The sequence below is a fragment of the Zingiber officinale genome, chromosome 2B, assembly GCF_018446385.1.
Source record: "Zingiber officinale cultivar Zhangliang chromosome 2B, Zo_v1.1, whole genome shotgun sequence".
Lineage (NCBI taxonomy): Eukaryota > Viridiplantae > Streptophyta > Magnoliopsida > Zingiberales > Zingiberaceae > Zingiber > Zingiber officinale.
In genome coordinates this window covers 86,549,510-86,621,598 of record NC_055989.1, presented here as the reverse complement: position 1 = coordinate 86,621,598, position 72,089 = coordinate 86,549,510, and the positions used below count along the sequence as shown (strand labels likewise).

Genomic DNA, 72,089 nt, shown 5'->3' with positions numbered 1-72,089 from the left:
TTTCTTCGCTAGTGTCCCATCCTGCCACAATGATGGCATGCACCCTTTTGTGCTAGTTCTATTGTCTTGGCATTTTTTCTCTTCCCCTTATCTTGATGTTTTGGTTTCCTCTTAAAACCTTTCTTGGAGGAGTCTACTAACATCATAATTTTCTGTTCACCTTTAACAGAAGGCTCTACAGTCTTGAGCACATTAATCATCTCAGAAATGGTCGATTCCAAATTGTTCATCTGATAGTTCATCACAAATTATGAATGACTTTTCAGTCAACTATGTAGAATTAAGTCAATACTTAATTCATGATCCATTGTAAAATCGAGTGATGATAAACGCTCTATGTAGCCATTCATCTTTAATACATATTGTACTGCAGACGAACTCTCTTGTATCTTTGAGTAAAAGAGAAGCTTAGAGACCTAGAACCTTTCGGATCTAGCTTGCTCATCAAATAGCTCACGAAGATGATAGACAATATCATAAGCATCCAAATACTCATGTTTTTTCTATAGTTCAGGAGTCATAGCAGCAGCATGATACAACTTATAAGTACAGAATCATCCTTATGTTTCTGAAGGACCAACAATTGGTCCGCAGTTGCATCTGCATTAAAACTTGTGAGAAGAGGCTGATCAAGGACATAAGCTAGTTTATCAGCTTTGAGAACAATTCTTAAATTTCAAAACCAATCCAAGAAGTTCAGCCCAGTCAGTTTATTCCAGTATAAAATCAAATGCAGATTAACAGAAGTCATAATTAAATGATTAATTTAGAAATACAAAAATGAGAATGTATGAGAGACATGATATTATTTATGTAAACAATTTATATAAAACCTCGCTTATTTATCAAATTCAAATTCCCTTATTTTTGAATTCGAGAAATGATAGGTTTTCTCCAAATGGGGTTGATATCCTCTACAGATAAGAATAACTTTGACTTTGGCCAACAAGTCATTCTTAGCTATAGAGGTAGGTAACAAGTTTACTGATTACATATCACTTATATGCAACTATCACATTATGCTAACAACTGATTGATCTTCGTATAAACATCGGGTTGTTAACATATTAACAAGTATACATCAAATGCATATCACCCAACTTCACCTCTATCCACATTGATCATGGCTTTGGTACAACAAATCAACACTTTAACTTTAAAATTGATCCGTTAATCATGAGATTGTATCTCTATGGTATTATGGGCATTCAGTAAATAAGTTTAAGACAATCAAACATATAATATGTACTCAAATATAGTGAATCTATATTTAGTAAAAATCATAATGCAATTGCCTCAGGACATCATTCAAAATCTAACACCGCCCTGATACTATGTGACTTCCTCTAAGGTCAGACTGCCAGGAGGGTGAGCAGACAGTGTCCGCTCTAAAGACGAGGCTGAGATTTATTCTCAGATGGGGGTTTCTTCCCAGATGGGTGTAAGACGGGGGGAGGGTGTCGTGGTTAGAGACACCCTTCCCTCGGATGGTTGTGTGGAGACGAGGTGGCGCCTCTTACGTCTTCTTTTCAGGGGCACTTCTAGATCAGAAGAAGGATCTTTGGGCATTAAGAGAGGGTCGACAGACAACTCCTCTTCCTTAGTGAGCATCATACTGGTATCATCCACTCGGCTACTAGAAGCCTCTCCAGAAGAGATGACTGGCTAATTTACTCGTTCAGCTAAAAGTGTTTGTTGTTGTTGATCCATTCATGCTCCTCCAATTGAAGAGACTTGGAAGCTAGAGCCGTGTAAAAGATATCTACTACATAAAATAAAGAGGACCTTGAAGGCTGAGTTATCAATTCTCACCAAAAGAACAAGGAAACGCCAGTCGGACTAGGCTCAATTCGAACAAATACAGCAAGCCTGTATGTAACAATTTCAGAGCTTTGAATTTTAAACCATCCAACATCCTTGTGAAAAAAATGAGGCATGGTCATGTTTGTAGTTGCCAAGGTCAGGAATGGGTGGAAGGTCGGACCGTGATTAAGTCGACCAGGAGACAAACTCGAGTATTTGAATAAAAAAGAAATGGAATTTTCATGCCTTATTCGAGGAAGGTAGGTCCTTAAAGAATATTGCCTTGGAGCAATACTAGAACAGGAAAACCCCTGGTTCCAACTTCTTAGGGTAAGAAAAATAGTGGAAGATACAGGGAGTTAGAGGAATGTCATATAGGTGAAACAAAATGTATATTCCACATATGCTACGGAAGGCATTGGGAGCGAGTTGTTAGAGTGGAAGGTTAAAATAACGCCTTATCTCAGATAAGAAATGGGGAATCAGAAAATGTAAACCCGCAAGAAGCTAGTCTTTAAAGAATGTAACATATCCAGGAGGGGGACGATGAGGACTGTCTTGGGAGGTTAGAATGCAAATACAAAAGTATTTAGGGATCTCTAAAGCAAGGCAAAACATTTCTAGATCACAGTTGTCAAAGTTAGAATAGGTAAAGGTGTACCTGGGAGCAAATGTTTCTTGAGCCATGGATGGATGAAGGGAAAATAAACGAAGGCCAGAGGAGGAACTTAATACTATAAGTCGCAAGAGGGGGAAGGTAGTTGAAGACAATCGTTGGAAGAGAAGGTCGAAGAAGACGAAGCGTAAGTAATGCATATCTGTGACACTTAGGGTTTTTAAATGTAAGCCATAAGAGATTTTTCAATCTCAATAGGTCGATCAAAATGGCTTAGTCATTGGTAACCCTTGGATCAGAGGAGAGGGAGGCAGCTGGTCCGTACGAAAAGGCATGCATCAATTGTTGCTTTAGAGAATGAGGTAGTGGGACACATGGCACTTGCCAATAAATGAGCATTTATGATGGACAACCAAATTATTATGATGAAAAACACTCTCCCGCGTATCATAATCACATTATCAGACATATCAAGTGTTTGACGTGCTTTTTCCAAGAAAGATAAAGTTGACTGTTTCATTAATGAGTGGGCAGAAACATGGTCGTCCGCTCAGACTAGCGAATCAACCGATCAAGTGGAAATAAGACTCGGGTCTAATCAGTCAGCCACAAATCTTCTTTGACTATACTTGAAAGGGAGGCTAGTGATATGATGTGTCACGAGTAGACCCAGAGGTAATGTGACAATCAAAGTCAAGGTGATGTGACAGTCAAAATCATGGTGAGATGATAGTTATAGTCAAAATATATGTACCAGGGCTCGACTCCTCACTCGGCACTACAACCCTCAACATGAAGTTGACCAACCTTAGGAGTCGGTCGGACTTAAGGGGTTGCTCTGTTGGGATATGCCCGATGCGGGTGCGTGCTAAAACACGTTTCATAAACATTCGCAATGGAAAATAAAACAATAATAATTCCTAATTATTACATCACACACACCACACACATACAATGATACAATATGTCAAACATGATCGCATAATTAAAATTTTACGGGAAGTAAATTTATGCTAGATATACCTTACGGATGATCTATAATGAGAAGGACATCAATCGTAATGACATTATCGAACCTCGCCTCTATTCGTATCCACGCTGAACTCCTTAAGACAACTCCTTAAGTACAAGTCTATCCTTCAGAAGTTACTAGCCACGAGCGAAGAAGAGGGATCAAGAGGAAGAAGAAGAGAAGCACACAAGGGAGAGTTTCTCTCCCTTGTGGTGGTCACAACAATAAGAGTGAGAACCCTCTTGTTGGTGGCGAGAGAGAGAGGAGAGGGAGAAGAGGATTGTGTTTCCAAAAGCTATTCAACTAAATAATGAAACTTTTATCTAATTATCTCTCAATTACATCTATATATAATCATCTTTAATGAGTTAGATTAGAAAGCTCAAATCCAACCTATTATCCTCTAATCAAAAATTAACCCATTAACCACTTGGTTTGGTTTACAACTAAACCAAGTTGGTCCATGACTAATTCATGATGAAAAAAATATGGTTCAACTCTACCATAAGAGATGTAGCCCATCCGTGCTTCCATTATGACAAATATTTTCATATTTATCTTATGTATAGTCCAACTAAATATTTATCTTTTGATCTAAGGATCCTATTTTTTAACTTGTTTTAAGTCTTTTAGAGACTTGTTAGTGTGTGTAACCCAATAGGTTCTCGGTTTATCTTGGTCGCCCATAATTAACTGCTTAATTATAGAACGATCATGGGTGGCACCTAGTAGTACATCATGATCCCCAATTAGTCAGAAAATCATAATTAATCTTAGAACTAATTCTAAACTCTTCAGCAGCTATAGTGAGTCGTGTCTTATTCCTTTCACTCGTCTTATACCCACTTGGTTCAGGACATGATCTATATGTCTGTCCCTACTAGACTGAGTACGTCACACTTATCCCAAGTAATACTTTCACATTCTATGGATTCAAATTACTCATACATGTGTCTAAGAGTCTCGCACTCTTAACATGTGATGCTTTAGCCAAAGACTTTAAGTAATAATCCTAACGAGTAGATATAGGGTATACGTCTCCTCGCAAGAAGTGGTGAATCCTCTGTGGGCTATCCAAATATCTTCGGGCATTTTGACTTATACTCAATCATCCCGGGTCCATATCTCAATAAGGTGCTTGGTTTAGATGTTAAAGTATAAGTCTCCATAACCAAAATGACTTATATACCTCAAGTCTAAGGAAACTTGCACTCAAGCTATAGTAAGAGCTTCACAGACATATCCATATATGTAGATAACTATGTAAAGTCTTATAGCGAGTCACTCCAATGAACTAGTTACCATAACTAGCATCCATGTTTAACTTTCGACATCTTAATGTCTCCAGCCAGTGAGAAAACAGCTACTTGGCGAACCAAGGAGTATAACTCGTGCTAGTCTTATAGAATTGATGATATCTGAATGCATCAATTTGACGACTAGGGAAATTTTAATACGTTCATAATTGCACAGTAGAGATAATCAGTAGTTATGATCCAATTACAATTTCTCTCATACTATGAATTGTATTGTGGGTATTCAGTAAATGAGTTTAAGATAATCAAATATATAATATACACTCAAATAGTGAATCTATATTTAGTAAAAATCGTAAGGCGATTGTCTTAGGACATCCCTCAAAATCTAACATGCTCTACTTTAGTACCAAGGTACCTAGGATATAATCGGTGGAACATACAGCCGGTCAAAATTAACAGACTTAGTTCCCCTTTCCTTGAGCACAAGTCTCTTAGCATACGAGCAGTTGATCCGAAGGGCTGGTCGGAATTACGACTCATCACTCTACTCAGTGCCAAGATATATAGAATAACCCCGAATGGCCCTAACGCAACTAGACATACGGGGTTTAGCTCCCTATCTTTCAGTAGTTTCCCAATCGGATCTTTCGGGACTTGGACCCTCGCTCTCCAAAAATAGACATCACAGTATATAGTAGATTGGCTATCGATCCGGCCAGGATACCTCGGTCGGGAAAAGATCCGGTCGTGCTAGATCTAGGGGATAATATTGTCATGGAATCGCAACAACTTGTCAGAGAATAATGACTATTCACTAGAAAATATTCTGATATTCGACATATACTTGTAACAAAACCTTCTTCTGAGAGTGGTTAAACGGTTTTCATCATTATTGCGATAGTTACAAAAGACTGTTCATTTACATGTAACGGAAGATTCCTCGGAGGAAGAATGTACACCTTCCATTATCCAATATCTTCTAATATCGAATATTCCTTGTTGCCTCATTATTGCGGAGGTTATGATAGGTGATATAAAAAGGGGTTCTCTTCGTTGAGTTACATAATATTCTTTTGGGCATACACATCTACTGTTCATCTTCTTCACTTTTCGCTCGACTACCTTACTGACTTGAACGTCGGAGTACCTACGTCAGGGACCTCTTCTTTGATTCTTGTTCTAACATTTTGTTTGAGTTCTCTGGTGTGCACTGAAAGGAAGGCTCGGTGTCGTCTCTTCTCCAGCTCGAAGTCTTTTCCTAATAAAAAAACAAAACTACATGTCTAGCACGACATCTCTTCAACTTTCAAATAGGATCAATATTACATAGGTCTCAATATATTTTATTAATTTAAAATAACACTCTTATGCTAACTATTAATAGGGTAAAAGTTAAAAGTCATTAAAAAAAATTTCAATGTTAAAATATATTAATGGTAAGGATAATTATTATACAATTATAACCCTTATGATCCGGTAACTACTATATAATTATAGTAATTATAATTTCGGACTTGTTACCATTTCTAACGTTGATAGATCAGTATTAACTAGGAGTATTTATATTATAATAGTTATGAATTATAACTACTATAAAATTAAAATTATGCTGCAATACGAATTAAATTATTCATATTTGCAGCCATTAGGAATCCTGCATATTTACTATAACAGTTGAAAAAATAAAAATAAAAATAAAAATAAAAAAAAAAAAATCCAAAATTAACGGCAATTTATAAAAAAATGCATTCAGCTTTTTTTTTTTCTTAATTTAAGAAAAGACGTATTACTTTGTCAATTACTAAAGGACATACTAATTATTTGATTTTCTTATTTCACCCCTCCTATCAATTATATGCAACTTCAATCTCTCTTCTCTCTCTAATTTCTCTACTCATGAAAAGTTAATCTCTCTCTCACCTATTGATTTATTCTGCTCAAATTTATTTTTCTTCAAAACACCTCAACCAAGGAAGACCAAAAATAATAATAGATAACATATTTAAATTTCTTACCATCTTAGAAATTTACAGGACCTGAAATGAGTATAATCGGAGAGCTCTAGGTCAATCAATGAATTTTGACCGAAACCCATTGATTAACCTAGAGAGTTCCAATTATACCGATTTCAGGTTTTGTAGATTTCTGAGGTTATAAGGAGTTCAAATATGCTATCCATTGCTTATTTCGGCTTCTCTGGAGGTATTAAAATGTTATTGAAAGAATGAGTTGATATCACACAAACGTTGAGCCTCATATAAAATCCCACCTTCAGAGAAGACGAAATAAACAATAGATAGCATATTTGGATATCGACTGAAATCGACCGAAATCCCATGTTGGGCCTTCATATCAGGCCCAACGTGGTCATAATATGAGTTCATATTAGGCCCAATATAGGCCTAATATAAGTTCATATCAGGCCCAATGTGGGCTTAATATAAGTTCATATCTGGCCCAACGTGGACGTAATATGAGTTCATATCGGGTCCAATATAGGCCTGATATAAGTTCTCAATGTGGGCCTGATATGGACCCATATCAGGCTCAATGTGGGACTGATATGAACTCATATCAGGCCCAATGTGGGATTTTAGTCGATTTGGGTCAAAAGTCATTAATCGACCAAGATAGCTCCGATTACACTCATTTCAAGTCTTGTAGATTCCTGAAGTTGCAAGGATTCTAAATATGTTCTCCATTGTTTATTTTTGGCTTCTCTAGAGGTGAGATTTTATATGATTTCATATCAAGCCCAACGTGGGATTTTGGGTGATTTTGGTTGAAATCCAATAATCGACCTAAAGAACTCCGATTGCACCCATTTTAGGTCCTGTGGATTCTTGAGGTTGCAAGGAGTCTAAATATGTATTCCATTGTTTATTTTGGCTTCTCCGAAAGTAGAATTTTATATCAGGCTCAATGCCAAATTTTAGCTAATTTTTTAAATAATATTTTAACACATTTGGAGAAGCTAAAATAAACAATGGATAATATATTTAAACTTAGTGTAATCTCATAAATCCATAGGACTAGAAATGGGTGTAATCGAAGTTCTCTAGGTCAAATAGTGGGTTTCCGTCAAAACCCACTAATTGACCTAGAGAGCTTTGATTGCACTCATTTCAGGTCATATGGATTTCTAAGGTTGCAAGTATTGGTGCAGTTTGCATTAACGGTCTAATTCAGGTTTTGATGAATATCAAGTAAGCTAAGTTAGGTTTTATTGTGATCTAACCACTTGATTAAGTGTGCAGGAGAAGTCCAGATAGGTCGACGGGCTAATCGAATATCCGACAAGAAATCCAACTACGCCAACGGGCCAATCGGATAGCTGGTACGAAGTCCAAATAGGTCAACGAGCTGACCAAATATCTGGCAAGAAGTCCAGCTAAGTCAACAGGCCGATCGGATAGCTGGCATGAAGTCCAGATAGGTTGATGGGCTGACCGAATATTTGACAAATTGGTAAGTTAAGATAAGTCACTAGAGGAGAGTGACCTTGTGAGGACGCACCCCCGTTGAGGGATAGTAGGCGTCAGTCTATTTTAGGTCCATTTGGGATCCCTAAACTGAAACCTTGACTAGTTCCTGGTCCTAGGAGGACAGGAACTAATTACTACTCTTTATTATTATCCTAATACTTGTGTTGTAGGTTATTTGGACTAACATTATTTTGCAGGACAAAGGAGAAAATTTACCTTCGGATGAACAATGTCTGAAAGCACTTTCAAGCAGTGAAAGCGCCTTCATACTGTTCATAGAAGGCGCCTTTCATGGCTATAGAATGCGTCTTCCACAGGATAAATTTTGGACACAGTCACGGATAAGTGTCGGGTTGCTCGAGATCAAATTTACTAGGTTGAAGGCGCCTTCAACAGCTATGGAAGACGCCTTCTAAGCCCTATTTAAGGCAGTCTCGAGAAGGCTTTGACAGAACACTGATATACAAGTTACTGCACATCCGTTTGAGCTTCTGACTGCTCCAGGCTTCTACTATGACTCTGCTGTAAAGCTACTGTTCTCGACGATTGTTCCGAGGACTTTCGATCATGGTCGGTAGATTGACAACGACACACAAGCGCTCTCATTTCGATCCTTAAGTGTTGGTAACGAATTTTGTTTATGTACTTAATTTCTGCAAAAGGGCAAGTACAGTGTGTTGCACTTGTTCTAATCCTTTTTGTACTCGATTCTCTTTTCGGAGGTACCGGAAGAGGTTTTTAGTGGATCACCCATCGGTAGGTCCGCGGGACCTGAGTCTTGGAGTAGGAGTCGCCGAAGACTCCGAACTAAGTAAACTAATTGTGTTTTCTTGTGGTTTTTGTTTTTGATTTCTTATTTACTTTCCACTGCATTCACACTCGCAAATTTAAAAATGAGAAAACAAGTTTTTGAAAACCACGTGATTCACCCTCCCCCCCCCCCCTCATGTGCATATCAATCCAATAAGTGGTATCAGAGCAGGTTCTGCTCTGAATTGATACAACCACCAATCAAGCCGGGGGAAAACATTTTCAATTTTTTTTCTATCTGAATTAGTAAAACTTTACCTATTCAGATAAATTTTTTTCGCTCGTTTAGTTTTAACTCGAAGTTGGTCAAACACCTCTCGAGTTCTTCTATTTTTTTTATCTCAAACACTACTAATCCAAGACCAAGTCTTGGGACCTCCTTCTCTTTTTCTCTTTGTTTGCAAGATTCATGGCCCAAAATGAGGGATACAGCACCATCCGTCCTCCCCTCTTCAACGGTGACGACTTCCCATACTGGAAGAAGCGGATGGAGGTATACCTGAAGATCGATTTTGACCAGTGGTTCAGTATCACCAGAGGCTACAAGGCTCCCATCAATAATGTCAGAATTCCAATGGACTTAGAACATTGGAATCCAGAAATGAAGAAGAAGGCTCAGATCAACTTCAAGGTTCTCAACACAATTCAGTGCAGGCTAATGAAGGAAGAGCTGAACCATGTTGGCACACACGAAAATGTGAAGGAGCCGTGGGATAAACTCATCAAATTGCACGAGGGAACCAACAATGCAAAGGTAATAAAAAGGGATTTTTATTTGAATAAATTATTTAACATAAAAATGCAAGAAGGAGAATCTACGAGTCAACTACATGCAAGAATAAAAGATAACCTAAACAGGCTTCATACAATCGACCATCAAATGGAGAATCGAGACTTAATAAGGTATGCGCCAAACGTGTTTCCTCGAAATGTACTGTGGGCACCCATCGTAAATGTCTATAAGATTTCGAGGAACTTGTCTAAATTAAAATTAGATGAATTGTTTTTCAAATTAGAGCTACATGAATAGACTAACACCAAAGCCGAGAAAGGTATTGCTCTTATTGCAGGAATATCAAAAGAGAAGACCAGAACCAAACAAGAATTAGAAGTTGATACTGAGCAAGACTCAGATGATGAAGAACACCTGTTGAACTTGGCAAGAAAAATGTTCACCAGGAGAAAGAAGAATTTCTCAAAAAGGAACCTATAGAAGATCAACTCAACATCAAATAGCAACAAAACAAACGTCACATGTTTTAGGTGCAACAAAAAGGGGAATCACAAGAACGGTTGCCCAAATCTGAATAAAAAGAAGGCCCTCAAAGTAATGTGGGACGAATCATCCGGAGATGAATCAGACGGCGAAGAACCGAAGCACACCAACTACCTTGCATTGATGGCTTATGAATCAGAATCAGAGAACGAATCGAAAGACGGATCCGAACTCGAATCGAGTCACGAGTCCACACTCATTTCCGAAGGTTCCGATGAGGTATACTTTACTTTAAGCAAAAGATTTTTTTAAAATTATTGCATGTTTAAATAAGAAATTAACTAACTCTGAAAATTACATAAACAAACTAATAAAAGAAAATAACAAACTTAGTAAACAATTAAAATCAAGTTCAACAACTGAACCAATTCAAGCTGAAATCCCAACTCAAATTGCATAACTTGAGAAGGATAATTTTAGACTGAAAAATGAAATAATTGAACTAAAAGAATTACTACAAAAATTCACAACTAGATCCAAGTACCTCGACATGAAACTTGGGTCACAAAGAGCTATGTACAATAAGTCCGAACTTGGATACAAGTCCAGCTCAACCAACAAATCCTTTATATCCTTAGTTAATCAAAATAAGATCCAAACTAAAGCTTGGGTTCCAAAAGTATGCCTAATCACGCGAGTAGGAATTAACCAATATTATGTACCTAAGAATGAAATCCATTATATAAAATCAAATCCAACTAAAACCTTAAATTAAAACCAAAATAAATCTTCAAAACTAAATTCTAAACTTAAAAACAAAACAAAATCAAACCTAAATCCAAAAGATAAAATAAAATCAAACAAATAAAATTACCATTAAGTACACTATAATTATAAAAGTAATTGACACAAATCCAAAATTTAAAAATCAAACTTAACAATTCATAGGCAGGCTCCAAATTAGTTAGCACTTCCAAAATAATAACTTACCCGACTGGATAATTAGGACTAGCTAAAATAGGGACAACAGTATAACTTGACAAATGTACTAGTGAAGTTTTGGATGATAGTAGGTTAGGGAAACTCTGTCTATGCATGTCTAGGAAAATATGGCTTCGACTTGGTGCATTTGACTTAATGGAACTAACTGAAGCTACCCCTTACAAATCCTAACTAGTTAAACCAAGATTTTATACTAAGTTCAGTGGATGAGACTATTTGAAAAACCTCGAAGACATGGTTACTCTAATGATGTCCAAGTGACTCACCATAGCCCAAAAGTTTATCTAAAGAAATGCTTGTTTGTTGAACCCAAAGCTAAACTTGAATCTAACATAAAGTTAAATTAAACCCTGAAATTAAATTTAACAAATCTCACAAAATTATAGGATTCCCTGATTGATAATGTAGATCGAGTGAGATGACTAAGGACCTAAACTCAAAAATTAAACATAAACTTAAATTAAACCTAAAATTAAAACAAAAAAAATTAAAAATTAAACTTAAACCTAAAATTAAAACAAATAAAATTAAATCTAAAATTAAAAATTAAACTTAAACCTAAAATTAAAAATTAAACTTTAAATTAAAATTAAAATTAAAATTAAATTAAATTAAAATTAAAATTAAATTAAATTAAATTAAATTAAAATTAAAATTAAATTAAATTAAAATTAAATTAAATTAAAATAAATTAAATTTAATAGGATTAAATTAATTTAAATTAAATACCAATATTAATTTAATTAAACACTAAAATTTAAATTGAATTAAACATATTTTAATTAATGTATCATATATAAATTATTTAAAAAAATCTTTTAAAAATTTATTTTAAAATCTTTTAAAAATTATTTTAAAAATCCTTTAAAAAATTTTAAAAATATTTTTTAAAAAATTCTTTTAAAAATCCTTTAAAATTTATTTTAAAAAAATATTTTAAAAAATATTTTAAATATCCTTTAAAAATTATTATTTCAAAATCCTTTAAAAAATTATTTTAAAAATCCTTTAAAAAATTATTTTAAAAATCCTTTAAAAAATTATTTTAAAAATCTTTTAAAATTTATTTTAAAAATCTTTTAAAATTTATTTTAAAAACATTTTAAAATTTATTTTAAAAACATTTTTAAATTTATTTTAAAAATACTTTACAAAATTATTTTAAAATATTTTAAAAAATCTTTTAAAAACCCTTTAAAAAAAAACTTAACTTACAACTTAAATCTTTATTAACAAACGATCAAAATTCAATTAACTTAAACTTTAAACTCAATTATGTAATTAATAATTAAATAATTAAAATTTAATTGTTTATTCTAATAGTATTTAAGATTTAACTTAACTTGATTAGTACCCTAATTTAATCAAATTAAAACATTAACTTTACTCAATTCACTTTAAATTAAATTTGAGTTTACATTAAAAAGTTAATTAAAACTTAACCTTAATTAAACTTTAATTTTAACGTCAATCAAAATCTTTACATTACTTTGAGTAAATCATAATTTATCTTAATTAAAGATTTCTCGAATTGCACATTAACTTTACTTAACTTTGTTTACTAACTTTAATAAATTTAACTCTGAATTAATTCAAACTTACAATTTAGTTAATCCTAATTTTACGTTAATCAATAATTTGTTTAAGTTAAACATATTCAAATTTTAAAATTAACTCATTCAGTTAATATGAAATGTAAGATGTTTTAATAGTGATCCTGTCTAGAAGCTAAGAAGACGAGTCTACCGGTGTGATGTGTCTGGAAGGTTGACCGCATTCCCATGACCTAGTGGCGAGATATCTTCTGCGTTGACCAGGTCGCCTGAAGTTCTCTGGTCAACAATCCCTGCAGCCAGCGACCGGGTTGCCCCGATCTCTGGTACCCCAGTACTCGAGGCGAATCCCATAAATATAGGAGCAGTCGAATAATAGTAGAACAGTGCAATAAATACAAAATGAATACGAAGACATACCCTGGCCCCCGCTCTCAAATGGATGGGTGAGTTGATTGCGATGTTGGTCGAGTCGTTGCGGCTCTGACGAGTAGATGGATGTGAGTTAGCCGGGGAGCCGGATCTGAGGGCAGTGACACGGAATCCGGTGCGACATGAATACAAAAGGCGGCACGTAGGCCGTAATACCACAACGGCTCGCAGGCAGGAACACGGCACGTAGGCTGGAACATAACACGCAGGCCGGATAATACCAATAACCCACAGGCATAATAACGGTGCAAATAGCGAAACACGTCGGCTCGATGGCCGGAACCGCATCGGCTCGTAGGCCGAACATCATCTCGACTCAAAGGTCGGAGTACACGAACCTGAGCACCCAAATGACGGTTGCCTGGAGGGTAATGGCGACCGCTAGAGGTGGCAGCGGTTGTCGCTGGAAGCGACGCCTGCTGTAGGCGTTGGTGTCGGCGACAGCGGCGGGAAGCACCGGCGACCGCTGCGAGAAGTGTTGACGCCCGCTAGGGGCGCTAGCGGTGGCATCCATAGCCACCGGAGGCAGCGTGAGGCAGCTGTGACGGCCGCTGGGGGCAGCAGCGCCCGCCGGAGGCAGCGGCAGTGGCTGCGGGAGAAGGTGGCAGCGGCGGGAAGCACCGGCGGCCGCTAGAAGAAGTGTCGACGCCCGCTGGGGGCGTCGGCAGTGGCATCCGGAGCCGCCGGAGGCAGCGGTGGCAGCAGCGCCCGCCGGAAGTAGCGGCTACGGCTGTGGGAGAAGGTGGCAGTGGCCCCGCCCGCTGGAGATGGCGGCTCCTCCATGGCATCAGCGTCGGCGAGAGGCCAACATGGCCAGCGACGAAGGCGGCACAAGTAGCGCCCTCCTCTACTGGACATGCTCCTCTGCTCGTTGTCGCTGCTGTGTGTCCAGAGAAGAAGGAAGAAGAGGGATGGCAAGAGGGGTCGGCCGGCATCGGCGCCGGCTAGGCGGGAGGAAGAAAAGGCCCCTTGGCGGCGGCGGAAAAACCACACACGAAGCCCTCGGGCTCGGCGGCGGCGGAGAGGAGGCAGCTATGAGTGCCTGTCGCAAGTCGCAGCGCAAGTCTAGCAACGGGAAGCACCGGCGAGGATGAGGAAGAAAGGTTCTTCCTGTGTGCGGCGGCGGAACCACGAACCCCTCCCCCTCAAAGTGAACAATGCTCTCCCTTAAAACCAAAACCTAATTGGCCTCAAATGTCCAAAATGCCCTCCCCTTTCCTCCAAATCTCGCCTCTGCCCCTTAATCACATCTGCATCACAAGCCTCCCTTCAAGTCTAGTCGAAGGAGGTGTAAGTCCGACTGACTGGACAGTCTATCGCAAAGGGTTGAACCACTCTCAATATCAAAGTCAAATCACTGAACTCATCGTATAATGAGACACGAGCGATTGTTGTCCTAATGGTGTCATACGAGAGAGGGTGACGATGTTGAGTGAACTATGAAAAAATAATACCGAGTCAGATAATCGGCCAAGTGTCGAGCGAGCTGCGCAGTATCAAGCGAGCGGCGAGTAACATGATAGTCGCCCGAGCGACAAGCGAGGTAACACGCAGACCAACCGAACAAGCGATGCCGAGCGTGCGATCGGGAAGATGTCGATTAGGCGAACCGAGTAATCAAGAGAGCGTCGCGGGAGAGACGGTAGCAATGTCAAGCGAACTACGAGAGGGTCCACATCGACAACCGGACCGATGCCGATCGAATGGCAAAACGTTTAAGTGTGCAACATGTAAAATGATAGCTGACCGAGTGACACGTGGGGTGCCGAGCAGACAGAGCGAGCGAGCGATGCCGAGCGCACGATCACGAAGATACCAATCGGGCGATCGAATGGATGTCGATCGGATTGCCGTGAAATACGACCGGATGACTCGAAAATGTCAGCCAGGTGACCGTAGAATGCCGATCTGACAACCATCAGGATGTAGAGCAAAACAAGCACGTGGCTAAGTGGTCGATCGGGCGTAGGATCAGGCGGTCCAGAGAATGCTGACCAAGCGATGAAAAAATAGGACCGAGCGACTGCCTGACAAGCTATCGGGTGAACGCCAAGCGAGCACCTAAACAAATACCGAGCAAGAGACGAAGCAGCGCTGGGCAAGAGTGGAGCCCGAAAACTGAGCGGGAACATAGCCCGTGAAATCGAGTGCGCAGAGACGAAGGTCGTGAGCCGAACGAGCGCATCGCACGTGAACTGGAATGGAGTGTAGCCCGTTAGTCGCAGGGACGTGAAAGTCGTGAGCCGAACAGGCGCATCGCACGTGAACTGAACTGGAGTGTAGCCCGTGAATTGAAGGCGCACGGAAGCGGAAGTCGTGACCCGAACGGGCGCATAGCCTATGAGATATTCTGGTCCGAAACCAGTGGAGATACTCTTGTCCGCGACCATCGAAGATAGCTCGACCCCGAACGGGGGAGATAGATGATCGTGACGACTGCTCGACCTCGACCAGGGGAGACGAAAGATATGATATGTTGGTCGGTGAAGACACGGGTTTAAGGTCACCGCTCGATCGCCGATGATGCGAGGGTTTAAGGTCACCGCTCGACCGCCGATGACGCGAGGGTTTAAGGTCGCCGCTCAACCGCCGATGACGCGAGGGTTTAAGGTCGTCGCTTGACCGCCAATGATGCGAGGGTTTGACGTCCCCGCTCGATGGTCTTCTAGGATAACTCAAACCCGGCCGATCGGCACGGGGTCTTCGACAATGAGCTCACGGCTCAGATAATATACGCCCGGCCGATCAACACGGGGTCTTCAACATCGAGCTCATGGCTCGACTAATATACACCCGGCCGATCGGCACGGGGTCTTCGACATCGAGCTCGTGGCTCGGATAATATACGCCCGGCCGATCGGTGCGGGGTCTTCGTCAACGAGCTCGGGGCTTGAATAATATACACCTGTCCGATCGACGCGGGGTCTTCATCCACGAGCTTAGGACTCGGATAATATATACCCGGCCGATCGGCGCGGGGTCTTCGTCAACGAGTTCAGGACTCGGATAATATACACCCGGTCAATCGGCGTGGGACCTTCGACATCGAGCTAGTGGCTCGGATAATATACGTCCGACCGATCGGCACAGGGTCTTCGACATCGAGCCCGTGGCTCAGATAATATACGCCTGGCCGATCGACGCGGGGTCTTCATCAACGAGCTCGGGGCTCGGATAATATACACCCGGTCGATCGGTGCAGGGTCTTCGTCAACGAGCTCAGGACTCAGATAATATACACCCGGTCGATCGGCGCGGGGCCTTCGACATCGAGCTCGTGGCTCGGATAATATACGCCCGACCGATCGGCACGGGGTCTTCGACATCGAGCCCATGGCTCTGATAATATACGCTCGGCCGATCGGCATGGGGTCTTCATCAACGAGCTCAGGGCTCGAATAATATACACCCAGCCTATCGGCGCGGGGTCTTCATCAACGAGCTCGGGGCTCGGATAATATACACCCGGCCTATCGGCGCGGGGTCTTCATCAACGAGCTCGAGGCTCGGATAATATACACCCGGCCTATTGCGCGGGGTTTTCATCAACGAGCTCGGGGCTCGGATAATATACACCTGGCCGATCGGCGCGGGGGCCCTCAATCGAGGAACTAGGGCAGATCATATAACTGAAAGAGGAAAGATAACGCAAAAACTGACCGAGGTCATGAGGATGGTAGAATTTTTCGGCATCTTCCATCTTCACATTCCCGACCAGGTGCGTTCTCATAGACGGGGCCAATTTGATCCTGTCTAGAAGCTGAGAAGACGGACCTGCCGGTGTGATGTGTCTGGAAGGTTGACCGCATCCCCATGACCCGGTGGAGAGCTATCTTCTGCGTTGACCAAGTCGCCTGAAGTCCTCTGGTCAATAATCCCTGCAACCAGCGACCGGGTTGCCCTGGTCTCTAGTACCCCCGTACTCGAGGCGAATCCCATAAATATAGGAGCAGTCGAATAATAGTAGAACAGTGCAATAAATACGAAATGAATACGAAGACGTACCCTAGCCCGGGGGGGCGCCCTCGGATGGATGAGTGAGTTGATCACGATGTTGGTCGAGTCGTCGCGGCTCTGACAAGTAGATGGATGTGAGTTAGCCGGGGAGCCGGATCTGAGGGCGGCGACACAGAATCCGGTGTGGCATGAATACAAAAGGCAGTACGTAGGCCGCAATACCACAACGGCTCGCAGGCCGGAACACGACACGCAGGCCGGATAATACCAATAACCCACAGGCATAATAACGGTGCAAATAGTGAAACACGTCGGCTCGATGGCCGGAACCGCATCGGCTCGCAGGCCGAACATCATCTCGACTCAAAGGTCGGAGTACACTAACCTGAGCACCCAAATGACGGCTGTCCAGAGGGTAACAGCACCCGCTAGAGGTGGTCACGACTATCGCTGAAGGCAACACCTGCTGTAGGCGTCGGCGTTGGTGTCAGCGGCAGGAAGCACCGGTGATCGCTTGGAGAAGTGTCGACGCCCGCTGGGGGCGTCGGCGGTGGCATCCATAGCCACCGGAGGCGGCGTGAGGTAGCGGTGACGGCCGCTGGGGGCGGCAGCGCCCGCCGGAGGCAGCGGCAGCGGCTGCGGAAAAAGGTGGCAGTGGCCCCGCCCGCTGGAGATGGCGGCTCCTCCATGGCATCAGCGTCGGCGAGAGGCCAACATGGCCAGCGACGAAGGCGGCACAAGTGGCATCCTCCTCTCTTGGCGTCGCTGCTGTGTGTCCAGAGAAGAAGGAAGAAGAGGGATGGCAAGAGGGGTCGGCCGACATCGGCGCCGGCTAGGCGGGAGGAGGAAAAGGCCCCTTGGCGGCAGCGGAAAAACCACACACGAAGCCCTCAGGCTCGGTGGCGGCAGAGAGGAGGCAGCTGTGAGTGCTTGTCGCTAGTGGCAGCGCAAGTCCAGCGGCGGGAAGCACCGACGAGGATGAGGAAGAAAGGTTCTTCCTGTGTGCGGTGGCGGAACCACGAACCCCTCCCCCTCAAAGTGAACAGTGCTCTCCCTTAAAACCAAAATCTAATTGGCCTCAAATGTCCAAAATGCCCTCCCCTTTCCTCCAAATCTCGCCTCTGCCCCTTAATCACATCTGCATCAAATAGTATTAAATTATTGAATTGAGTTAAGTAAAAGTTAATCAATAAATCATTGAAAATAATTAACTATTATTGAATTAATAACAAATTATTTCATTTAACCTAAAACTTAATTTTAACTTAATACACCTAAATCTAAGGTTATTATTTGAACAATTGAACTTATCAAACTTATATAAGAAATTATAATAGATATATAGAATATACTTATGTAAATAATATATTTGTTGAACATAAGTATTACTAACACTATTTTCTGTAAAACTCTCAAGTAGAACTTCTTATAGTTAACAAAGATAATCAGATAATGTTAGATTAAGGGGGAACAAGGGCCTTGAAAATATATTACACAATTTAACATGCCCAAACCCTAGTACAAATTAAAGGGAAGTGTTAACTTAAGGGGGAGAAAGAGTTCAACTATTTTGAAAATATTTTGAAAATAATTAATTTCAAAATATATTTACTTAAACTCTTTGAAAATGTTTTTAAAATTTATTACAAAGTTTCAAAATTATATGTTTGAAAATGTGAAGAGATTAAACTTTAAAAATTATAAAATTACTTTAAAAATGGATGACTTAGATAGTATTTTTGAAAACTATTTTAACTTATTTGTTGAAATTATTTTTATGCATTCAAATATGTTTTTAATACTTTTTGAAAACATTATTATTTATTTTTTTAAAAAATCATAAAATTATTTTAACAATCTTTCTTAGAAAAAATTTTCTTCAAAGTTATTTTAAAAATTTTGAAATAGTTATTTAAAAAGTTTTGAAAAAGATTACTCAGATATTTTGGAAACAGATTACTCAGAACTTGTTTTTGAGAAATCACCTTGAAAAATGTGTTGAAAATACATCATTTGAAAAAAAAAACTATTTTCAAAATCATATTTCAAAATTTATTTTTTATTTTCCTTAGAAGCTTTTTGAAAGGTTCCTTGCAAATAATTTGAAAATCTCTTTGAAAAATATTTTTAGAATATTTTGTGAAGTTATTGTGTAAAAATTACTCTTAAGATGTTAGGAAAATTATTTGAAGAATTTTTTGACTATCTTTTACCTTAAAAATATGTATTAAAAAGTTTTTTTATAATTACTTTGCAAATAATTTCCTACAAAAGTATTAAAACATTAGAAATCACTTTTCTAATTTCCCATAGAAAAGTTTTTTTTTAAATAACTTTGAAATTCTTACTTAGTAAATTTGGTTTAAAATTATTTTAGGGGGAGGATTGATTTTAAAAATATTTCTAAAATTCTAATTTATTCTCTATATTTTATCATTTTAAATTGATAAGAGTTTTCAAAACTATTTTGAACATATTTTAACATATGTTAATTATTAATTTTTTTTAACTTCACCAAGTAATCCTGAAAATTATCCTATTATTAAATTTTTTTTCTGATTACTTTACTTAGCACATTTTTTTTGTTGTCTATTCATGTTTTTAATGAATGTCAAAGGGTTAGGGATTAAGTTAGCAAACACTAAATCGAAAAGTTAGCAAACACCGAAAAGTTAGCAAACATCGAAATCCAAATAACTTAAACCATATCATTTGTCTATTTATGTTTGCATTATTTCCTAACTTAACCCAGGTTGTCATTGCATCAAAAAGGGGAAGATTGTTGGTGTAATTTACATAACGGTCTAACTCAGATTTTGATGAATGACAAGTAAGTTAAGTTAGATTTTGTTGTGATCTAGCCACTTGATTAAATGTGCAAGAGAAGTCCACATAGGTTGATGGACTAATCGGATATCTAGCAGGAAATATAGCTAGGTCAACGGGCCGACCAGATATCTAGTACGAAGTCCAGATAGGTCGACAGGCTGACCAGATATTTGGCGAGAAGTCCAGCTAGGTCAACGGGTCGATCGGATTGCTGGCATGAAGTCTAGATAGGTCGATAGGCTAACTGGATATCTGACAAATTGGTAAGTTAAGGTAAATCACTGGAGGAGAGTGACCTTGTGAGGTCGTGTCCCTGTTGAGGGACAGTAGACGTCAGTCCAGTTTAGGTCCATTTGGGATCCCTAAATTGAGACCTTGACTAGTTTCTGGTTCTGGGAGAATAGGAACTAATTACTACTCTTTATTATTAATTATTATTTTCCTAATACTTGTGTTGTAGGTTATTTGAACTAACATTATTTTGCAGGACAAAGGAGAAAATTTGCCTTCAGATGAACAGTGTTCGAAGGTACCTTTAAGCAGTGAAGGCGCCTTCGTACTGTTCATAGAAGGCGCTTTCCATGACCATGGAAGGTGCATTTCGCAGGATAAATTTTGGACGCATTCGCGGATAAGTGGCGGGCTGCTTGGGATTAAATTTACCAGGTTGAAGGCACTTTCAACAACTATGGAAGGCGCCTTCCAAGCCCTATATAAGATAGTCTTGAGAAGGCTTTGACAGAACACTGATATACGAGCTATTGCGCATCCGTTTGAGCTTCCGACTGCTCCAGGCTTCTGTTAGGACTCTACTGCAAAGCTACTGTGCCCGACGACTGTTCCGAGGACTTCCGATCACTGTCCGTAGACCAACAATGACACACAAGCGCTCCCATTTTGATCCTTAAGTGTCGGTAACAAATTTTGTTTGTGTATTTAATTTCTATAAAAGGACAAGTGCAATGTGTTGCACTTGTTCTAATCCTTTTTGTACTCGATTCTCTCTTTCGGAGGTATCAGAAGAGGTTTTTAGTGGATTATCCATCGGTAGGCCTGTGGGACCTGGGTCTTGGAGTAGGAGTCACCGAAGGCTCCGAACCAAGTAAACCAACTATGTTTTCTTGTGATTTTTATTTTTGATTTCTTATTTACTTTCTGCTGTGTTTGCACTCGTGATTTTAAAAATGAGAAAACAAGTTTTTGAAAATCACGTGATTCAGCCCCCTCTCACGTGTTTATAGATCCAATAGCAAGGAGTTCAAATATGCTATCCATTATTTATTTTGATTTTTCCAGAGGTATTAAAATATTATTAAAAGAATTGGCTGATATCTCACAAATATTGGGCCTGATATAAAATCTCACCTTCAGAGAAGTCGAAATAAATAATGAAAGACATATTTAGACTCTTTGCAATCTCAGAAATCCACAGAAACTGAAATGAAAGTAATCGGAGCTCTCTAGGTCGATTAATGGATTTCAGTTAAAATCTATTATTTATTTCGGCTTCAACGGAGGTGAGATTTTATATCAAGCCCAACGTATATAAGATATCAATCGATTCTTTCAACAGTATTTTAATACCTCCAGAGAAGCCAAAATAAATAATGGATAGCATATTTAAACTCATTGCAACCTTAGAAATTCATAGGACCTGAAATTGGTGTAATCAAAGTTCTTTAGGTTAATTAGTGAGTTTCGATCAAAATTCACTGATTGGCCTTGAGAGCTCTGATTGCACTCATTTCAAGTTATGTGGATTTCTGGAGTTGCAAGGAGTTCAAATATGCTATCTATTATTTATTTAGGCTTCTCTAGATATGTTAAAATGTTATTAGAAAATTTGGCTAAAATCTGACATTGGTCCTGATATAAAATCCTACTTCCAAAAAAGCTGAAATAAATAATGGAGTACATATTTGGACTCCTTGCAGCCTCAGGAATCTACAAGACCTGAAATGGATGCAATCGGAACTCTCTAGGTTAATTAATGGGTTTCGATTGAAATCAGCCGAAATCTCACATTGGGTCTGATATGAAATTATATAAAATCTCACTTCCAAAGAAGTCAAAATAAATGATGGAGGACATATTTAGACTCCTTGCAACCTCAAGATTCCACAAGACCTGAAATGAGTGTAATTAGAACTCTCTAAGTCGATTAGTGGATTTCGATCGATTTTGGTCAAAACCCATTAATGGACCTAGAGAGCTTTGATTGCACCCATTTCAGTTTCTATGGATTCCTGAGGTTGCAAGGAGTCTAAATATGCCCTCCATTATTTATTTCGGCTTCTCCAAAGGTGGGATTTTATATCAAGTCCAACGTTTATGTGATATCAACTGATTCTTTCAATAATATTTTAATACCTCCGGAGAAGACAAAATAAACAGTGGATAACATATTTGAACTCCTTACAACATAATAAATCTACAGAATTTGAAATGAGTGTAATTGGAGCTCTCTAGCTCAATGAGTGAGTTTTGACTGAAATCCACTAATTGACCTAGAGAACTCCGATTACACTCATTTCAGGTCATGTGGATTTCTGAGGTTGCAATGAGTTCAAATATAGTATCTATTATTTATTTCGGTTTCTTCGGATGTGTTAAAATATTATTTGAAAAATTGGCTAAAATTTGACATTGGACTTGATATAAAATCTCACTTCCGAAAAAGCCAAAATAAATAATGGAGTAGAAATTTGGACTCCTTACAGCCTTAGGAATTTGATCTGGTGGTAAGAACAGGGGACCTCGTCCGGTGAGGTCAACGCCACATGGAAGTCAAAGTGGAAGGAGGCCCGTCCGGAGATGGGAGGTCCGAACGACCGACCGGCCGTTCGGTGGAGTCAACGTCCGGAGAGGGCTGGGTCCGACCGCCCGGTGTCTGGCTGAGGGTTAAAGGTGCCCTGTAGGAAGTCAGGGTTCCGGCGCTCAGTGGAAAAGATCGCAAAGCCGAGCAGACAGCACGCTCGACTAAAGTCATAAGGTAGCATACTGTTAATAGTCTCCACAACGCACGTGATTGAGAATCTCCCCAAGTAAATCACCGAATACGTCCGGCCGGACTCCGAGGAAGCCGGCCGGCCGGACGCCGGATCGGGAGTAAGGGAAAAGGACAAGGGACATCTTTGTCTGATAGCGAGTATGCTCCGCATGTAAGCCATACTCCAAATCTTATGACAGGAGATTCCGCTGTCCCATCGAGGACATGCTTGGACTGTAGCAGTATGGGCCAGGTAAGCTCACTGACAAGCCCTTGCTGGGGTATGGGCCATGGACATGTGTACACTCGCTTCTCTGCTGCTCTATATAAAGGCCCTCACCCTTCGCCGGAGGTACGCATTCTACGATTATGGGAGCCACTTTCTCGCTGAGTCACCGACAGCATCGGAGGGTCGCCGAACCCTTCCTACCGCCCGACTCGTGTTCGCCGGAGGTCCGTCGACCAGAGATCTACAGCCGCTGGAGAGCGCCACGTGCCTAGCGTCCCATTGGATCATTCTTCTGACAGATCACCTGGCGTCTGGAACGCCTCCTCCGATCAAGCAATGGACGAGGTTGACGACAACTTCGTGATGCTTCCAGAGGAGCTCGACTTTGATCGAGACAAGAGCCAAGCTTGTAGAATGAGGCAAAAGTCGCAAGCCGAAAGCGTGAATAAGAACAAAGTCAGGATCGTGGCCGAGAGGCACCACCGCCACTGTGCATTTCATCGGCCCTATTCTCGAACGCCTCCAGTCGCAGCACAGGCTCCCCGAGCGACGCCCCCAGAGACAAAGATCCAACCGTATTCAAGGGAGCACCACGAGCAATGAAGATGAAGATGATTGGGACTTGATCAACCACAAAGCGCAAATTATCTCCACTTTCCGAAGAGGAAGCGCCAATGAAATGATACAGATACTCGCTGCTTATCGATATTTGAAATGCAGCAAAATGTTAAAAGCTTAATTGGCATTATCCACGAGCGGCCTATCTCCATGATGTATAAGATCCGAGCCACTAACTCGATGAGGAGACCCCCGATCGGCCGGGATAGTTACACGAGTCAAAACTCGACTGGAGACCTCCGTACAAAATTATCCGAGCCAAGTCATGAAGAGACCCGCCGTAGGAGTAATATCATCCGTGTTAAAATTAGTTTTAGAGGCCGCCGAGCCCGTTAAAATATCGAGAGACGAGAAACCCTCCGAGCGGAAGACCGCCGAGCCGACGTTAAAAATCGAGGACGAGCCTAAGATCTATAAACCTCCGAAGTGAAGACCGCCGAGCCTCGACGTTAAAAATTGAGAGAGCCCTCCCTCCGAATCCGAGGAAGACCGCCGAGCCCGACGCATTAAATATTGAGAGAGAGCCGGCGCATATAAACGCCCGAAGCGAAGACCGCCTGCGACGCAAAAATATCGAGACGAGCCGGTTGCCTATAAACGCCCGAGCGGAAGACCGCCGAGCTCCGCATGCAATAACGTCCGGCCGCCTATAAAGCCCGAAGCTGAAGACCGCCGAGCCCGACGTTAAATATCGAGAGATGAGCCGCGCCTATAAACGCCCGAGAGGAAGACCGTTAAATATCGAGACGGCAGCCGGCGTTATAAACGCCCGAGCGGAAGACCGCCGAGCTCGACGCAATATCGCCGACGCCCGAAGAAACATGACGAGAGCTCCGAAGACCGCGAAACGTCGAGACGAGCCGGTTTAAACAATATCCGAAGAGCCGAGCCCGACGCAATAAGACGAGCCGGTTTATAACGCCCGAAGCAGGAAGACCGCCGAGCCTCGCAAAATCGAGAGACGGCTGGCGCCGAAGGAAGACCGCCGACCGACGTTCGAGAGACGAGTTTATAAACGCCCGAAGCGGAAGACCGCCGAATATCGAATAAAATAGACGAGCCGAAGCCGGCAAACGCTGATCGAGAGAAGCCCGACAACATCGAGAAGATCGAGCCGGCCTATAAACATCCGGAAGACCGCCGAGCTCCGAAAATATCGAGACGCCTGCGCATAAACGCCCGAGCCAAGATGCCAAAAAGGATGCAATGGCCCCAGAAACTCGCCCTCAATATCGTTAAATCATCTCTACGCTCCGCTCGGCCTAGAACCCAAAGGCATGGGGTATCTAGCGAGTGATCTCTGCTATCAAAGCGGAAAATTAAGTAGGCGAAGTATTACATGTTAAGCCGGGCGTAAAGGCAACACCAAACACTTAGTAAAAATCCCTTTCGAATACCAGAGGGGTGATAATGGGAGAGCGGATAAACACATATTTTGGTTATATAAAAGACAGTGAATACAAGGAAAACATTGCATTAAAGTTCAGACTTCAGGCCGGGCAGCCTAATTACAAAAAGGATGATATTTAGCCGAGTGGCCAAAGTACAGAAACTACTCAATATAATCATACAGGGTCTTGGGGATGTTATCCAGAAGCGCCATCTGATCGCCGGCCGAAATATTGGTGGACTCAGGAAGAAGACCCTTTGACTTCAGATAAGTCATGGTGGCGGTCATAGCCGAGTCGAAGGCGGTGTACATCCCCTCACAGATTTTTTCCGAGAAATCGGGCGAGCGGATGTAGCCTTTTCTTAGAGCTGCAACCCGATTCGGCTCTTACTGAAGGCCGTTGAAGCCGCAGCAAGAGATTCTTGCAGTGGTCACCATCCTTATGCGGCGGCGCCTACCGCGGCTCACTTTCTTGGTCGAGCCGCCCATCAACTCCTTGATCTTCAGCTCCAAGCCTCTAGCCTCCATTCTTCTTCTAAGTCGAAATGGCCGTGTTCTTCCGAGTGGTAGCTATTTTTGGTCAAGGACTTGACTTGCCGCCGAGCCTCGCCGCATGGTGAGCCCGGTCTCTGCTCCTGTTCCGCCAAAGATATCTTGAGCCTTCTAAGCCCTTCCAAACTGGAGTTAAACCACTGCAGGACGGACCGCCTGTGCCTTAGGTTTTACTCCTCATCCACTATAGCAGCGCTGGAGACCGCAATCTCCACCCATCTCCGATGCAAAATAGAAATGGATAAGGGCCGATCGGAAAAAATGCATGAAAATTTCTTCTCAAAAGATAGACTCCTGATGTGGCACAAAATGTGAGGGGAATCATCATCGACATGCCAGCCCGGCGTCCCGCCCCTCTTCTTTTAGAGGCCCGTGAGGGTGTTCGCCGTCCGCTCGCGCGCAGCCTTCTTGAAGATGAAGAGGACCAATCAAGCGCTATTGATCGTATTCGGGGATGAAGAACTGAGGAATGGTCGAGCCGCTGACCGATTGATGAGCAGTGCGGTGCTAACCGAAATAGCCTCGGCACACTCAATTCGTATTCGTGTATGCCGCCTCGGACGGCTGGCTACGGCGGTGCACTCGAGGCAGTGAGCCATCGCTGGGACCTCGGGATGAACGCCGAGAGGGACCGCGCTTTTGTTGAGGTCCGCTCCCGAGCGAACCTTCCTGGGGCGTTGTTTGTTCTCCAGGGGTGGCTCCCACATTTTTGAGAAGCCCGAGCGACTCATTGAGAGTCCCGCCTCCTTCCTTCGTGGATCCGGCCACCGGATACTCGCCTTATCTAATCTCCGCCGCTTCCTTTCACGCCGCTATGACCATGACCGAGTCCATGACGATGTCCGCTATAAAGGAAAGAAAAGAAATCAGTTAGCAATCAAAGCAAATGCCCAAGTAGAGTTCTTACAAGCGGCTCGGAAGAGGGTCCGGATAGACTCGTGTCGAAGATGTACATCACTCCTTCGTGAAGAAGCTTATTGATGTCAAGTCGCAGGCTAATATATATTTATGATGGAGATAGTCGGTGGTCTTGAACTTCTTCACTGGGTAAAGCTAACCGCCACTTTGTCGAAGGTGGCCTGATCGGGCACAGATGTAGAAAATAATCCTTCCAATGTTTATTGGAAGAAGGAAGTTTGTTGAAGAAGACTAACCCGGTCGAGCTTGGAACATGAAGGTGCCTACCGGCTTCTTGGGGTAGTAGAAATAAAAGAAGACCTCCTCGAGGGGATGTTGTGAATCTTGAACAAAACAACAACACCGCAGAGGAGACTAAGGTATTGGTACTAAACCGCAGTAGCACCCAAAAATTACAAACATCAATGATGAAAGGATGTAGGAAACGCAATCGCATAAATTGGTCGTGAAGAGACACAGAAACACATCATGTGGTCCGAGACAGGGACCGCCAAAAGAAGTTCGAATCTTCGATTTCAAATTGTCGGTCGAATATCAAAATCACTGTGGTCGAACCGGACGCATGGTGGTGTACCATGGGCCAAGGGACCGGTCCTTTGGATGGGAAGAACTAGCCATGGGCCGGAAAGAATCAAAAGGCGAAAAGGCTAGAGAAAACAACCGCAAGCGAAAGGAGGTTTCAAGGATCGAAACTAGGAAAGAGATGTGGAGTGAACACCGGAAACAAGAAAGAAGAGGTGCAGAGCCTTACCGTGAGGAGAAAAGATCAGGGAGGAGGCGCCGGGGAGCGCCGGAAAGCAAGAAGGAAATCGCCGGAGCACCAAAACGCTGGAGACGAAGGTCGAATCGCGGAGGAAAATGATGGAGAGAAGGAAACGAAGGATTTATAGGGTGGAGGCGTTGCCACCGCTGATCCGTGTCACGGAACCAAAGCGCGCCGCCGTCCATTAATCTCGATCACATCAAAACACCATGCCACCGGCCAGATGGCGATGGCGCGGCGGGCATTCGACCATTCACCATTCGAGCATTTAATGAAAGCATGCTCTGTCAAGATTGGCGAACACGAGGAGATCTATGAATGCCATTGTTGATTTGTTTAATCTCTGCCATCACGACCGGAGGATACTAGACCGTGAAGAGCCGTCAAGATGATGTAGTCCAATCACCGGACACCGCCTCCGACTAGACTTAAGGGGAGGCAAGTGATCCGTGGTAAGAATGGGACCCCGTCGTGAGGTCAACGCCACGTGGAAGTCCAAAATTCTCAAAACTATTTTAGAGTTATTCTAAGATTTTTCTGGAATTTTTAGATATTTTTCGGAATTTTCCGAGTATCGGAAGTAGCAAAAATAAGTAGAACCAAATAGCTTAAGTGAATCAACCCGAGACCTATGGTTTATGGATAAGATTAGTAACCGTGAACCCAGCAGGGCCGTGCCGAAAGAAAGGAGAACCAAATATATTTATATTAGAGTTGGGTTCAAGAAACCACTTAATATAAATAATAAACTTAAGTTGAGGTTTGGGTTATTATTACTTACCTCTTCTCCTCAAACCCTCACGCCGCCTCTTCTTCTCCACTTCCTCACGCACGCACACCAAGCCCAAGGTCCATCGGTTCACCTTCCCAAGAACGACTCCAACACGAAGAGGTTCTTCTCCGCGAGAGGAACGCGAAGACGTGATCGGATCGTCGAGAGGATCATCTCCACCGAAACTCAGCTAATAGAATCGTAAGAAATTACGATCAAGAGGTAAGAAACCCTCACCTGCAGTATAATAGCTCCGCTTGGTTTCATACGCATTAGTTTTAGCTATATGCAGGTTTTCCGCACATAGGGTATGTTTAAACCCTCCTCGAGGATTTAGGGATCTAGTTGAACACCTCTAGACGGGACACGCGTTCTCCTTTAGTTGGAGATTCTAGACGTTGTCGGTGCCTAGAGGTGATCTCCTATTAGAGGAGAGAGTTGAGCACACCAAGTGTTCTGTAAAATATTAGTGTAGCTAAATACCACCTCGCTTATGTTTAATAGCTTAGTTAAATGCATTAGAGGCATTTAAACCAAGACATTAGTTTAGTTCAGCTTTATGGGACTACGGTCCAAGGGTGGCTCTCAACGCCTCTAGGTTCAGATAACCTAGAAGCATGTTATATCGCTTAGCTATAGATATCAAGATTTTATTTTCGTGGCACCGCATCGATTAGATATCCATTGGGTTGACTCCCACATCGTCCCTAGGTTCAGATAGCCTAGACAACCCTGCTAAATTCGGGACTTGCAACCCCGGTCTAGTAGGGATGCGCCTACAAGAGTACAGTTGCTGGACCCAAACAAGATGTTTAGTATTTTCACTTATTATGTATTAGATTTCAAACTCAAAATCGGTGATGCTAGTTGAGTTGTTTTCAGATTAGATTTAGTTTCAGTTTAGCTTATATTCAGTTCAGTATTTGGTTGCTTTGCCATGATTCAGTGCTTATGCCATGCTTATATGTTATGTCTTACGATTTCAGTATACCATGTCTTAGCTAGTTCAGTGCATATTTTCAAATAGCATGATTTAAAAGCATATTGCATCGAATGCATGATTTTGTGAGGTAGATGGTTTCTTACTAAGCTTTAAGCTTACAGATTCTACTTTTCCTTATACTGCAGATAAAGGTAAAGGAAAATGGACTAACAGAGGAAGTGGAGGGCAATGCAAGGATGGTGTGTGTGGCGGGAACCGGAATCAAAGGTCCTTAGGGGACTTAGCAAGTTTAACCAATTAGAACTCTAGCAATTTTTACTTTCATACACTTCCAATTGTTAAATGTGTTTAGTGACTTAAAATGCCATGAACCAGCGAACCTTACTCTAGCTTAAGTCTAAAATTGTTATTGCATGTTGTTAGAATAGTTATTATGCATGTGATAGTTGATAGGTGGAGTTTTGGCACAACCTGAAATCGTAGTTCGATTCGAATAACTCGGCACCGATCAGACGTCATCGATTGGTCACCGATCGATCCGCATACATAAAGATGCTATCAGATCCTCATGGATCGGCCACCGACCGCCCGCATTAACAGAGACATGGAGGTGAACTGATCGGTCTACCGACCGATCGTGGTGCTCCGGATCGGCCCAGACCGTCCGCCACGCCAACGCAGCAGACGACGGAGCCACCGATCGGCCAACCGACCGATCCCGGATCGGCCAGCACCGATCCAGCGCATGTAGCAAGAAGAGAAGCTTTTGGATCGGTCCGCCGACCGATCCAGAGACTCCGAGGCTAATTCTCGATCGATCCCGTGATCGATCCGACAGCCCAATCGATCTGGATCGATTTAAATGCCCGATTACAGCTAGGGAGGCACAGGTTATCTCCCCTAGCAAGTGTACAACTCCTAGGTACACCGGGCATTAAGTTTGATCGGTTTAGTAGAAAAATTAGATCAGTTTTCCGCGACAGTTTAGCAATAATCGTAGCGATTCGCCTTAGTAGTAGAAGGCGGGTCGTTACAGAGTGGTATCGAGCAGTATTCCATACTTCCTACAAACACATCAACATTGTACCTCCCAAGTAAGAACACCTCTACTTTATTTATGCTTTTGTTTATTATAATGTTCATGTTTATATACCTACCGCTTGTTAGCATGTGATAGTTTAAACATGATATCGAGTTAGATAACCGTGATAGTGTTAGTTATACCTATGTTCTCTATGTCTTTAGAAATGGCACGAGGACGCCCACCTAGAAGGGCACCCTTGAAGCCCCAAGAAGAGGCGTGCAGTGTCTCCTCCAGACCTACAAAGTGGTCATCACTAGCAGAACAAGAACAGGAGATAGCCACCTTAAAGGCTAATCAGAACACCCCACAGTCACCCCGAACCGAATTTGACGACCGGTAGTCTTAGAGGTTCCACCTCCACCAAAAGCACCAAGACCAGCACCAGAGTCTCAAAGATGAGCCAAGAAAGGAAGCCTATCTCATCCAGTGGTCAAGCCAGAGAACTTCTCAGCACTAGTGAACCATGGGATGCCCAAGCATGGTTCAAAACACCGGAGAGCACGATGGAGCTTCGGAGGCCGTAACACGAGAAGGTGAAGTGTGCCTCCTTCACCGACAGGAGACGACGCATGTGGTGGGAAAGAATCGAACGAAGCGCCCCAGATGACATGGGCTGACTTTGAGAAGGAATTCTTTGAGGAGTTCTTTCATATGCGTTACAAACCGCCACTATGACGAAGTTCACCGAGTTTCGTCAGGGCAACCTCTCAGTTGAGGAAGCCGTGAAGAAATTCAACAGTTGGCTCGTCTATGCCCAGAGCTAGTCAAGACGGAAAGAACAAGATGTCGAGGCCGAGATAGCGGTGAATGTGGCGGTGGCATACATAGGCCATAAACCACGAGGAGTTAGTGAGCGGCTCTTGACCACGAGCATTACTGTAACAACATGAGGTAAGCAAGTCTCCTCGAGTCCAAGGGCCAAGGAAACTATCACACTCAAAAACAGCAAGGCTACAACTGGAAAGGGAACCCAACAGCAAGCGCAAATCGTGGAGTGACTCAAAAGGAGGACCATCTAGCAAGCGACCCAGTTATCCAAAGTGTGCCACTTGTGGGAGATTCCACCTGTGGGTTTGTCGCAAGGGCACACGAGGATGCTTTGAATGTGGACAAGAAGGGCACATGGCCAAGCAGCCGAACAAGACCGGTCTTCCTCACCACAGCAGATCCAATACGCAGCCACCACCGCTTACATCGACGCAGTCTAGAAGGTCCACTCATCACCTGTACGATTAGAAGCCCTCCAGCTATGGCGAACGCGAGGATCTACTCACTCACCGAGAGGACGTAGCAAATGCCTCGACAGCTGTTACAGGTCAGATTAGTGTCTTATTCGATACTCGGGCAACCCATTCATATATAGCCGGATGTTCTCCGAGAAATTAGAAATACCCCAGAGTACTCATTGCCGGCACTACCTTCAGGAGAGGTCATGGCATCAACGCACTGGCTCAGAGCAGCTCATTATAGCAGCATCGAATTCTTTTGTGATCTGATCCTGCTGGAAATGATCGACTACGACGTCATCCTTGGGATGGACTTTCTGATCAAATACGGTGCTTCCATAGAGTGCCGAAAACAGAAAGTCAACCCGAAGCACAGTCGAGTACATCGGAGAACCAAAGAGAAAAGCCAAAAATTTTCTCACTATGAAGGCACGTGGTTGATGGATTCGGGATGTACGGTACCTAGCACATGTAGTCACTACTAGCCAGGACGAGGACCAACAGCTAGCAGAGGTCCGAGTTGTATGTGACTACCAGTAGTTCCCTGAAGAGTTACCAGCCTAGCACCAGTGAGATTGAATTTGAGATAGAACTCTTCCCGCACCAATCCTATTTCCAAAGCGCCCACCGCATGGCTCCAGCAGAATGAAGGAACTTCAGCAGCTACAGGAGCTACTTGACAAGGGCTTCATACGCCCTAGTCACTCACCATGGGGAGCACCTGTGCTCGTGAAGAAGAAGGATGGAAGCATGCGCTATGTATAGACTACAGAGCAATGAATCAGTCACGATCAAGAACAGTATCCTCTTCCCGAATAGATGACCTGCTCACCGCTTAAAGGGAGCAGAGGTTCTCAAAATTGACCTCGATCGTGATATCACCAAGTCGAGTCAAGGAGGGTGATATACCAAAGACAGCATTCAGATACGGACATTACGAGTTCGTAGTCATGCCTTTTGGCGTGCTCCAGCTACATTCATGGATCTTATGAATAGGGTATGGAGTATTTAGATAAGTTTGTTATTGTGTTTATCGATGACATTCTTATCTACTCAGAACTCAGGAAGAACTCTGAGCACCCGAAACTAGTATTGCAGACCCTTCGAGAATCCGCTATACGCCAAGTTCACGAAATGTGAGTTTTGGCTAATGTCCTTCCCGGGTCACGTCATCTCAAAGGATGGTATTATGGTAGATCCCAAGAAGCAGTAAGTAACCGGAGGAGACCTAAGAACGCCAACGAGATCAGGAGCTTTGGATTAGCAGGATATTACAGAAAGTTTGTAGAGGACTTCTCCAGATAGCCTCCCCACGATGCTCTCACCAGAAGAACAAGAAATTTCAAGGATGGAGGATCATGAGAACAGCAAATAACTCAAGAGGAGATTGACTAGTGCACCTATTCTGACACTAAGACAACTTCGATATATATAGTGACGCCTCTAAATTGGGATTAGTGCAGATGCAAGATGGCAAGGTGATCGCTTATGCCTCCACAACTCAAGGATTATGAGAAGAACTACCCTACTCATGATCTTGAGCTTACAGCAGAGTGTTCGCCTCAAAATTTGGAGACATTACTTGTATGGAGCTCAGTGCAGAGTGTATAGATCATCGGAGTCTCAAGTACTTCTTCACTCAGAAGGATCCGACAGCGCAAGTGGCTAGAGCTAGTCAAAGATTATGACATAGACATCCTCTACCACCGGGAAAGCCAATAGGGTAGCAGATGCACTTAGCAGAAAATCCAGCGCTACCTTATTATCTCGCAGCCATGTCACCCTACAGAAGGAGATCGCGGATTTTGGTCTCGAACTCATCGTCGGACAGCTCTCTACTATGACCTTAGAGTCTACCTTGCTTGGTGATATTCAGTCACCAGGATCGGGACCGAAATTCAGAAAATCAAGCAAGGGATAGCAGAATCTGTCCGATGGGTGTTGTATTTTGGTGATAGACTGTGCATTCCTAAGGAGGATGATTTTAGATGAGGCTCACAGACTCCCTATGCGATGCATCCAGCTCCACCAAAATGTATCAAGACCAAGAAAGGTGGCCCCGGATGAGCGAGACATCGCCAGATATGTTAGCATCCGCCTCACGCCGAGGGTCAAGGCGTAACATCAACGAGAGGAGTTCTGCACCTATACAGATTCCAATGGAAGTGGAGGATATCTCGATGGACTTCATAGTGGGGCTACCGAACCACGAATAGTTTTGATGCCATCTGGGTAAAAGTGACTAAATCAGCCCACTTTTTAGCTATCAAGATATCCTACTCCATGGAGAAGCTAGCTCAGTTGTATCGGAGATCGCCGACTACATGGAGTCCCACGAACCATCATTTCGGACAGAGACAGCAGATTCACATCACACTTGTCAACATTGGGCACCAAATTGAAATTCAAAGCCCTTCCATCCTCGGCATGGTCGAGCTAGTAAATCGGTGCTCAAGATATGCTGTGCCCTAGACTTCAAGGAAGTTGGTGCAAATATCCGAGCTTAGCGGTTTGCATACAACAACTTATCGTGCCACTATCTATGACACCTTATGAGGCACCTCTATGGGCGGAGGTGCGATCACCAACTGTTGGTATGAGAGTGGTGAATGGAAGGAACTAGAGCTTCGGACGGATCTAGTGGCAGATACCACAGCAGCCATCCACCAGATCCGCCAGAGGATAGAGACAAAGACAGAGCCGTAAAAGCTATGCCGATACACGACGCACCTAGAGTTTTCAGGGATCACAGTTTTCCTCAGAGTAGCTCCCATGAAGGGAGTCATGCGTTTTGGGAAGAAGGGCAAGCTAGCTCCCAGATATGTGGGACCATACCTTATCACGAAGAGAGTGGGCAAGGTAGCATATGAGTTAGAGCTACCTCAGGAGATGTCAGCCGTCCACAACGTATTTCACGTCTCCATGCTGAAGAAGCATATCCCAGACGCCACCCAGGTGATTGAGCCCCAGCTGGTACAGGTCCGTGATGATCTCAGCTATGACAGTCGGCCTATTCAGATAATAGACCGAGCAGTAAAGAAATTACGGAACAAGGAAGTACCATTAGTCAAAGTTAGCTGGCAAAATCACACAGCAGCAGAGGCGACTTGGGAGACAGAGGCCAGCATGAGACAGAAGTACCCAGAATTGTTCTAAGTTCGAGGACGAACTTTTTATAAGGTATGGGGGATTGTAACGCCCAAAAATTCTCAAAACTATTTTAGAGTTATTCTAAGATTTTTCTGGAATTTTTAGATATTTTTCCGGAATTTTCCGAGTATCGGAAGTAGCAAAAATAAGTAGAACCGTAAAATAGCTTAGGCGGGAATCGAACCCGAGACCTATGGTTTACAGATAAGATTAGTAACCGGTGAACCCAGCAGGGCCGTGCTGAAAGAAAGGAGAACCAAATATATTTATATTAGAGTTGGGTTCAGTAAACCACTTAATATAAATAATAAACTTAAGTTGGAGTTGGGTTATTATTATTTTGGTTCGGCACCTTCTCCTCTCAAACCCTCACGCCGGCGCCCCTCTTCTTCTCCTCTTCCTCACGCACGGCACACCAAGCCCAAGGTCCATCGGTTCACCTTCCGGCGACGACACGAAAGAGGTTCTTCTCCGCGAGAGGAACGCGAAGACGTGATCGGATCGTCGAGAGGATCATCTCCACCGGAACTCTAGCGAATAGAATCGTAAGAAATTACGATCAAGAGGTAAGAAACCCCTCACCTGCGGTATAATAGCTCCGTTTGGTTTCATACGCATTAGTTTTAGCTATATGCAGGTTTTTCCGGCACATAGGGTATGTTTAAACCCTCCTCGAGGATTTAGGGATCTAGTTGAACACCTCTAGACGGGCCGGACACGTTGTTCTCCTTTAGTTGGAGATTCTAGACGTTGTCGGGTGCCTAGAGGTGATCTCCCTATTAGAGGAGAGAGTTGGAGCACACCAAGTGTTCGGTAAAATGTTAGTGTAGCTAAATACCACCTCAGTTATGTTTAATAGCTTAGTTAAATGCATTAGAGGCATTTAAACCAGCACATTAGTTTAGTTCAGTTTTATGGGACTACGGTCCAAGGGGTGGGCTCCCACAGTCGCCTCTAGGTTCAGATAACCTAGAAGCAGCATGTTATATCAGTTAGCTATAGATATCAGTATTTTATTTTCAGTGGCACTGTACTGGATTAGATATCCATTGGGTTGGACTCCCACAGTCGTCCCTAGGTTCAGATAGCCTAGACAACCCTGCTAAATTCGGGATGCGCGCACAGCAAGTACAGTTGCCGGGCCCAACAGCATGTTTAGTATTTTCACTTATTATGTATTAGATTTCAAAACTCAAAATCAGTGATGCTAGTTGAGTTGTTTCCAGTTATAGATTTAGTTTCAGTTAGTTTAGCTTATATTCAGTTCAGTGTTTATTTGGTTGCTTTGCCATGATTCAGTGCTTATGCCATGCTTATATGTTATGTCTTACGATTTCAGTATACCATGTTTTAGCTAGTTCAGTGCATATTTTCAAATACCATGATTTAAAAGCATATTGCATCGAATGCATGATTTTGTGAGGTAGATGGTTTCTTACTAAGCTTTAAGCTTACAGATTCTACTTTTCCTTATACTGCAGATAAATGTAAACGAAAGATGGACTAACAGAGGAAGCTGGAGGGCAATGCAAGGATGGTGTGTGTGGCAGGAACCGGAATCAAAGGTCCTTAGGGGACTTAGCAAGTTTAACCAATTAGAACTCTAGCAATTTTTACTTTCATACACTTCCAATTGTTAAATGTGTTTAGTGACTTAAAATGCCATGAACCAGTGAACCTTACTCTAGCTTAAGTCTAAAATTATTATTGCATGTTGTTAGAATAGTTATTATGCATGTGATAGTTGATAGGTGGAGTTTTGGCACAACCCAGGGGCTGAAATCAGAGTTCGGATTCGAATCAACTCGACGGCCTCCGCACCGATCAGACTGTCAGATCGATCGGCCACCGACCGATCCGCTAAGATGTCAGATCTCATGGATCGGCCACCGACCGCCCGCATTTAACAGAGACATGGAGGTGAATCGATCGGTTCACCGACCGATCGTGGTGCTCCTAGATCGGTCGACCGTCCGCCACGCCCAACGCAGCAGACGACGGAGGCTCACCGACGGCCACCGACCGATCGCTGAGGTCTCAGACGGCATCGATCGTGAGGTCTGGATCGGTCGGCACCGATCCGTGCACGCATGTGGCGAAGAAGAAGAAGAAAGCGGAGCAACCAGAAGACTCTCTGTCGCGAGTAATTCTCGATCGATCCCGTGATCGATCCGACAGCCCAATCGATCTGTGGATCGATTTAAATGCCTGATTACAGCTAGCAGGTCATTCGGGAGGCACAGGTTATCTCCCCTAGCAAGTGTACAACTCCTAGGTACACCCAGGGCATTAAGTTTGATCAGTTTAGTAGAAAAATTTTCATTAGCCCAGCTTTCCGCACAGCATAGTTTAGCAATAACTGTAGCGATTCGCCTTACAGCCTAGTAGTAGAAGGCGGGTCGTTACAGAGTGGTATCAGAGCAGTATTCCATACTTCCTACAAACACATCAGCATTGTACCTACAGCTTCCAAGTAAGAACACCTCTACTTTATTTATGCTTCTTGTTTATTATAATGTTCATGTTTATATACCTACTGCTTGTTAGCATGTGATAGTTTAAACATGATATCAGTAGTTAGATAACTGTGATAGTGTTAGTTATACCTATGTTCTCTATGTCTTTAGAAATGGCACGAGGACGCCCAGCTAGAAGGGCACTAGCCAACGAGGCCCAAAGAAGAGGCGGCTCGCTGTCTCCTCCAGACCCAAAGACTAGTGGCTCGCCATCAAAGAATAGAGATAGCCACCTTAAAGGCTAATCACCATAACACCCCACTGTACCGAATTTGATGACTCCGTTAGTCTTAGAGGTTCCACCACTCCACCTATACAAAGACCAAGCAACCAGACCAGTAGTCTCAGCAGATGAGCCAAGAAAGGAAGCCTATCCGATCCAGTGGCAGCGGGTGCCAGAGAACTTCTGGCACTAGTGAACCATGTGATGCCCAAGCATGGTTCAAAACACCGAGAGCACGATGGAGCTTCCGGATGGCGTAACACGAGAAGGTGAAGTGTGCCTCCTTCGGCCGACAGAGACGCACGCATGTGGTGGGAAAGAATCGAACGAAGCGCAGCCAGATGACATGGGGCGACTTTGAGAAGGAATTCTTTGAGGAGTTCTTTCATATGCGGGTTACAAACCGCCACTATGACGAGTTCACCGAGTTCAGGGCAACCTCTCAGCTGAGGAAGCCGTGAAGAAATTCAACAGTTGGCTCGTCTATGCCGAGAGCTAGTCAACACAAAGGAACGAATCAGTTGATGCTCAAGATGCCGAGGCCGAGATAGCAATGAATGTGGCGGGTGGCATACATAGGCCATAAACCACGAGGAGTTAGTGAGCATGACCACGAGCATTACGAACGAGCATGAGGCCAGGCAAGTCTCCTCGAGTCCAAGGGCCAAGGAAACTATCACACTCAAAACAGCAAGGCCACAGCTCTAACTGGAAAGGGAACTCCAAAGCGCAAATCGGGGAGTGACTCAAAAGGAGGACCATCTAGCAAGCGACCCGTTATCCAAAGTGTGCCACTTGTGGGAGATTCCACCCGTGGGTTTGTCGCAAGGGCACACGAGGATGCTTTGAATGTGGACAAGAAGGGCACATGGCCAAGCCCGAACAAGACCGGCCTTCCTCACCACAGCAGATCCAATACGCAGCCACCACCGCTACATCGAGCTTCTAGAAGGTCCACTCATTAGCTGTGGCCGATTAGAAGCCCCTCCGCTATGGCGAATGCGAGGATCTACTCACTCACCGAGAGGACGTAGCAAATGCCTCGGCAGTCGTCACAGTCGATTAGCATTTTTCAAGATAGTGCTACCGTCTCTTATTTGACATCGGGCAACCCATTCATATATAGCCGGATGTTCTCCGAGAAATTAGAAATACCCCGTACTCTCGGCTACCACTACCTTCGTGAGAGGTCATGGCATCAACGACCGCTCGGAGCAAGGCTACCATTATAGCAGCATCGAATTCTTTTGTGATCCGATCCGCCGAAATGATCGACCACGACGTCATCCTTGGGATGGACTTTCGATCAAATACGGTGCTTCCATAGAGTGCCGAAAATAGAAAGTCGATTCCAACCGAATGTAGAAGCGAGTACATCGGAGAACCAAAGAGAAAAGCCAGAAAATTTCTCTCAGCTATGAAGGCACAGAAGTTGATGGATTCGGGATGTACGGGGTACCTAGCACATGTAGTCACTACCAGCCAGGACGAGGACCAACAGCTAGCAGAGGTCCGAGTTGTATGTGACTACCCAGCAGTCTTCCCTGAAGAGTTACCAGGCCTAGCACCAGTCAGGGAGATTGAATTTGAGATAGAACTCTTCCCCGGCACCAATCCTATTTCCAAAGCGCCCTACCGCATGGCTCCAGCAGAACTGAAGGAACTTCATGAGCAGCTACAGGAGCTACTTGACAAGGGCTTCATACGCCCTAGTCACTCACCATGGGGAGCACCTGTGCTGTTCGTGAAGAAGAAGGATGGAAGCATGCGGCTATGTATAGACTACAGAGCACTGAATCAGGTCACGATCAAGAACAGGTATCCTCTTCCCAGAATAGATGACCTGTTCGACCAGTTAAAGGGAGCAGCAGTGTTCTCAAAAATTGACCTCAGATCAGGATATCACCAAGTCAGAGTCAAGGAGGGTGATATACCGAAGACAACATTCAGGACCAGATACGGACATTACGAGTTCGTAGTCATGCCTTTTGGCGTGACAAATGCTCCAGCTACATTCATGGATCTCATGAACAGAGTATTCAGGGAGTATTTAGATAAGTTTGTTATTGTGTTTATCGATGACATTCTTATCTACTCAGGAACTCAGGAAGAACACTCAGAGCACCTGAAACTAGTATTGCAGACCCTTCAGCAGAACCAGCTATACGCCAAGTTCACGAAATGTGAGTTTTGGCTAAATCAGGTGTCCTTCCTGGGTCACGTCATCTCAAAGGATGGTATTATGGTAGATCCCAGCAAGATAGAAGCAGTAAGTAACTGGAGGAGACCTAAGAACGCCAGCGAGATCAGGAGCTTTCTGGGATTAGCAGGATATTACAGAAAGTTTGTAGAGGACTTCTCCAGAATAGCCTCCCAACGACTCTCACCAGAAGAACAAGAAATTTCAAAGGATGAGGATCGAGAAAATAACTCAAGAGGAGATTGACTAGTGCACCTATTCTGACACTGCCGCAGCTTTGACATATATAGTGACGCCTCTAAATTGGGATTAGGAGCAGTGCGATGCAAGATGGCAAGGTGATCGCCTATGCCTTCAGACAACTCAAGGATTATGAGAAGAACTACCTACTCATGATCTTGAGCTTGCAGCAGAGTGTTCGCCTCAAAATTTGGAGACATTACTTGTATGGAGCTCAGCGCAGTGTAGATCATCGAGTCAAGTACTTCTTCACTCGGAAGGATCTGAATATGCCGCAAGTGGCTAGAGCTAGTCAAAGATTATGACATAGACATCCTCTACCACCCATGGAAAGCCAATAGGGTAGCAGATGCACTTAGCAGAAATCGCTACCTTATTATCTCTGGCAGCCATGTCACCACCCCTACGAAGGAGATCGCGGATTTTGGTCTCGAACTCATCGTTGGACAGCCTCTACTATGACCTTAGAGTCTACCTTGCTTGGTGATATTCATCGGCTCACGGATCGGGACCACAAATTAAAATCAAGCAAGGGCAATGTAATCGTAAAGTAGAGAATTGAGTGTCCGATAATGGGTGTTGTATTTTGGTGATAGACTCGTGTTCCAGATGAGGAGCTACGAGATGATTTTAGATGAGGCTCACAGGACTCTATGCGATGCATCCGGCTCCACCAAAATGTATCAAGACCGAAGAAACGTTTTGGTGGCCCGGGATGAAGTGAGACATCGCCAGATATGTTAGCATCTCCCTCACTGCCGGAGGGTCAAGGCAAAACATCAGCGACCAGGAAACCTATCAGATTCCAGAATGGAAGTGGGAGGATATCTCGATGGACTTCATAGTGGGGCTACCCGGAACCACGAATGGTTTTGATGCCATCCGGGTAATAGTCGACGTTGATTAAATCAACCCACTTTTTAGCTATCAAGATATCCTACTCCATGGAGAAGCTAGCTCGGTTGTATCTCCGAGATCGCTGACTACATGGAGTCCCACGAACCATCATTTCAGAGACAGCAGATTCACATCACACTCGGGAGTGTTACAATCAGCATTGGGCACCAAATTGAAATTATGCCCTTCCATCCTCGCATGATGGTCGACGGAGCGAGTAAATCACTCAAGATATGCTCGAGCGTGTGCCCTAGACTTCAAGGAAGTTGGTGCAAATATCCGAGCTTAGCAGAATTTGCATACAACAACAGCTATCGTGCCACCATCGGCATGGCACCTTATGAGGCACTCTATGGGCGGAGGTGCAGATCACCAACTGTTGGTATGAGAGTGGTGAACGAAGGAACTAGAGCTTCAGACAGATCTAGTGGCAGATACCACAGCAGCCATCCAGCAGATCCGCCAGAGGATAGAGACAACACAGAGCCGCCAGAAAAGCTATGCTGATACACGCCCCTAGAGTTTTCAGTTGGGATACAGTTTTCCTCATAGTAGCTCCCATGAAGGGAGTCATGCGTTTTGGGAAGAAGGGCAAGCTAGCTCCCAGATATGTGGGACCATACCTTATCACGAAGAGAGTGGGCAAGGTAGCATATGAGTTAGAGCTACCTCAGGAGATGTCAGCCGTCCACAACGTATTTCATGTCTCCATGCTGAAGAAGCATATCCCAGACGCCACCCAGGTGATTGAGCCCCAGTTGGTACAGGTCCGTGATGATCTCAGCTATGACAGTCGGCCTATTCAGATAATAGACCGAGCAGTAAAGAAATTACGGAACAAGGAAGTACCATTAGTCAAAGTCAGCTGGCAAAATCACACAGCAGCAGAGGCGACTTGGGAGACAGAGGCCAGCATGAGACAGAAGTACCCAGAATTGTTCTAAGTTCGAGGACGAACTTTTTATAAGGTATGGGGGATTGTAACGCCCAAAAATTCTCAAAACTATTTTAGAATTATTCTATGACTTTTCTGGAATTTTTAGATATTTTTCCGGAATTTTCCGAGTATCGGAAGTAGCAAAAATAATTAGAACCGTAAAATAGCTTAGGCGGGAATCGAACCCGAGACCTATGGTTTACAGATAAGATTAGCAGGGCCGTGCTGAAAGAAAGGAGAACCAAATATATTTATATTAGAGTTGGGTTCAGTAAACCACTTAATATAAATAATAAACTTAAGTTGGAGTTGGGTTATTATTATTTTGGTTCGGCACCTTCTCCTCTCAAACCCTCACGCCGGCGCCCCTCTTCTTCTCCTCTTCCTCACGCACGGCACACCAAGCCCAAGGTCCATCGGTTCACCTTCCGGCGACGACTCCAACACGAAAGAGGTTCTTCTCCGCGAGAGGAACGCGAAGACGTGATCGGATCGTCGAGAGGATCATCTCCACCGGAACTCTAGCGAATAGAATCGTAAGAAATTACGATCAAGAGGTAAGAAACCCCTCACCTGCGGTATAATAGCTCCGTTTGGTTTCATACGCATTAGTTTTAGCTTTATGCAGGTTTTTCCGGCACATAGGGTATGTTTAAACCCTCCTCGAGGATTTAGGGATCTAGTTGAATACCTCTAGACGGGCCGGACACGTTGTTCTCCTTTAGTTGGAGATTCTAGACGTTGTCGGGTGCCTAGAGGTGATCTCCCTATTAGAGGAGAGAGTTGGAGCACACCAAGTGTTCGGTAAAATGTTAGTGTAGCTAAATACCACCTCAGTTATGTTTAATATCTTAGTTAAATGCATTAGAGGCATTTAAACCAACACATTAGTTTAGTTGCTTTTATGGGACTACGGTCCAAGGGTGGGCTCACGATCGCCTCTAGGTTCGAGATAACCTAGAAGCATGTTATATCGCTAGCTATAGATATCAAGATTTTATTTTCAGGGCACTGCATCGATTAGATATCCATTGGGTTGGACTCCCACAATCGTCCCTAGGTTCAGATAGCCTAGACAACCTCGCTAAATTCGGGACTTGCAACCCCGGTCTAGTAGGGATGCGCCCAAACAAGATGTTTAGTATTTTCACTTATTATGTATTAGATTTCAAAACTCAAAATCAGTGATGCTAGTTGAGTTGTTTCCAGTTATAGATTTAGTTTCAGTTAGTTTAGCTTATATTCAGTTCAGTGTTTATTTGGTTGCTTTGCCATGATTCAGTGCTTATGCCATGCTTATATGTTATGTCTTACGATTTCAGTATACCATGTCTTAGCTAGTTCAGTGCATATTTTCAAATAGCATGATTTAAAAGCATATTGCATCGAATGCATGATTTTGTGAGGTAGATGGTTTCTTACTAAGCTTTAAGCTTACAGATTCTACTTTTCCTTATACTGCAGATAAAGGTAAAGGAAAGATGGACTAACAGAGGAAGCTGGAGGGCAATGCAAGGATGGTGTGTGTGGCAGGAACCGGAATCAAAGGTCCTTAGGGGACTTAGCAAGTTTAACCAATTAGAACTCTAGCAATTTTTACTTTCATACACTTCCAATTGTTAAATGTGTTTAGTGACTTAAAATGCCATGAACCAGTGAACCTTACTCTAGCTTAAGTCTAAAATTATTATTGCATGTTGTTAGAATAGTTATTATGCATGTGATAGTTGATAGGTGAGTTTGGCACAACCTGTAGAAATCGAGTTCGATTCGAATCAACTCGATCGGCCTCGCACCGATCAGACTGGTCAGACATCGATCGGCACCGACCGATCCGACAGATCTGATAGATGCTATCAGATCTCATGGATCGCCACCGACCGCCCGCACAGAGACATGGAGGTCGATCGGTCACCGACCGATCGTGGTGCTCCGGATCACCGTCCAGCCACGCCCAACGCAGCAGACGCACGGAGGCTCACCGATCGGTCCGACCGATCGGTGAGGTCGATCGGCCGGCATCGATCGGGTCTCCGGATCGGCCTGCACCGATCCGGCGCATGTGCTTAAAGAAGAAGAGAAAGCTTTTGGATCGGTCCGCCGACCGATCCAGAGACTCCTACCGTGCCAGTATCAAGCTGGATCGATCCCGTGATCGATCCGACAGCCCAATCGATCTGTGGATCGATTTAAATGCCTGATTACAGCTAGCAGGTCATTCGGGAGTCACAGGTTGTCTCCCCTAGCAAGTGTACAACTCCTAGGTACACCCAGGGCATTAAGTTTGATCAGTTTAGTAGAAAAATTTTCATTAGCCCAGCTTTCCGCACAGCATAGTTTAGCAATAACTGTAGCGATTCGCCTTACAGCCTAGTAGTAGAAGGCGGGTCGTTACAAAGTCAAAGAGGAAGGAGGCCCGTCCGGAGATGGGAGGTCCGAACGGCCGACCGGCCGTTCGGTGGAGTCAACGTCAGGAGAGGGCTGGGTCCGACCGCCCGGTGTCTGGATGAGGGTTAAAGGTGCCCTGTAGGAAGTCAGGGTTCCGGCGCTCAATGGAAAAGATCGCAAAGCCGAGCAGACAGCACGCTCGGCCAAAGTCATAAGGTAGCATACTATTAATAGTCTCCACAACGCACGTGATTGAGAATCTCCCCAAATAAATCACCGTATACGTCCGGCCGGACTCCGAGGAAGCCGGCCGGCCGGACGCCAGATCGGGAGTAAGGGAAAAGGACAAGGGACATCTTTGTCTGATAGCGAGTATGCTCCGCGTGTAAGCCATACTCCAAATCTTATGACAGGAGATTCCGCTGTCCCATCGAGGACATGCTTGGACTGTAGCAGTATGGGTCAGGTAAGCTCACTGACAAGCCCTTGCTGGGGTATGGGCCATGGACATGTGTACACTCGCTTCTCTGCTGCTCTATATAAAGGCCCTCACCCTTCGCCGGAGGTACGCATTCTACGATTATGGGAGCCACTTTCTCGTTGAGCTTCGCCTGACTTGAGCATCGGAGGGTCGCCGCCGGGAACCCCTTCCCGGCCCGACTTCTGTGCAAGTTCGCTGGAGGTCCGTCCGACCAGTCAGGAGATCTACATCAGCCGTTGGAGAGCGCCACGTGCCTAGCGTCCATTGGATCAGTCTTCGGACAGGATCAGAATTCATAGGACCTGAAATGGGTGCAATTAGAACTCTCTAGGTCAATTAATGGATTTTGACCTAAATTGGTCGAAATTCTACGATGGGCCTGATATGAAATCATATAAAATATCACCTCCAGAGAAGCCGAAATAAATAATGGAGGACATATTTAGACTCCTTGCAACATCATGAATCCATAAGATCTGAAATGGATGTAATCGAAGCTCTCTAGGTCGATTAATGAATTTTAATCGAAATCCATTAATCGACCTAGAGATCTCTGATTGTATCCATTTTAGTTTTTGTGAATTCTTGAGATTGCAAGGAGTCTAAATATGCCCTCCATTATTTATTTCAATTTCTCTGAAGGTGGGATTTTATATCAGTCTCAACGTATATGAGATATCAGCTGATTCTTTTAATAATATTTTAATATCTTAGGAGAAGTTGAAATAAACAATGGATAGCATATTTAAACTCTTTACAACCTTAGAAATCCATATGACCTGAAATAAGTACAATCGGAGCTCTCTAGGTCAATCAGTGGATTTTGACCGAAACACACTTATTGACCTAGAGAATTCCGATTACACTCATTTCAGGTCCTGTGGATTTCTGAGGATACAATGAATTCAAATATGTGATCCATTGTTTATTTCGGCTTTCTAGATGTGTTAAAATATTATTTGAAAATTTAATTAAAATATGACATTGAGCCTAATATAAAATCCTACTTTCGAAGAAGTTAAAATAAACAATAGAGTATATATTTGGACTCCTTGCAATCTCAGGAATCCACGGGACCTGAAATGAGTGCAATCGGAGCTCTCTAAATCATTTAATGAATTTCAACCAAAATCGTAGATTGAGTCTGATATGAAATCATATAAAATCTCATCTTCGGAGATACCGAAATAAACAATGGAGTATATATTTAGACTCCTTGCAACCTTAGGAATCCATGAGACCTGAAATTGGTACAATCGAAACTCTCTAGATTGATTAATGAATTTAAACCAAAATTGGCTGAAATCTTACATTGGACCTGATATGAAATCATATAAAATCTTATCTTCGGAGACACCGAAATAAACAATGGAGGACATATTTAGACTTTTTGCAATTTCAAGAATCCATAGGACCTGAAATGAGTGTAATCGGAGCTCTCTAAGTTGATTAATAGATTTCGACCAAAATTGGCTGGAATCCTACGTTGGGCCTAATATGAACTCATATTAGGCCCAACGTGGGATTTCGGCCGATTTCGGTTGATTTCAGTTGATATCCGTTAATCGACTTAGAGCACTCTAATTGTATCCATTTCAGTTCATGTGGATTCCTGAAGATGCAAGGAGATTCAAATATGCTCTCCGTTATTTATTTCGGCTTCTCTGAAGATAGGATTTTTTATTAGGCCCAATGTTTGTGTGATATCAATCGATTCTTTTTATAATATTTTAATACTCCTGGAGAAGACGAAATAAATAATGGATAGTATATTTGAACCCCTTGTAACCTCAAAAATCAACATGAAATGGTTGTAATCAGAGCTCTCTAGGTCAATCAGTGAGTTTTGATCGAAACTCACTTCTTGACCTAGAGAGCTCTATTACACTCATTTCAGATTCGGTGAATTTTTGAGGTGATAAAAATTTAAATATGTTATCCATTATTATTTTTGATGTTCATTGATGGAGATGTTTTAAAGAAAAATAAATTTGAATAAAATAAATCAATAGATAAGAGAGATGAACTTTCCACAAACATAGAGGAGGAGTGAAGAAAGGAGAGAGACTGAGGTTGCGTCCGGTTGGTAAAAGAGGTAGAATAGAAAAATTAAATAAATTAATAAATTTTTCAATAATTTTCAAAGTATAGTATAATACGTCTTTTAATTTTTAATAGATTCAAAAAGTTAAATGCGCCGTAAGTAAGTTACTGTAAGATTAATGTTGACACGGTGCAGTGATAAGAGGCTCTCAGACAGGGCAACATTAACTGAAAAAGTTGCTGCGCTTGCGAATTTATTCGGTAAACGAATAAGAAAAAAGTCCACCCCGAAATTAGTTGGACCAAAAGGCGCTGCATACCTCCACTGCCATCCTGAACGCGCTGCCGAGCCGAGCTTGCACGTGGGCAGTGGGGGGACACGCATTGATTAGCAACCTGCAGCTCATTCTGCGCAACGCTGCCCTGCCGCTTCGAGTTCATTGAAACAAACGCTCGACGATGGAACTGAGGTTTGCCGGCCGGTTTCATGAATTAATGCACCAGGTGATGATCGAAAACAGCTACGATATTAAACTTGTCGACGAATTCATCGTCTCCACCTCTTCCCCTTTCCACTGACAGCTAAACAATGAGCGATATATTTCGAACTTCAGAAACTTTGTACTCTTTAAAACCAAAGACAGCTGTTTCCGTGGATTGAATCTGGAACGTAGCTTTTGACTGGATTTGAGAATCCAATGCGGAGGGAGAAAGGCGGCTCCGAATCCAGCAACGAGCTAGCCGCCGTATACCACCTGTCTCGGCCCCTCAAACACTGGCGCGACTTCCTTCTCTTCCCTGTATTTGTCCGACCAGGCTTCTCCGTTTTACTGACTTTTTAGATGCAGCAAACTGCAAACGTTTCTATGAAAAGAAAGGTGTTGCCTGTCTGGAGACGAACATGGGCGAGCCGCGTTACCCATGTGCACATTGCCTTCGTTGTTATATCGTGTCTACTGCTACATTGCCTTCTTCCTTTCTCAGCTTCTCTAGTTCTCTTCTCTTCACTTCGTATGGTTGCCTGCGCTCTTCGCCGCCGCCTGCTGGTGGTGGCGGCGTTCCTCCTCCTCCACTTCGCCTTTTCCGTCGAGACTGACTCCGGCGACCTGGTGGCCATGCGCACCGTCTCCCTTGCCCTCGGCGTCGACCGCTCGCCTTCGCTCTCCTGGCCCCCGTCCGCTGACCCTTGCTCATCTTGGCCGGGCGTCTCCTGCTCCGGAGACGGCCGAATTGTCGCCGTCCAGGCTGGAAACCGCGGCCTCTCTGGCTTCCTCTCCCCTTCCGTTCAGAACCTCACCGCTCTCGTCCGCCTTGAGCTCCAGAGCAACCACCTCGATGGGCCCCTACCCTCCCTCGCCGGCCTTTCCTCCCTGCAGATCCTCCTTCTCCACGGCAATAATTTCTCCTCCATCCACACCTCCTTCTTCTCCGGCCTCTCCTCACTGCAGTCTGCCTACCTCGACGACAACCCCCTGTCGAACTGGCAAATCCCTGATTCGCTTCGCGACGCTGCACCTCTCGTCAATTTCTCCGCCAACAACGCTGGCGTTTTCGGGTCCCTCCCCGCCTTCTTCGCCACCGCCTTCCCCGACCTTGACCACCTCAGCCTCGCCTTCAACCACTTGTCCGGCCCTGTCCCTGGCGCCTTCGCCTCCGCCCCAATCCGCTCACTCTGGCTCAACAACCAGCAGGGAAACACACGCCTCTCCGGCGACATTGCCTTCGTCGAGAATATGACCGCTCTCGAGGAGCTCTGGCTTCATTCCAACGACTTCTCCGGGCCGTTGCCGGACTTCTCCCATCTCCCTTCACTCCGCGACCTCCAACTCCGCGACAACCGCCTCACCGGTATCGTCCCCAAATCCTTGACCCAGCTCCCGTCGCTCAGCAAAGTAACCCTCACCAACAATCTCCTCCAGGGGCCGGTGCCGGAGTTCCCTCCCTCCGTCAAGGAAGTGGATGTCGATCCAAAAGGTGAGAGCTTTTGCATTTCCACTCCTGGCGAATGCGATCCCCGCGTCAATTCTTTGCTCTCCGTTGCCAAAGGATTTGGCTACCCAGCTCGATTCGCCGAGAACTGGAAGGGGAACAACCCCTGCGGATGGTTAGGGATTAACTGCGACGACAACGGCAACATTACTGTGATCAGCTTCCAGAAGATGGGTCTCAATGGCACGATATCGTCGGAGTTTGGATCGATCACCTCTTTACAGAAATTGTTCTTGTCAAACAACAATCTCACCGGGACAATTCCCGATACGCTTGCAAAGTTGCCATCTTTGAAGGAATTGGATGTGTCAAACAACTCATTATGGGGACAAGTTCCAACCTTTAGCAAGAACATCTTGGTAAACACTGCTGGGAACCAAAATATAGGGAAGAATACGATCAATGGTTCCCCTGCTTCTAGCTCGGCCTCTGCCGCAGATGGCAGCACTAGTTCTGACAGATCAACTGATGCAAATAGCCAAAGTAGCAGGAAGTCTTCCCATGACCGAGGGGGCGTAATTGCCGGTTCAACGATAGCCGTGGTGCTGGGAATTTGTATCCTTGGGCTGTTGGCTATCTGCTACTCCAAGAGAAAGCAGCAAAATTTCGGTAGAGTTCAAAGCCCTAACACAACTGTGATACACCCACGTCATTCGGGATCCGACCCAGACACGATCAAGATCACCGTTGCAGGATCCAGCGTGAACGGCGGCGCAGCTGCAAGCGAGACCATTAGCCGGACGAGCAGTGGCCCAAGCGACGTCCATGTCGTCGAGTCCGGCAACATGGTGATCTCCATCCAAGTCCTTAGGAACGTGACCGACAATTTCAGCGAGGAGAATGTCCTCGGTCGCGGGGGATTCGGAACGGTGTACAAGGGCGAGTTGCATGATGGAACAAAGATCGCAGTCAAAAGGATGGAGGCGGGTGCAATGGGGACGAAGGGCTTGAATGAATTCCAATCGGAAATTGCAGTGCTCACCAAGGTCAGACATCGGAATTTGGTTTCCCTGCTCGGATATTGCTTGGACGGCAACGAGAGGCTCTTGGTCTACGAGTACATGCCGCAGGGGACTCTAAACCAGCATCTTTTTGACTGGAAGGAAGTAGGGTTGAAGAAGCCCATGGAATGGAAGAAGAGGTTAGGCATTGCACTGGATGTGGCACGGGGCGTTGAGTATTTGCACAGTTTAGCACAGCAGAGCTTCATCCACAGGGATCTGAAGCCTTCTAACATTCTCCTTGGGGATGACATGAAGGCCAAGGTTGCTGACTTTGGCCTTGTTCGACTTGCTCCGGAGGGGAAAGGCTGCTTTGTGGAGACGAGATTGGCCGGGACTTTCGGCTATCTAGCACCAGAATATGCAGGTAATCTAAGATTAGATTTGCATGATGCTTCAGATGGTTCTCATCAATTCTTCTGAATCTATTGCAGTTACAGGGCGGGTGACCACAAAAGTCGACGTATTTAGTTTTGGAGTAATTCTGATGGAGCTGATCACCGGCCGGAAGGCTCTGGATGAGACACAGCCGGAGGAGAGTATGCACTTGGTGACATGGTTCCGGAGGATACTGCTCAACAAGGATGCATTCCCTAAGGCCATTGATCAGACGATCGACCTGGACGAGGAGACCTCAGCTAGTATCAGCACGGTTGCGGAGCTCGCCGGCCACTGCTGCGCCAGGGAGCCTCACCAGAGGCCAGACATGGGGCATGCAGTCAATGTCCTCTCTTCGCTGGCGGAGCTTTGGAAGCCCTCCGATCCCGACTCAGAGGAGAGCTACGGCATCGACCTCGACATGACACTGCCCCAAGCACTGAAGAAATGGCAGGCGTTTGAGGACCGCAGTTACTTGAACGGAGCCACGAGCTCCTTCCTCGCGAGCTTGGACAACACTCGCACTAGCATTCCGACGAGGCCGCCAGGATTTGCAGATTCTTTTGCGTATGCCGATGGAAGATGATTGCATTCGCTGAGCTTTAATCCTTTCTCCTTTTTTTGGTTCGTGTAAGTTGAAACTATGACTGTTTGGATTGAGCTTTAATCAAACATGTATGCTTGCTTACGACTGTAAATGAAGTTGGTTTTCGATTCGATAAGATTCGTCTATGTTCGAACAATTGAGGATAAAATTTTTGATAGATAAGTTTAAACAAACTTGCTTAAGAGGCCGATCGCCCTGATCCATGCCTAATGCTGTAGTCTGCTCCTCCCTGCTCGAATGGATGCGTGGCCTATACATGTTCGATGAAAATGTCTTTGTTACCCATCAAACAAAATGACAATTCGTGTTCCTCAATAGCTCTGGCACATGTACCATTCATCGTACCCTTTAAACTTTTCTCGTGAATGCATCCACCTTTAGCTTTTTCAGCCTAGAAGTACTCAACAATCGTAATTTATAATTGTTTAGCTGGAAACAATTCACTTGCCAACGAGATAAGGATTCGATAATCCAGTTTGACACCCAACAACGTCGTTAGGTAATATCCTATTCTATTCCTTATGGAAGCGCCAGCTAAGTATAGTAGAGTAGTGGAGGTACCAACTCAACTGCATGCGTCAGTGCGCACTCACACTGTACTTGTTTACTGAATCACGCAAAGTTTTGTAGTAGTTTATGCCATCACTATTGTTTGATAGGACAGAAAATGCCCCACAATTCATGTCCAATCACAATTCCAATTTTACAACATCATAGTAGATTATCACGTAATCGCCACTGCAGTGCAATCTTGCACAGTGACGTATATTCACAAACGATCCATTAATGGCTTACCTGCATGCCCTACACTGCCCGGTGGAGAAACTTGGGCGCACTCCACTTGTAAAGAACTCGGCCAAACACATCGTAGAATGACAAATCGGCAGTTGACCTGGTGAACTGCACGGCCATGAAGCCTTGCCCATCGTAGAAGAATCGAAGCTTGTCTGCGTTTGGAGTGAAAACGCCCCTCCATGCCTTGGAGCCACCTCCACTAGTGAGATACTGAATTGGACTGCCAAGAACAAGAGTACATACATAGATGATGAAACCTAAATATCTATCTTCCAAAGCAGTAATTAGCTCATGAATATCTTTTTACCTGTCCTTGCTGCTGATATGCTCCAGGCAATGGTCATGGCCATTGACGTACCAATCCACACCATTGGACTTAAGAACAGGGAGTAGTAGAGCTATAAGTTCGGGTGTGTCTCCGTGTTCACTGACACTCCTCATCGTGTGGTGCCCAATAACAATCTTCCATGGTGCTGTGGATTCTTGCAGTGCTGCATCCAAGTCCTTGTGACACAACCAAAGGTCCAATCAAAGTGCTGCATCAGAGAAAATGCTCGCAATGGAGATGTAGCACGAACCTTCAGTAGAGTCGAAATGTAAGTGTCGCGAGGTGCAACTCCTCTCCAGTCATAGTGATCTTTCGTTGAGTTGGCCCAGTAAGATTTCTGAAATGGAGTTGTGTCCACGAAGAAGAAGTCCACGATCTCTGTCAAGACCTTTTTTTCTTAGCAATTTGTGATTCAAAACGAGGGCCAAATTTGCATGTTTAAGAGTCTCACCTGCATTCAGAACGAAGCTTCTCAAGCAGAGCCATCTGCTGTCTATGCTACGAAGAACATGACTCAGTTGTGCTAACACATTGCCTCTGTAGTCATGGTTACCCAGAACTAGCAACAAGGGGGTCGGGCAATCAGATCAAAAAGAAGATCAAATTATCGATGGATTTGATGAACTTACCACTGTACCACTGCTTTTGCAGACTGTTTGCGGTGTAAACGTTGGTGAATGACTCCTCGAATTTCTTGTCGTCGACGCCGGTGAGGCCGTCCTCGTAGAAGTTATCTCCGGTGGATATCACAAAATCGATATCCAGCTGCTCTCCAATCCTCCCCATCTAGCATATTATTAGCAATCAGGATTTTTTCTTGCAATCAATACAAACTTCTCTCTCTGTAATTGGGATCCAAGAAAAGTTTTCTTGCTTTCTTTTTTCATCCTCAAAAACTGCATCAGAAGCATATTCTCATCCGAGACATGAAAGGGGCGCTGGAACAAGCTGCGTGTTCCAACATCCAAAAGAACCAATCAAAGATGACCCGCACTATCATCTCTCAATCACACAGTTGCAAGATTCCACTCGGAATAGTTATGGGAGAAAAGGTATTCTTTTTTTTTTTCCTTTCAATTTCTTCATAACCAAAACAAAATAGAAAAGAAGTTGCATCCATTTTGCAGAGATCGAAGAAGAGAAACGAAGGAGAGAGGTCTACCTGAGTCGCCACTTCCGATTGATTGAACATCCCATTCCTTCCCCAATCCCCGACGACCAATAGACTGAGCGACCCGTCGGCCTTTGGAGAGCGCTCGAACCGCTGCAACTCGGCGTAGCAAGGGACGAGCGCCGGCGCCATCGTCGCCGCGAGGAGGACGACGGTCAGCGCCACTCTTTGGATCGCGACGAATGCCATGCCTCAAGAAAGTTACGATTTCCAAGGCGCGACTAAAGATCCGACACCGGTCGCTGGAATTGAGGCGGAACTCGGAAGGGCAGGACCAAGCTTTATAGTCGATCAAGGCGTCGAGGGACAGCCAACAGGTTGCTACGAGAAGGATCTTACTTAAAATCTAATAAACTATATGGACTAACTCGAAATATACTTGAAAAGTCTACAAGTGGGAGCAGGCCACCTAACCTAACTAGGGACCTATCCTTAAATAGTAAAGATATGTGTTCTCAAGCGCAAAATAGTAAAAAAAATTCCACTTTTATACTCTTTAAGGTTCTCTAGGAAGCAACAAACACTCCGTTTTCCAGCTAGAATCATCTACCCGCTCGCCAACCCCAACCTGTACTTACCAGCCCCACACCAAGACACGAATTGAGCGAAAGGTACAGAATGTGGGAATGGCTCGGAGTAACTTCTGAAACGTGGATAGCAAGATTGGTGCAACTCCTAATTCTTGTTGACGGGCTCTCGGATAACGTAAGCGTTACAATGTTCCGCGAGGCATTTACCGTTGTAGCGTGATTCCTGTGGGCATGATCGATTTGAAATCAAAACCGGATCGTATCTGACCGGCCAAGAACAAGAAGTACAAGATAGTCTAATTTAAGATCAACAAAGTAGACGTAGGATCATACTAATTCTATCAATCCTATACTAATTTAGTCTGGGCTCGTAACGTAGCGTCGGATCAGGTTAAGAACAGGAGGAATGAGAGGTTTTATAATTGGTTTAGAGAAGAGGATATTCCTGGAATATTTATATGGGCATAATTAAAACGGAATCTGAGGAATATACATTTATGTGGTGCGTTAAGAAACGTGTGTTCAATTCTTCGGACGGTGCCCTTCTCCAATGAAAATACATCGAGTTATAAATAATATTATTTTGTAGTTCAATTTAATTAAAAATATTAAATATTAAATACTATTATATTAATTTAAATTATTTTAATTAAATTTAAATAAGTTTAACTAAATTGTACATAAAAGATCAATATGAAACTAGTCTTCTGCTAAACATTACCTAGCTACTTAAAAAAATGAGCAAAAATTAAAAAATCATTCTATTTTTGTTTTAACATTATTTTAATGAAAAAATATAAAATGATTTATATAATGCGGTATGTCCACCGAAGAGAAATTGCGTTGCGTGTACGCGTGGTCAGCGGTGAAGCAAGTAATGAGTTTAAATGCGCGCGCACACACACGGATAACGATAGAAGTGGCGTTGAATAATTGAAATCGATTTGTCACCTCAGTTCCAGGGGAAAAAAACAAACGTCCGAGCTGACTTGATGAAGAATTGAAATAGATAGTTATATATATATATATATTACAATTTATTTTTAGTTGATCGGATTCTATCCACGGATCGGGTTGGATCGGATCAGATCATAATCGGATCCGATCCGTAATCGGATCAATAGACCGGTTATATGTTGATCTGGGTAACAGCTTGAACGGTAGCTGGGTCGGTTAAAATTTAGGGATCCATTAATCTATCGAAAAAAGTATTGACGCTGAGGCTCAACCTTAGATCTCTCATGTGAACTCTGAGTATCTTAAGCTCTTAACCAACTAACTAACTAGACTACAACTATAATATTTTATTACGTTAGTTAATTATTTAATAATTAATCAATGGTTTTCTTTTTTTCTATTGTTATTTTTAATAATTAGAAGAATTGTAAGAGACGTGGGTAAATTTATAAATTTTATAAGGAAACGTAAAGAACTGAATATCACAATATCATCGCATAACAAAATTTGAAAGGTGCACGTTAGAGTTTAGAAGAGAAAATATTTTAATTGATGAAGAGAACTGATAAAGATCATCTATGAAGACAAATAATTTCGTTTGATTCAATCATTTAGCTACATATTAATGAAGGGATCTTTAGAAAATATTTTATTAATTATAATTTATGTGTAAATTTTTTAAAATATAAAGGTATTATAGTCATTTCATATCAAAATATTTAAGGGGGCAACAACTCCATTGTTTGCCTATAAATAATTTCACGTGTTAGTGAATTATTTAATAACTAATTAATTAATAGTTTTTTATATGATTATTCTTAATACTTACGGTGGCAAACAATTTTAAGAATTTATAATTTTATTTTTTTTAAATATAATAATTTTAAATCATAACTTATCTGAATGGTAATTAATGAGTGTCACGTGGATAAAAAAAAAGTTGATTCCATGCTAAGTTGGTGATTCCAACAAAAGGGAAAATTGAGTCAACCCGATTTCTTGAGTGCTTGACTCCCCGACACCCTAACTTTCGGGACGACCCCGCCTCTTCGACACTCCACTTTTTTAGGCGCTTGCCTTTGCGATACTTGCATAAAATTTTAGATTATTTCATGAAAATGATAACACCCTGCAAATCTCAGATTAATTCAGAAAAAAAAAGATAAATTATCATGTAAATTTAGGATTGTTTCAGGAAAAGACAACGGTATGAATAAGTCTGGCATTATTTAAGAAATTAAATAATTATAACGTAAAGATCGGAATAGAAGTAAAAAAAATTGCCTTCTCCTTATAAAAGGTAGCCGCCTAAGGTATGTGTACATACGTACATCAAAATCCTAATACTCATATTCTTCTTTATTCTCTAACTTAAGCATCAATGTGGTTATGTCGGAAAAACTCTTGTCATCATTCAAACCCTCTTCTTATTGTCTACTTTTGCTCAGGCTTATAGAATTGCATCATCAATCTCTTTTAAAATATTCTTTAAAGAAAAAAATAGAAAATACCTCTACTTCAATATTAATTATCATAGCAACTAAAGTAGTTGTTACGATGTATAACAGCTAATATAATAATATTGTTATAGTATTGTAGTATTTTTTTAATAGCTTGTTATACTTGTTTAATAGATACTAAATACTTTTAATTTATAATTATTTTGAAATGATTTTGATCCATTTAAAATAATTTTGTTAAAGTTTAAATAATTTTGATTAAATTGGTAAAAAAAAGTATTTTGATATAATAGTATTTAGGATTTAAGATTTAAAGTTTAAAATTTAAGATTTAGCAGGTATATAGTAAATTCTACAACTGTAACATCTATTTAGTAGATTATATAATTATTTTAAAATATTTTTGATCAATTTAAAATGATTTTGTTAAAATTTTAATTTTTTTAACAAGTTACTAAATAATACTTTGATATAATAGTGTTTAGAATTTAGGACTTAAAAGATTCAAAGTTTTAGAATTTAAAATTTAGGATTTATGATTTAGTTATAATTATATAACAATTATTTAGTAATTTTTACAACTATGTAATACCTATTTAAGTAGCTTTCATAACTTCTAAAATAAAATTTAATCAATTTTAATAAATTTTAAATAATTTTGATCAAATTAATAAAAAGTATTTTCATATAATAATGTTTAAAATTATAAATTATAAATTCAAATTTCTAGAGTTTTAAATTTAGCTATATATATATATATATATATATATATATATATATATATATATATAATTGTTTGAAAAAATGAGTTTGACCTGTTTAAAATAAATTTAATAAAATTTAAATAATTTGGACATTAATAAAAAAAAATATTTTTGATGTGATACTTCTCTAAATATAATATAGTAATTTTAATTAAAATGAAATAATTAATTTTCACTTATAGTAGGGTAGCTATTTCACATTGTGAGTAACTACTACAATAACATTGAAATTACCCCCGGAATAAAATTGAATTGCTAAGACGAGACAGAATTGTTATTATAGGGTAAGAGTTTAGATCTCGATAAAACCACACAAAAAAAAAAAAATCCTCTCATACTGACCAACTATAACTCCTCATTGACCAACTATAACTTTCTCATTTACCTTTTCACAATCATAGAACTAACTATAACTTCCTAATTTACTTCTCACATAATCATGGTACGGGTCATATAAGACCCCTAAAGTGACAAATTCCACCTATTACTATCATACAATAACATTGAAACAAAAAATATTTTGAATATCAAATATCTAACGTAATGCCCATTTTATTTTTCCTTTTATTTTTGCCTAACAACAAATCGAGTTAGGAGTCTGAGTGGAAGGTACAGATTGAAAGGATTGGAATGGGATTGAGCATGAAGTTGAATAGAATTCATGGATGGTTGTTCTTTCCATCGATTCAGTGTTGTTTAAGCAAGATGAAACTTGAGCATCTAAGAACAAGACGAGTAACAGTTTTCAGTATCTCGCAGTCGACTGCTGTTCATGTCCACTACAGATGTCGAACGAAGCACTTCAAACAAAGGTACCACTACCAAAAGCCAAGGATGAATTGCCAGGAAAACACCATGACAGACAGCAAAATGCAACACCTCCTTACTGCCCCGAGTCTAATCATGCTGCTTCCGCCATACATGCTCACTCCAAACTCGAGCAGAAGTTGGATGATTGGAAGCCAAAGTGTTTCCGTTCCGCTACCTTACCTCCATTTGTCGAAGCAGCTCTCATGTCGGAGCTCGCTGAACCAGAGAGACCTGAAGGTTGGGTCTGCTGTTGCTGCTGCTCTAGTTGCTTTGTGTTGAGGAATCTTCCACCAGAACCCCTTGCTCGCTTCATCGCGTGGCGATGACGAGACTCGTGAAGATATGGCTGTGGAAGTCACACGAGAGAAGGTATGTTAATAGCTTAGCTTGAACAATTAGCTCCGTATCAAACTGGGTCTTTGCTCATACCTTTCTGCTCTTTACGAGTTTGTTTTCAGCCTCCAACTTTGCACGCAGCTGCCTTCTTCGTAGAATTGCAGCGTATTGTTTTGCATTGACATAAATAGGTCCTTCGGCTGCAGGTTGAAGAGGCAGTGGCATGCGAGAAGCAGAAGATGTTCCCGCAATTTGCGGATGGATCTGTAGGTAGAGTACCACAATAGAAATTTGTTCCTCAAAACTAATGAATTCACGGAAGAAATAAAACAAATCTTATGACTTGAGATCGAACAAAATGAAAAACCAATCTTAAGGTACTTCACAGACAATGGTAAGCTTGACGACCCAGTGAAAATCGATGCCCAACCCTTAAATGAAACCTTTGGCCACTGATTAACGATCTCATAAAGTCTTCACTTTACCTTGTAAATCCATCTACGACCAACTACCATACAAATACATTGGTAACATCAAATTTTTTATTTGAGAGGGTATGAATCTGTATTTATCGAAATGTTCAACAAAAAAAATGCAGAGGTAATTGGAGCAAGACCAAACATCAACACAGATTAACTCGAGCAGTTAAGAGGTATAAAGTGTGAAAATACAAGGTAGTTTATGGCTATTATTACAAGGATAAAGAGTTAGACTTTGAGAAGAAATAATATGTTCGAGGTTGTCTTACTGGGCGTCCTAGTCATTGATGTCGAAGCGTGATGGTGGAATGAGATGAAACATTGCAAGCGGAATCCATAAGCCAATTGTCAAACAACACAGATGAGGATCGGTTGGGGAGGTGCACTTGGATTCAGGCATCATATATGACTTGCAGACTTTGGTCGAATGTCTAAACTTGTCTAAAGTTGACAGTAAACTTGCCTCACTAGACTTTGATGCAGGTGAGCACCAATTAAGGGATACTAATTAGAGTTAAAGGCGCCTCTATCGCTGTAGTTGCTGCCATATTGGTTACTAGAATTCGGTCCCTCCCCACCTTGGAAGAATATATTCTTGTTTGTATTATTGTTGTCGGTGGTGCATACCTTGGATCAAGAGTTTGTTCTCCCACCTTGGAAGAGTTTATTCTTGTTTGTATTATTGTTGCAAGTGCCTCCCATGGATCAATAGTTGTTGGAACATTGGTTTCATTGGGTGGTGATGGCAGGTGGATCCTTGTTGGCTTCACACTAAGAAGATTTCATGACCAACAAGTTTATCAACCAACTCTTAGTATATCATGATGGCATCCCGAGCACGAATGATAGCACTAATAATCACTTTGTACTCGGGGTCCAAGCCTAGTAACAACTTAAATCGCAAGTTCATCATCAACAAGAGGATATCTCCCTCCGTCCTGCTAGTACTACTTCATCTCTTTTAGAGCATGTTTGGTTGAAGGTTATTGTTGATAACCTTGATTATCTATCTAAGATTATGTTATTGAATCTTGTTTGGTTCAACTAATGAGTGATTTCCATGTAATGGAGCATGCCCGCCACATAAGAAAATGGGAGATATAATCCGAAATGTGATTATCTTGGAAGTGTGAGGTTTTACATGATTCGGGGTTAACCAAAATTTTTTCCCAATTTTTTTCCCAAAATGAGAATTCCAAAGATTGAATCAAACAACATTAGGTTATGTTTTATTCCTCATAACCTTAGTTATCTGATTATCTGGTAACTTGAACCAAACGCACCTTTAGAAATTCTTCACTGACTAGTTCTCTTTAACAGTTTTGTCTAGAATTGCTCAAAGACCATGGATTAGAGGATACATGGAAAATTATCATGGGTGTCTTGAGGATTGGATCCGATTGGTGGAAGAGTTGTGGTTTGGGATTCGACTAAAGGGTTAGGCGATGAATCTCCACTACAAATGACTTATGCTCATTGGAGGTTTTGTAACTCTAATTACATAGATAAGGTAAAGGTAGAGACAACCTCATAATTCAACGTAAATTATACAACAATGTGTTGTCACCAAAGATGGTAGTGAAACAGAATAAAACAAGAATCTATACGACGTACAAAATAATTATAACTGCGAGTGAATCATGAATTTGTACTAACACAAAATCAAGTTAAACAAGGCTGACTACATAACTGATGCCAATTTATTCTCATCTTTATTAGTTACAAGATGACAATCAAGACTTCAATTTCAAGACTGGTAAAGATGTCACTGATGGATGTCAAGCAAGGGTGATTACAATACGAATGATGAGATAGATGGATCCAATGAAGGAGAAATTATAGACGTGAACAAAAAAAGATAGTAATGCCATAATCTTAAAAAAAACTTCATACGAAAGCATAGTAATGGCATGAAACAGTTAAGAATATTGTGCTCTTAGAATAATTACCATAGCCGGAGGTCCACAAACAGCAAGGATGCCACCTAAGTATGGGTCAGCATAAGGATATGCCACATGAGCCTGAAGTTGACAACACAAATAACCAAATATTGTAATTTTAGAAGCGTAATAGGAAAAAATAATAATTCTAGCATGCTTTTAAGTGTATATCCATTTTTTGAGAATCAAAAGTACTCTATTAACTTACAAAAGATTGGCTATAGTCCATCTTCATAGGTGCGAATGAAACTTCTGAACTCCCCAAACATAAAACTGGTTTTGTAGGACTATCATCGGGCTTTCTATATGCATTATCAGCACCTTACGAAGATCAAGTACAGATTAGAAGGTAATAGTAAACAGTACAGGTCAAAGGCATGTACTACAAAAGGCAGCCCGGTGGACGAAGCTCCCGCCATGCGGGGTCTTGGGGAAGGATCCATTGTTACCCTGCTTTTTTTGCAAGAGACCGTTTCCAAGATTCGAATCCATGACCTTTTGGTCATATGGCAACAACTTTACCGTTGCGCCAAGGCTCCCCTTCAAAGGCATGTACTACAACAAGAAAAAAAATTAACAAAAAAGATAACGAACAATCATCTCTATGCTCGCAATGTAATACAGAAATGAGCTTAGAACACTACACATAGGCAGCTGTTTATTTACACATTTTGGACTTTTTAAAACTGAATAAATTAGACATGTTTTGGTTCAAATTAAAAATTTAGCAAGCTGTGCAGCTTGAACATCATAAACAAAGGAATTGATGAAACATTAACAAAGGAATTGATAATAAGATCATACACTAACCCAATTAAAAATGCACTCTTCCTTTAGAAATGCTATTTGAATCATTGGTAAAGATCAAGCTCAATTCCATTCCACAGAAAATGCACTCTTCCTTTAGAAATTAATTTATCCAAAAAAGCGATAGAAGAGTTCAAATATCATTAACTATAGGCTATTGAACAATGTGGTTGTTTAGGAGAACAATTTACGAGGTCTAGCAAACAACTTTACTGCAGTGGTATAAAGGAACAAGACAATAAGAGACCCAACAAAATAACATTTTGAATAGTTCGATAATACCAGACTGCATAGAAATATATTGCTGATGAACATTGTCTTCACACATCTCAGATACTTCTCGATGGGATTGACCACTAGAGTGAGTTGAAGAGTCATGGTCGGACATTGTATGGCTTAATTGTGTTTCCCCGTTACCATCTTTTGCTAAGTAGTCCATATTCATATTCAAGTCTTTGGAATAAGACGACTGCAAAATGTTTGCACTACTAGCATTCCACCAGGCAGGATTGTTCACAAAAGTAGATGATGAATAGAGAGAATTACTCTCTGAACCTTTTTTTCCAACAACTTGCATTTCTGCAGACTTTGCATCAAGATGCATAGCTCGACTTCCACAGGTCGCAATCAAGCACAAGTAGAGTCTCTCTTAATGATAAGAGATCAACTAGTATCGATAAAGGAACATAAAGTGAGACAGGATCACCTGAAATAATAAATGTATCCTTTGAGTAATGCAAATTATTATCAACAATATCTAGAAAACTGTAAATGTGTAATCAGTGAGCTATTAGCAAAATTTAGCAACTAAATTATCCTTTACACACATAATGGTACAATGACTCAACTAACTTAGCAAAATTTCATAGCATAAACATCTTGCAAAATGATAATATTGATTTCTCAGACTGATACAGTATGTGTCAATAGATTAACTCTTATATTCTTTGACTACCTTAAGCCTATGGTCATAGGAGCTCAACCAATCAACAAACAAGAAGGGAAAAATTTATCGAATCCAGATAATTTCATTTTACAACATGAGAATCAAAAGAAAAAGAGAGAAAATTTTTGTTTATCCTTGCAATTTTCACCAACATGCCGTATCAAGACCTTTCAAGATAATCACAAGGTGAAACCTAAGAAAGAGAATGCATTTTCTATAGATGAGACTTTATCAGTGAGATTTTGTGGGAAACAAAAGGGTGGCTCACTCGGGAACTAGCGGTGGCATATCATCCCACCCAAAGGGAGTCGAGAACCAAAACTGTTGTAATCTCACTCACTTTGCAATACAAGCTGACACATGATTACTTAACTTCTATTCATGGACCATAGGGTATTGATCTCTAAAAAGTTGATCATAACCACAGTCCTAACTTATCTGACTGAGATAGTAAGATGCATGTCAAGAATTGTATGTTTATGTAATCCTCTTCAAAATAATAAGGTCAATGTGCCAAACTCTGATGCATCACTTCAAAAGGATAATACCTAACAGATTCATACCCTGAGAAAATAAATAATCTTCAGTTTTCCTACTAAAAAAGGGAAACAAAAATAAAAGTATAACAGCTTGAATCCAGATGATGAACGATAAATAACCAGTCGTTTTCCACCCAAAATACCCAAACCGACTCCTTAAAAGAGAAGAGGTCAAATGAACTAAAAACAAAACAAATCAAGTAATCGATGCCCCAAACAAAGAGCAAACACCACGATAAGACCAAGATAACACCCACCACGAGCAACTAAATGGCATGCACCCTTGAAATACAACAAGTTTCACCCGATCCAGTAAGATCTACGAAAACGAATCAAATTTCCTTTTCTCCAAATATCTCCTACAAATCAAAACCCACACCTCCAAAAAAAAACAAAAGAACAAATCGACAACAAGATCCCGAGAATCAGAAAAAAAATTAAGCCAAGAAGCAGCAGGACAAGTGGATGCATGCAAATATGCTGAAAGATTTAAAGGAGAGAAGAAGAAAAACCATATCATTGGCTGCAGAGAAGAACCTTGAGGAAATCTTAAAGCCCCTCTCTGTCCTTCCACTTCCCAAGTCCCTCCTTGCCTTTCCCCTTCCCCTTCTCCTTCTCCTTCTCTTCCCTAGTTATCCTCCTCGCATTTAAAACAATGTGCTCCCGAGTTTCACCTGCCAAATATGCAAGAACATCTCCCTCACTCTCAACCTTCCTTTATCCTTAAAAACAGTAACAAATAAATAAATTTCTTCCACTTCCATACATCGGCACCACACAACAGCCGCCCCTCCCCCCTTCTCTCGGCCCCCCGCTTTCCTCTTAGAAATTATTGCCCCTCGATGTCGCAACTCCCTGACCAAATTACCCCTCGCTTTTGGAGCTATTTTACCCAGTAGCCTGATCCGAAAGCAGCCACCTGGATGGCGGAGCGTGGGCCGATGACTCATGACCACAGTGAACCTGCCGTCATCACCCGACCGCGGACCCACCATTGGAATCGGATCCGAGGATTAATCTCACGCCGTAATTGGTAGATCACGGCCGAGCGCTTTGGTTAATAGATTTCGAGATAGATTTTGTGTGCCCGTCACGTGTTTGCCGGAACGCGCACGCACGACACGAAGAGGCTGCTTCGTCCGTGCTCCTACGCCGTAACACGTGCTAAAACGAGATAAAACGCCGTCAGCTCAATAATCCTTCTAGAATGATCTCATATATTAAAATAAATAAATAATAATAATAAATAGACTTTTTATGACGATCTCATATATTTTTTTTAAAAAATTACGTTCAATATCGATAAAAATGCACATGGATAATCTAAAATAGTATTTCATCGGGCTATGTCTCATTAATCGTCACCTCATCTTTCCAGAACAACCTAAATAGTCTAAAATAATATTATTTCGGTCAAACTATTTCCCATTAAAAATAAATTTTACCTAAATACCAACCCGACTACACTGAGAACAAAACAACGCAAACTAGGGACAAAACAACACGAACTAGATTTTGGGAGGAAATTTAATAAAGGCGACAAAAAATATGCTGCATCTAGCAGCTTCTTTGGTCTATTTATAGCACGGATTAATTGTAGACCCTGTTCAATCAACTTCGTAGTCACTGTACTCGAAATAGTAAATTACGTTTTTTACCCTTCTTGATATTTTAAGAAATAAAATTTCTTCAACGCGATTTTTTAAAAATAAATTAAAAAGATCCCCTAATTATTCATATTATTAAATGGCACCTTTTATTTTTTTTAAAAAAATATTATTTCATATGATGCGGTGATAAAGAGGAACCTATTTGGTACGGATCAATTGTCATAGTATAGGTTAAAATACGGTCAACACTAGGGTGTAAGCAAGGTACGACTCGAGCTGGAAAAGACTACATCGGTCGATCAGAGGAACCACTGTCCGACCGGCCATCTGGATAAGCCAACGTCTGATCAGCCCGGTCGTAGGAGAACGACCAAGCGGGCCACCCGTCTGGCTTGGGGTATGACATTAACATCGTACATATTAGCAATAAACCGATAAAATAATAAAAGAGGAAAAGACTAAGATATTTAATAAGGGGAACAGAACATTCCATCTATCATTAAATGCTAAGAAGCCAAGACAAAGATGCCTTCTATCAGTAATTAATATCATTAAACATGGGAAGATGAAAGGTTACTAAGAAAGATATAAAAAAATATACTAGGCATGAAGAAAGGTAAAATTTATCTCTATCTTTATTATTTTCGATTCCTCTTTTTCAGTTTCTAACTTGAACGTCGGAGGATCAACGCAAGGGACCCTTTCCCTGGTTTGGTTTATTTTACAGATAGGAGCGAGGTCTTCATCCAGTCAACGGAACTGCCACATCGCCGGCTTTCCAGCTTCACGCTTTCAAATGGGATCATTTTAGCACCGTTTGTAGGAACGTCATCTACATCCGAACAAGAAAATGGAAGACGTCGGATGAATCACAACGGTGACACTGACGTAAGAGGAGCTTGACATGTTGATACAGACCCCGAGCGGTGAAGATAGTGGAACAACAGCAACAACAGGTGCTGGCCGAGCGTCAAGCGCAAGAGCTTGCAGCCTCTATGGTAGGTCACCAGGATGAGCGAGGGAACCGAGCGGAACAACTTTCCATTCGGGAACCAAACAAGAGGCAAATCGACACCTATGGGGAAGCCCCTTATGCACCGGTCCCATTCCACCAAGCGCCATTATGGGCTCCAGTAGAAGAGAGGGATCGAGCGAATAGAGACAGGGGATCTTCCTCGGATGAGGCACCCGCTCGAGACACAAGGAAAAGGAAGACACCCAGAGAGGATAATTCTCCCGAGCGAGTAAATCAACAGTTTTCAGAGGGGATTCTAAATGCCCCTCTGCCGAAGCATTACACCCACTGACGATCAGGGAATATAATGGAGCGACCGACCCTGACGATCACTTGACCAAGTTTGATAATGCGGCCACACTTCACTAGTACACGGATGAGGTGAAATGTCGAGTCTTCCTCACCACATTAACTGGATCGGCGCAACGTTGGTTCAAGCGGTTGCCGAGCAACTTGATCCACAGCTTCAAAGACTGCAGAGCAGACTGTTGGTTAGTCCTAGGAAAACGTACCGGTTCCACTGTACAAAATTTTTGTATAAGTGTCGAACATTTCCTTAAATAACCTATTGTGTTCTTTAAAAGTTAAATTAGGAATCGCAGACGGAAATTAACATCATTGATTCCAAATTTAACTTATCTGTTCTTAATGGTTTAAATTTGAATCGCAAGCGGAACTTAACACTATTGATTCAAATCCACCTAAGTTATTAATTCCATAAATATTAATTTCCAAAATTGGCTTCCAGGACTGCATGGCGAGGTACATGACCTTCTTGGATATGGGAGCAACCACCACCGCCTAGGCAAAGCCTTTTAAGGAAAGCTAATATTTATTTCCTTAAATAACTCTAGGTTAACCAAAAAGAACAATCGAATCACAAATTTGAAAAAGAAGAAAACACAAACTCGAAAAACTAGATCTAATTGCCTCTTGTATTTAGAATTCTTACAAAGAAAATAACTAGTATGATGCGGAAGAAAACTACTAGTTATACCTTCTCTTTGTAAGCTAATGACCTCGAGATCTACTGCCGTATTCCTCGCCTCGCCTTGGACGTCGTGTGGGCGACAATCCTCCAAGATGAACACCACCCAAAAGAGTTCTTCCTCTTCTTCTAGAATTCGATCACCACCACCACCAAGGAGAAGAGAGCAAAGGGAAAGGGAGAAGGGAGAGGGCCGACCACCAAGAGATCTCCAAGCAAGAGAATAAGAGTTGTGTCTCATGAAGCCCCCTCACCCCTTCTTTTATATTACTTGCCCAAGGCAAATAAGGAAAAACTTTTTACAAAAAGTAAAATCATCCAAGAGTTTTTCCTTTTAATTTTTCCTTTTCTTTCCTCTTGGTTGAATCAATCACTAATTTTAATTTTGTGATGATTTTAATTAAATTAATATGGTCGGCCACTTGCTTGGGCACCAAGCAAGGTGGTCGACCACCTCATCAAGGGGAAAAAGGAATTTTATTTTTATAAAATTTTACAAGAAAACTCTTATAAAATTTTACAAGTTCTCTTTCCTAAAGTAGGAGTTAAAAAAGGAAAGTTCTAAAAATTAAAACCATGTTTTAAAATTTAAAAACTCTCTTATAAAATTTCCTTTTTTAACATGATGATAGAAAATTTTAATTTTAAAACTTATCTCCCTTTTTTTCTTAAACTATGAGGATGGTTAAAAAAGGAAAGTTTTAAAATTTTTAAAACTCTCTATTAAAACATGTGACCTAATTCAAATAAGGAAATTTTTAAAAATTAAAATATCTCTTTTAAAACTTATAGTTTTCTACAAAGAGAAGATTTTAAAAATTCAAAACAACCCTCCTATTTGAATTAATATTGGCCGACCCCTACTAGCTTGGTCACCAAGCAATAGGGCTAGCCCCTATAAAGAGGATGTGGCCGGCCCTTGCTTGGTCACCAAACATTGGACCGGCCCACTTCTTGGATACCAAGAAGAGCCTTACATTTGGATGGACTTGAGGCTATAATGAGGCTACAACAGGGACCTAGAGGAGAAATTGGTTTTGGCCTTCTGATGAGCTTGAGTATCCCGTTTTCACCCCGAACACACAACTCAAGTTCATCGATAATAACTCATTCCACTAGAGAGTTATTACCGCACTACCGCACCAATCCCAAATTACATTATGGGCTCCTTCTTATCATGAGTGTGTTAGTCTCCCTGTGTTTAAGATTACGAATGTCCACTAATTAAGTAAGTTACTGACAACTCACTTAATTAATATCTAGCTCCAAGAGTAGTACCACTCAACTTTATTGTCATGTCGGACTAGGTCCACCTGCAGGGTTTAACATGACAATCCTTATGAGCTCCTCTTGGGGACATTCTCAACCTAGATAACTAGGACACAGATTCCTTCTATAATCAACAACACACACTATAAGTAATATCATTTCCCAACTTATCGAGCATATTGATTTATCGAGCTAAACCTCACCCTTTGATAAGTTAAAGAAATAAATAGTAAATATATGTGCTTGTTATTATATTAGGATTAAGAGCACACACTTCCATAATAACTAAGGTCTAGTTCTTTTACTAAGTCAGTACAAAAAGAACTTACCTAAATGATCCTACTCAATACACTTAAAGTGTATCAGTGTAATTTATTAGTCAAGATAAACTAATACTTAATTACACTACGACTATTCTGATGATTTGTCCCTTTCCATCTTAGTCGTGAGCAACTGTTTATAATTTATAGAGAACCGACAACATGATCTTCTGAGTGTGACACCACACTCCATGTTATCTACTATATAAATTAATTAAACAATAACATTTAACAAATAAATGCAGATATTGACTAATGTGATTCTTTTATTTCAAAAATAAATATTTACAAAAGCTAGACTTTTAATATACACTCCAACAATCTCCCACTTATACTAAAAGACTAAGCTGTCATATCTGTTGCCTTACATCTGATTCCCATCCCCTCCACATGCCGATCAAAAGCTTTCGCCGGAAGGGCCTTAGTGAAAGGATCTGCCAGGTTATCCGCTGATGCAATCTTGGCGACGACAACTTCTCCTCTCTTGACGATGTCTCGTATCAGGTGGTAGTTGCACTCTATATGTTTACTTGCCTTATGAGCTCGTGGTTCCTTTGAGTTTGCAACTGCACCGCTATTATCACAATAAATTGTGATGATCTTGGGCAAACCAAGAATCACATCTAAGTCCATTAGAAAGTTCCTGAGTCATATAGCTTCTTTGGTTGCCTCAGAGGCTGCCACATACTCAGCTTCCATGGTTGAGTCCGAGATGCATTTCTGCTTAACACTTCTCCATGCAATGACTCCACCTCCTAGAGTAAACACATAGCCTGACGTTGACTTACTATTGTCCCTATCTGATTGGAAGTCCGAATCCGTGTAACCCACAGGGAGCAAATCGTCTGCTTGGTAAACTATCATATAATCTCTAGTCCTTCTCAGGTACTTTAATATATGCTTTACCACAGTCCAATACCCTTGTCCAGGGTTACTCTGATATCTGCTAACCATGCCCACGGCAAAACAGATATCAGGTCTCGTACACAACATTGCATACATAAGGCTTCCTACAGCCGAAGCATAAGGAACTGCCTTCATGTCCTCAATCTCCTTTGATGTCTTCGGGGACATCTCTTTAGATAAGGCTACTCCATGCCTAAAAGGTAAGAAACCTTTCTTGGAGTTTTGCATGCTAAAACGAGCAAGGATTGTATCTATATATAAAGCTTGAGATAGACACAACATTCTTTTCTTGCGATCCCTTATAACTTTGATCCCAAGAATATGTGCACATTCTCCTAAGTCCTTCATATCAAATTGTTTGGACAACCATACCCTTACGTCCGATAATACCTTGACATTGTTACCAATTAACAAAATATCATCTACGTATAGTATAAGAAATACCACCACGTTTCCGTTACATTTCTTGTATACACAAGACTCATCCGGACACTGAATAAATCCATATGACTGGATTACTTCGTTAAACCGGATGTTCCAAGATCTTGAAGCTTGCTTTAGTCCATAAATGGACCGATTGAGCTTACACACTAGATGCTCTTTGCCCTTTTCAATGAACCCTTCTAGTTGCTTCATATGAATATTTTCTTCAAGACTTCCGTTAAGGAAAGATGTCTTAACATCCATTTGCCAAATCTCATAATCCATATGAGCGGCAATGGATAAGAGTATCCGGATAGACTTAAGCATGGCTACCGGTGAAAAAGTCTCCTCATAATCGATTCTCTCTTTCTGAGTATACCCTTTCGCAACAAGCCTTACTTTGAAGGTTTCTACCTTCCCATCATCCCACTTTTCCTTTTGTAGATCCACTTGCATCCAATGGCTTTTACACCATCAGGTGATTCTACTAGCTCCCAGACTTTATTAGAGTACATAAACTCTATTTCAGAATTCATTGTCTTTTACCAAGATACTGCATCTATATCTTGGAGTGCTTCATCATATGTCCGGGGATCAGGTTCATGTTTACCCGGGATCAAGTCTGAAGACTCTCCCAAAAACATGAATCTCTCAGGTTGCCTTACAACCCTCCCACTACGACGAGGCACCGTCTGTGGCTGTGTATCATGTGTGACACGTGTTGCAGTCTCTTGTGGTACTTCATCTTGTACTGTTGGTACTGAAGTAGACGTGTCCTCTCTAAGTTCTTCTAGAACAATTTTGCTACTGGGCTTGTGATCCATTATATAATCTTCTTCTAAAAACTGGGCATTGGTGCTAACAATGACCTTCTGATCTTTAGGACTATAAAATAAACCACCTTTTATTCCTCTGGGATAACCCACAAACACACGAACTTCTGTACGAGATTCTAACTTATCAACATCTGGTTTCAGCACATGTGCTGGACTACCTCAAATCCGAATATGTCTTAGACTGGGTTTCCGCCCATTCCACAATTCTGTGGGAGTAGAAGATACTGATTTAGAAGGTACTAAGTTTAGAATGTGTGCTGCTGTTTCCAGAGCATATCCCAAAGCAAATTTGGTAATTCTGAATAACTCATCATCGATCTAACCATCTCCATAAGAGTCCTATTCCTTCATTCTGCCACACCATTCTGTTGGGGTGTACCAGGTGCGGACAATTGGGATTGAATCCCGGCCTCTGATAAGTAATTCCTAAACTCTCCTAAGAGGTATTCGCCACCACGATCAGACCGTAGTGTCTTGATACTTTTACCTAGACTTTTCTCCACATCAGCCTTGTACTCTTTGAACTTATCAAAGCACTCAGACTTGCGGCGCATCAGGTAAATATATCCATATCTTGAATAATCGTCTATAAAAGAGATAAAATATTCAAAACCACCTCTAGCCTGGATAGACATAGGACCACACAAATCAGAATGAACCAGTTCTAACGCTTCTTTGGCTCTATACCCCTTGGCTTTAAAAGGTCTCTTGGTCATTTTACCCTCCAAGTAGGATTCATATGTTGGAAAGTTTTCCAACTCTAATGGACCTAAGAGACCATCGGCTACAAGCCTTTGAATCCTATTTAAGTTAATATGACCAAGCCTTAGATGCCAAAGATACGTTTGGTTCATTTTCGAAGGTTCTTTTCTCTTATTAGAATTAGAAGATGTGTTATTAATTTTCATATTTTGCTTTGTGGGAGAAATTGGATTTAAAGTATATAAATTGCCTACCAATGCACCAGAACAGATAATCACCTTATTTCTCTTTATAACCACATTGTTACTAAAAGAAACTGAATATCCATCCAAATACAGTTTAGAAACTGAAATTAAATTCTTTCTAAAACTGGGTACATAAAGACAATTTCTTAAAACCAAATTTCTATTCCTATTAAAAGATAAGTAGACGTCTCTCACTGCAATAGCCGCCACCTTAGTAGCATTGCCCATGTAGATGGTAATCTCTCCTTCAGTTAGTCGTTGGGTTTCCTGGAACACCTGCAAGGAATTGCAAACATGATCAGTGGCTCCCGTATCTACACACCAAGTGCTGGTAGATAACACCGCTAAACATGTTTCAACAACTAGAGTATGAGATATACCTTTATTATTCTGATTCCTACGAGGACAGTCCGCTTTCCAATGCCTTGTCTGCTTGCAAATGAAGCACTTGCCTTTCGGCTTCTTCATTCCAACTTTTTGTCCCTGAGGTTTATTCACTCTCTTTGCTGAAAAGACCTGTTTCTTCTTCTTCTTGCCTTTCGGCTTAGAAGTAGAACCATTTTCAGCATAGTAAATCTGAGAACTTTGACCTGTAGTTCTGTCAGAAGTTCCGCCAACGTATACTCTCTTTTGTTTATGTTATAGTTCAGGCGGAACTGCTCAAAACTTCTGGGTAGCGTTTAGAGAATTATATCGACCTAGGTTTCCCCATCGATTTCTCCTCCAAGGGCTTGTATTTCATTCAGATAAGCCATCATTTTGAGGATATGATCCCTTACGGGTGTCCCCTCAGACATGGTGGCTGTCATTAGCTTTCTCATTACCTCTTGCCTGGCGGTCCGACTCTGGTGCCTAAAGAGTTCTTTGAGATTGTTCATTATATCATAGGCTGTTGGTAAATCTTGATGTTGATGTTGCAATACATTTGACATTGATGCCAAAATGTAACACCGCGCCATCTCATCAGCTTTTACCCATTTCTTATGATACTCAATCTCCTCTGGGGTAGAGTCACCGTCAGGTGTACCAGGGCAAGCCTCAGTCAGTACAAATTTATAGCTTTCAGCAGTAAGGACAATGTCCAGGTTTCTTTTCCAATCTATGTAGTTGAGTCCAGTAAGTTTATTTTCTTTCAGTATAATAGCCAGTGGGTTGAAAGTCATCCTAAGAATCACAAAAATTGAACTTTGGTCAAGACTTTAAATTTAGAATAATATTGATTCCTCAAACAATACTATTTTAAATTAACCAACACCTCAAATCACCGTGAATATTGCATACCACGTTAGTGTGGACGTATACAAATTCAACATTTGTAAGAGGAGAGTGTGACCCATTAATTTTATTATCTTGTCATCCTAACTTTATGACAAATAAAATTAATAGTTGGTTTCACTTTGGTCAC

The 72,089-nt window shown here is 42.0% G+C and overlaps 3 protein-coding genes across 4 annotated transcripts; 1 reads left to right on the top strand and 2 right to left on the bottom strand.

The window, feature by feature from the left end:
• Positions 1–47,452: 47,452 nt before the first annotated feature.
• On the top strand, positions 47,453–50,629 carry LOC122046185 (receptor protein kinase TMK1-like). The gene is made up of 2 exons (XM_042606749.1): positions 47,453–49,890; positions 49,958–50,629. Exons 1-2 carry the CDS (start codon positions 47,547–47,549, stop codon positions 50,485–50,487), a joined length of 2,874 nt encoding a protein of 957 aa, XP_042462683.1. The 5' UTR covers positions 47,453–47,546; the 3' UTR covers positions 50,488–50,629.
• A 501-nt stretch (positions 50,630–51,130) lies between these two features.
• LOC122046186 (purple acid phosphatase 17-like) lies at positions 51,131–53,111 on the bottom strand. Its single transcript, XM_042606751.1, has 6 exons — positions 52,794–53,111; positions 52,261–52,417; positions 52,083–52,190; positions 51,882–52,009; positions 51,611–51,807; positions 51,131–51,523 (listed from the first exon to the last, which is right to left on the bottom strand). Exons 1-6 carry the CDS (start codon positions 52,989–52,991, stop codon positions 51,313–51,315), a joined length of 999 nt encoding a protein of 332 aa, XP_042462685.1. The 5' UTR covers positions 52,992–53,111; the 3' UTR covers positions 51,131–51,312.
• A 4,038-nt stretch (positions 53,112–57,149) lies between these two features.
• On the bottom strand, positions 57,150–63,175 carry LOC122046187 (nuclear transcription factor Y subunit A-4-like). Of its 2 annotated transcripts, none has more exons than XM_042606752.1 (6): positions 62,883–63,175; positions 61,168–61,591; positions 60,287–60,399; positions 60,088–60,159; positions 57,753–57,923; positions 57,150–57,669 (listed from the first exon to the last, which is right to left on the bottom strand). In XM_042606752.1, exons 2-6 carry the CDS (start codon positions 61,487–61,489, stop codon positions 57,439–57,441), a joined length of 909 nt encoding a protein of 302 aa, XP_042462686.1. In that variant the 5' UTR covers positions 61,490–61,591; positions 62,883–63,175; the 3' UTR covers positions 57,150–57,438. The 2 variants fall into 2 exon arrangements, with proteins under 2 accessions (XP_042462686.1, XP_042462687.1); XM_042606753.1 differs by having other exon boundaries at positions 62,908–63,175.
• Between the last annotated feature and the right edge of the window lie 8,914 nt (positions 63,176–72,089).

What these genes read in the sequence shown, in the direction of transcription:
- LOC122046186 (XM_042606751.1), bottom strand. Translation starts at nt 52,991, where the DNA reads ATGGCATTCGTCGCGATCCAAAGAGTGGCGCTGACCGTCGTCCTCCTC. An exon ending in GCAAAAGCAGTGGTACAGTG is followed by an intron (nt 52,191 to 52,260) that starts GTAAGTTCATCA and finishes CCTTGTTGCTAG; the next exon opens with TTCTGGGTAACCATGACTAC. An exon ending in CATATCAGCAGCAAGGACAG is followed by an intron (nt 51,524 to 51,610) that starts GTAAAAAGATAT and finishes TGTTCTTGGCAG; the next exon opens with TCCAATTCAGTATCTCACTA.
- LOC122046185 (XM_042606749.1), top strand. Translation starts at nt 47,547, where the DNA reads ATGGTTGCCTGCGCTCTTCGCCGCCGCCTGCTGGTGGTGGCGGCGTTC. An exon ending in TCTAGCACCAGAATATGCAG is followed by an intron (nt 49,891 to 49,957) that starts GTAATCTAAGAT and finishes AATCTATTGCAG; the next exon opens with TTACAGGGCGGGTGACCACA.
- LOC122046187 (XM_042606752.1), bottom strand. Translation starts at nt 61,489, where the DNA reads ATGCATCTTGATGCAAAGTCTGCAGAAATGCAAGTTGTTGGAAAAAAA. An exon ending in ATATATTTCTATGCAGTCTG is followed by an intron (nt 60,400 to 61,167) that starts GTATTATCGAAC and finishes GATCTTCGTAAG; the next exon opens with GTGCTGATAATGCATATAGA. An exon ending in TTTGTGGACCTCCGGCTATG is followed by an intron (nt 57,924 to 60,087) that starts GTAATTATTCTA and finishes CTCTACCTACAG; the next exon opens with ATCCATCCGCAAATTGCGGG.